A 72089-nucleotide genomic window follows, 5' to 3' on the forward strand; every position below is an offset into this window, starting at 1 on the left:
CGGAGGAGACCCACATAAAATTGTCACATAAAATCTATGAAGTTTTTTTTTTTTTGCCTGCCCTACCCATGAACCCGAAATTTTCTTGTTTATTCCTGAACACATCCATTATTATTTTAATTTGTTTAAGCTGAAAGCCCTTTAGCACTTTCCAGCAAGGAGTCTGACTTCATGAATGCCTGAAACATTTTTTTTCATTTATTTTACTTTAATAAAGCATGATTTTTTAAATATATCAATATTTTGTGTACTGCCTGTTGCAAAAGTACTTTTAACAAGAAAAGAAAGAAGTGTTCCTGAGCATTCCGTCTCAGTTTTAGTAAGTCTGTAGACTGACCACCTCCTTCCAGTGCTTAGCGGTAGTACAGAGCTGGTTTCTGGTAGGGCAATACTTGGTTAGAAAAAAATAAGAAGTGCCATCTTCTGTTTGGCCTCCCTCTGAACTGCAGATGGAAAGAGATGTTGTGTTAGCAAGATTGCCCCCTCTCATCCCAGAATGGAATTGTTTACCTGTCTGGGGATGTGAAGATGTCTCCTGCTCATGTGTGCTCCCCACTTAGCACATCCCCATTTTGATGGGAGGTCCTAACTGAGAAGTTATGAACATTGGAGACAGCATTGACACTGGCATAAAGAGGACTTTTACAATGTAGAACCTTGAAACTGTAGGGCTGCAAATCCAGAAATCACCTTGTAACCCTCAGGTTGGTCTTCTTGTGAGACTCTAGCCACTGTAAAGGAGCAGGGGCCTCATGTATAAATGGTGCGTACGCACAGAAATGTTGCGTAAGAACTTTGCAACATTCAAATCACGATGTATAAAACCTACACTTGGCGTAAAGCTACGCAGTTTTCCACGGTACTTCATACCTTGTCGTACGCAAGTTCTCCACTCGGTTTTGCAGACTGGCGGCACCCAGCGTCAAAGCAGTGCTACTGTTCCTGTGTGGTTACCCTTTATTTTCCCAACGCGGCTTTATAAATACACTGAAACTAACTGCATATTGTTTATTAGTGTAACGCATCTGATTGTAATTAACTTGTAACAATATAATGGTCCAGGGAACAGCCATAGTATTCCAAATACCATAACTGCTTTAGTGTTGTTACTCTCACTGCACCTTCTTCTTCTTCTTCTTTCAGCTCCTCCCGTTAGGAGTTGCCACAGCGGATCATCTTTTTCCATATTACTCTCACTGCACCACTCTCAGTATTTTTATCACTGTATCTGAGTGTGAATCACAGCAGCAGCTGATAGGAAAGAGAATTATCGGTATACAGCTTCAAGCTCACACTACCTCAGCCCCGGCAAACATTTCAAAGCCTTTCCTGTACGGACCTCGCGGTTCAGAAACAGTTTCATCCCAAGAACTGTAAATGCATTCAATCAATTGCTCCTTGTAGAACTGTTTGTACTTATAAGTACAATCACCCCACTGTAAACTTGCACTACAGTTATAATATCGCACAGCCTGAGCCACTTTATAAAACGCGTATTTACATATGATGACGATATCATTTTTAAGTTGAAAAGCAGCAAAATATGTTTATTATATTATACAGATAAAACTTTAACTTCATTTAAATAATCTATATTCTTCACTGGGAGTGTCGTGAAGGATAGAATAATTAAACATGTACTACGAAGATATTTCAATGTTCCTTAAACGTTTTGAAGAATCAACGCTCTAAGCTTACAGATGGCTTAACGTCTATTACAGAGCTGATTGTGTAGTGATTGGGTATTTAGGGAAAGAAAACCAAGGACTTCAGTGGCGGCTACGCCAATATATATTGAATATAAAACAGAAAGAGAAAATAACACAGCTAAAAACGCAGCGACAAATTTCAGCAAATGTTAAATGCTTGTGTCATGAGCACGAGGCGGCTATGCAGTGTCCGCAACAGACGTGGCCATCCACCGTGCATAAGATACCTTATTGACATTGAACTTTCTCTATTGGACATAGAGCCGCCCATGAGTACTGCTGCAATAAATTATTTCATCGAAGGTTGCACACAATCACTGCACCGTGAAACTCATTTTTAATAACATGCTTTAACTCCTATCATCATAAAAATGATATCACGTATACATCTCAGTATTTTAGTTATTTAGAGAGCTGTAATATCACTAATGTAATGGATTCTGTGTCCAGTTGGAGGAAGAGAGCCTGTTTAAGAAGCAAGTAGTGATTCACACACACAGAGCACATAGAAGATCAAATACAAAGCAAAGCATTTAACGTGCTACTTTAATTCCGATGTGATTTGAGAAACTGGTTAATTAAACGATTTTAAGATGAAGTTTATGATGTTCTACTTTAATTACAAAATAAACTACGTGACTAAAGTGGAAATGTCGAGATTGAAGTTGACATTTCGTGCTTTTTCCCCACTGTGTGCCTTTTTTTTCTCTGTACCCTAAAAAGCTTTCATATGACACTCAGACAGTGGGCTACAACTCGCCTTTTCACTGCAACTTTGATATGTGACTTCTTTTTTATTTCCGGCACTGTGCGATTTTGTGAACGTGAGCTTTCAAGTTTCTCCAACACGCTATGTCACTCGATCAACTTCCTTTTGTTGATTATACCATGGTTTATTTGAACAAATTCTTATATTTTCCCCCGTGCTTTTCCCATTGTCTTTTCACAGAAGGCTGAGCTTAAGGGCGATTTATATTGATTTGCATATTCAAAGAAGGGTAATTCTGGGAGGAGTTGGGGCGTTACATAAAGTGCGTGCACGAGCGTTACTTTTCACAATGATCAGGATTTATGTAGCGGAAGAACGTGGAAGTTGGAGTACGCACAGATTCCTGCATCTGGATTTTTCTATGCATAAGCACATTTCGGCTTTTGTGCTTACACCATGTTATAGTGCGAGTTCTACGCACGCCGTTATACATGAGGCCCCAGGTAATTGCCCACTTTATGCAGAATGTGTCATGTTCAATGTTTCTGTACTTTCTCTTCCGGTCCAAATGTTTCTGGTCTAGATACATTATAGGGTGTTCAATGCCTTCAACAATCCGGCCTAACACCATCCCCAGCAAACGTCAGACGCGTCAGCCTGGGGACAAAAGAGAAGAGAAAAATCAGGAGCAATTAAAAATAGTGCTGAAATTTGAGTCATCTAAAAGTCTATGAATGCTACTTCAGCTTTGGGACTCCATATCGCAATATTAGGGGCCAGTTTCCTAGTAAGTTCAGTCAAAGATGTAGCTCTTTCTGGCAGCAACTTTTGAACATCCATGGTTTGATTATGCTCCTTACAACCACATAGCTCAAATACATAGCCTTGTTCAACCCAAAATAATATTTCTTTGTATTAATAGGTTGGCTTGCATGATGTCCTGCAGCTCAGCCAAAATGTGCACCAAGTGTTCCTGCCATGTGCTGAAATAGATGACCACATCATCAAGGTAGGCAGCAGTATTGGCATTATGGGGAAGTAGCAGTTTATCCACCAAATATTGAGCTTTACCCTGCCATTCAAAAAGTCTGTCCACTCGTAGCATGGGGTAAGCTTCAAGCCAGGAGACTTGGTGTAGTTGCCGAAAATCATTATAAAAATGACAACTGTTGGGTTTTGGCACTTAAACAATTGGACTCAACCAATGCTTTCATCTATAAACCCCAAGGCTGAGCACACATTTAATCTCTATCTTAACCTGCCTTCTTTGTCTCCAGGAGGTGATACTGATGTTCACAACCACTAGCTCAGTGATGATACCATATGCAATTAGTAAAGTTAGGCCTGTCTTGGCATCTTCTATTTCCTGAATGCACATAATAGCAGTCTCCAACTGTCTCTTTTGGTTAGAGGGATACATTTACTTCAAAAATTTAGGATATTGAATTCATAAAAAGTGCTCTACTTGTGCTAGAAAGGGATGCCATGTTATTCCATTCCTTCCAGGATTTTTAACAGATTAATGTGTTAGACCCACTCTTTTGGGGATCGGTTAGGATGACAAACCAAGTAATCCAAGAATCTCCATTGCTGTTTAATTTCATAGGGACCCCCCGACGGGCTAATAACTTAAAATGAGACATTGGTATAAGCATTACTCATTTTCAGCATTGAAATTCCTGTAAAGTCACTCCCTGATTATATAACATTGGTTACACCTGTGCATGCTCTATGCGCTCTTTTATTAGAAGCTGTATATTCATGCAACTGCACGATATATTCCATTATATTAACTGAGGGCATGGTTTCCACTTCTCAGCCTTACTTAAGAATGCTGAGGAGTCTACATGGTAGTCTCCTATACAGCAATCTGAATGGGGAATACCCTGCTGAAGCTTGTAGCACCTATTGATAAGCAAACAAAACCAAGGAAATAAGTCAGTTCTAATCTCTCCCATCCTCTTGCATGACTTTTCTTAACATCTGTTTCACCACACTGCACCAAGCCACAGGAGTCCTCTGAAACCAAAAGAAGCCAACCTACCTGAAGTCCAAAATCTGTCTAAAACAGTTGTCCGCCCTGTCATCTTGTACAACATGGAATGCTGACCAACCAGATGTAAAACATCCCTTGCTGGGTACTCAGTCTGACTTGGCCTAATCATGTTGTGAACAAAGAGAGAGAGAGAGAAAGAAGATGGGAGTATGTGCTGAATACAGCACTATGCTGTACGCACCACACAACGAACCGCCCGGATTGGAACTCGAGTGCAGCTGTGCAGTGGGTGACACCTCAGCACCACACTGAAACAGTTTGAGGTTTTTACAGTGGCTGGAGTGCCAATCCTGCCACCCACCCCTGACCTTTCCCTGTAAATTGGAGGACCTGCTTGCAGGGCTGGATGTAGATTAACGTCATACCCAGGACAAAGCAATTGCAGGTTGAGGGCCTTGCTCAAGGGGCCAACAGAGTAGAGTCACTTCTGACATTTATGGACAAGAAGTGAGGAAAATCATGGGAGCAGTGCTTATCACGGACAAAATGTGCCTGTGCTGGTATGGACAAATAATCCATAGTGACGACCAGACAGCCGATCAAAACAACTCTGAGTCTTGAATCCAAAGACAAAAGACTGAAGAAATGTTAGATGGACCAACAAGTGTCATGGAGAAATACCTCTTCAGAAAAAACACACAGAGCCTCTGGATGAGCATTCAAAATATGACTTTACTGGAAAATGTACAAAGCTGTCTCATTTCAATGAAGTGCATATCGTCATTTTGTAGGACCTCATTCTTTTTTTAAATCATACAGTATCACATACGCAAAGTACTATCCTCTTCCTAGCTCTTCCCATGTCTATCACTTGGCCAAAACTGGACATCATCATTTCATATCCTGTGCAGGTGTCAAGAACTTATTCATTGATCAGTTCCCATCATTTCAGTTGAAACTAGGAGAACCCACACGTGAGAAGTGCAAGTAGTTCTCAAAGCTGAAGTTTTAAGCAGCTGGATCTCAAATGCAATGGCCTACTTAGCTTTCTCATAACACACATTAAACTTGACTGAGAATATTGATTCAAAAATTTTAATTCTCTAAACTAGCAGAAGACAGGGCCAGGCCATTGAGAGCACTTCCCAAGTGACATTGGGCTGATAAGGTCTCCAGTTACTTGAAGAATGATGTGCAGACCATTGAGCCCTATGACAAAGTGGGACAAATGCTAGAAAGAGGGAGAGTTAAGAAAAACAGACAATTAAAAAGCTAAAGGAGTGAGAATATATTGTAATATAAAATCTGAATTCTCAAAACTGCTTCAGACCAGATAAAGCGAGTCACATCTTACAGAGAATGTTTGACCTTGGCTAGAACACATTGAAGAATGATGTGCAGACCATTGAGCCCTATGACAAAGTGGGAGTTATATGCCTCCAGACAATTACAGAGCAAAGGAATTTTTGTAATATATGATCTGAATACAAATCTGCTTCAACCAGAGCCACATCTTACAGAGAATGTTTGGACTTGACTAGAACACATTAGGGATTTGAGGCCTCATATTAAGAGTGAGTTATAGACCTCCAAATACAGACAATAATTTTAGTAGACATCTTTTTAATAATATTTAAAAGGAATGTTTAAAGGGAGTATTATAATAATGAAAGACATTCATTATACAAAAACTGAGTTGGAACTGTTGCTTTTTGTCTGCGTACATGCGTCAGTTCACGTGTTTCCGGTGTACATGCATCTGGTTTCCCAGCTGTGCTGGTGCCATCTCGCGATGTCCACGGCTGTATTTAATGTTAGCTAAGACCCAGCACTTAAAAGTTTCTCTCGCAGTTTCGCTGTGTTTGTGCCAAACACCACCCTGATCATCTCATCCTCGTCTGCATAAGCACAGTCCTTCACCCGTGAATATTTAGCAGCAGTGTTTCTATTGGATTACTGCTGACGGACGGCCTTATATGGGCAGGCACTAAATTATGTGGGAGGCGTAACTCCGCCTCCCACAGGCATCGAGCAGAAGTCTATTATAGTATATGGACGAAAATATAGGTTCTAGTTATGACCATTACGTCTAGAATTTCGAAATGAAACCTGCCCAACTTTTGTAAGTAAGCTGTAAGGAATGAGCCTGCCAAATTTCTACCTACACGGGAAGTTGGAGAATTAGTGATGAGTGAGTCAGTGAGTGAGTGAGTGAGTGAGTCAGTGAGGGCTTTGCCTTTTATTAGTATAGATAAATACAAGCAATTATTAAGGAAAACATCAAGGAGCTGAAGTCAAGAACAGGTGTGTTAGCAAATAGTCAGCACAGGTCCAGACAGGGAAGATTGTGTTTCACTGATATGTTACAATTCTATGAGGAAGCAGCAAAAGCAAATCATAAGAAAGGAGCAGATGACATTATTTATCTTAATACTCTGAAGACTTTTGTTGAGGTGCCACATGAAAGACTATTGATCAAACTAAAAGAAGTGGGAATTTAGGGTGTGATCTGTAAGTGGGTACAAAACACAGGAAGAAAAGTGTCATGATGAGATGAACTTTTTCAGAACTAGGTGACATTAAAAGTGTTATCCCTCAGGGGTCAATAACAGGTCCGGTGCTCTTTTTAATATACATAAATGATCTGCACACATAATCAATAAGCTGCTTAAGTTTGCAGGTATACGAAACTAGGTGGGATGGCAGATAATACAAAATCAACTAAATTTATTACATGGACATGGAGAGACAGGGACAAAATAGCTTAGGTAGATTTGTGGCAGATGAAAACGAATGCAAATAAATGTAAGATAGCACATGTAGAAAATAGGAATGTTACATTTCAATACACAATAAAAGGTCTGAAACTTACTCCTTATGAGAAGGACCTGATAGTCATAGTATACTCATCACTGTCTACATTCAGGCAGTATGCAAAAACGATCAAGAACGCTGATAGGAGGTTTGGTCATGTGCAGTACAAGTCAATGGAGGTTCTGCTTAAGCTGTATAGCTCAGTAGTTAGAAAGATTTTCTTCAAACAAAGAACTGCAGACGCGTGGAATAAATTACCAAGAAGTGTGGTGCAGAGTAGGACTTCAGGGACCTTCAAGTTTCAATTTGATGTTATTTTGGTCAATCCAGGTGAATAGGATGGGTGAGCTCAATGAGATGGATTCCCTGTTCCTGTCACAATTCTTCTAATGTTTTAATGTTCTAAAATGTAAAACTGTATTGTAATGATATCATTGATGTAACAATAAGAAAAATAATTAACAATATAAATTTTTTTTTCCCAAACTTAAACAATGAAAAATAAAACCCTTGAGCGTAATAAATAAGATTCCTCAAATGCACATGCTGGATATATTATTATAATTGAAGGGAGTCCCTTGTAATTTTGAATACAAAATCTCTGTTACACAATTCTGCTTCTTACTTGAGCATGGTTCAAAATGCTCAGCATCTTTGTGCATCGTGGTTTTTTCCCCCAAAATGCTAGATGGCAGCTCCCCTGAAGTGTAGCGGTGCCCTGGATTCCGGCAGGGCAACCTGGGACTTGGAGTTCAATTTCTCAGCCCTGTTGTGTGCCGTGGGTGCCGCCAGGAGGAGCTGTCGAAGGACCTGGAGACAGATTCTTTCCTTATAGCCCAGAAGTACGAGGTAATCACCAGAATGGAAGCCCAAAGCACTTCCAGGATAAAGAAAATCTCAGTTCTTCATTAGACCCGGAAGTACCAGCCAGTCACATGGCAGAAAGGACAGAAGCACTTGCTGGGGGAACTCAGCAAGCTAAGCCGGAGTTGGGTGGTAGTAGGGCAAAGCTTTCTGGGAGGTGTGGAAGAGAGATTTGAGTATTATTTTGTGTATTTGGTTATTGTGCTGGAGATGCTTTGGGCACTGTACAAGAAGGCAAAAGAAATTAAACAGCTTCTTGGTGTTTTAAAACATGTTGTCAGTGTCTGTGTGTCGGGTTAAGCGCTGGTATAGCGCCATCTAGTGTTACAGTGGTGTAGCTGGCAAGATTCTGGCTGTCTGTTGCCAGAAACCTGAATAAAAAATTTTTGCAGCACAACCTGACACGACAGCGCAGAGACACAAAAAAGCCTACGAAAAAAGAACCTTCCGTTTTCTTTCGAGGCGTCATGGGAAAAAAGAAGACAAAACAGATTGGCAGTGTGGCAGAAAAACAAACGCTCAAGGATGTCAGCATCAGTAAAGAAATGGAAAGAAACAGTCTTCTGCGGGAAAAAAGTCTTCTGGATAATGCCGTCCAGAAGGAGGTATGTGCCGGGGAGCGACTCGATAACTTGTTCGAGTTAATAAATTTTGTCTTGCACGCATACCTCACAAATGAAGATGATCTGGAAGAATGGCACGAAGTTTGGAATAATCTCAAAGACAAGGATGGTCTTTTCAACCAGCATCCAAGTTATGAGGACATTTACCCGCAGCTTGCCGAAGCGGGACATGTGACCAGCCCCGAGGAATTATGGAAAGGAGAAGGTCAACATCATCCCGTCGGTAAGGTCGTCAATTCCCAGATGGACTCAAACTCCCCGAGGGGAAAGGGGGAGGGAAACTAGACACCGCTCACCACATTACAAGGTAAAGAGTTCCAGGACATGACTGAATGGTCCACCGACAAATTGAAACAGGCGGATCTCAGTCAGCCATTAGCTGCATCCCGGAACTCTATTCCCAGGTGTTCTTGCATGACCCAACGGCGCATGCGCCTGAGATGGGCATGTTTGCCGGCTCACAGCTGGGAGGTGGGGCTGTTAAACGCCATCTGTTGTTACAGTATACAGTATATGCAACTATATATATATACATATATATATATTTATGCATACAAGTAATGGAGCACTGCACAATACACTGTTCTCTGTACATTTAGCGTTCGTTTGCTCAGAAGGTGATGCGCTTGCTGCTTCCTGAGCAGCTCTTCTTTTCTCCACCCTACCGGCGTGCATCTCCTCTTCTTTCGTTGGCATCTTTTGCGTTAAAACCGATTAAGTCAGTGTTTGTGTTGCAATTGCTTAGTACGTTTTCCTTAATTTTTCACTTAAGCTGGCAGTTAAGTCTTCAATCTGCCTCAAGAATGATTTAAGATATGAAGAGGTAGAGGAAGTGAAGGTGAAGGTGGTAGGGAATGAGAATGGCGCCTGTACGCATGTGCCCCACGGCCGCCCTGCTGGCGACAGTTGATTCTACAATAAAATAAAATAAAAAGTGGAATAACCTTGGAAGTCAATCATCACCCCTAAAGTCTATAGTAGACGTCGCATAGTATATGTGTACCAAATTTCAGGTCAATAGTTCAAACGGTTTGCAAGCTACAGGTGATTTAAAATCCTGGACAGACAAACAGACAGCCACGGTAGTGTATTATTTAAGAAGATATATATACAGTATATACATAATATATACTGTATATTAACATATATTTATATACATATAAATATATATTTATATATAAATATGTAAAGGTGCACACACCTGATGAGCCCCAATAAGGGAGAAAAACATGCCATGAACTGTTTGTACTATTTGGCAGATACTGTATCACATATCTACGGATGTTTGCTGACTAACCACAAGTGTTGCCTGGAAGGTAACCACCCAAATAATATCAGATTGTAACTCAGACCTAAGAATATATATACTGTGGCAGTAGGGGGCGCGAGTGCTCCCTTGAACCCTCAGGTACCACGCCAGACACAAGGTAAAAGTCTCAGACTCTTTATTTTTCTTTAGCACAGTGCACCAAGCACCTTCCACTCTACTCATAAATTACACAACCACAATAATAATCTCTCCACCTCGCCCAGACACTTCGCCCCTCTACCTCCCAGCTCAGCTCACTGTCTGGGCTTTCCCACAATCCTTTTATACACCCTGACCCGGGGGTGTTCCTGCCCAATCAGCCCACAGTTCTTTATTCCTTCCGGGTCAGAGCAAACAGTCCTTTTCTTCACCCTGGGAGCACATCGTTTCTCCCCGTCACATGACTATGACGTACTCCCGGGTTATCGGGCACATGCGAGCCTACGAGCCCCCCTACAGCGACGCCTGGTGGCCCCCAAGGTATCCAGCAGGGCTGTGTATAAACACTACATAGTCCATGATGCCCTGCTGGAACTTGGGGCATAATCATGCTGTCAGGAGAGCTCCTCCTGGTGGCCTGGGGGTGAGGGCCGGAGTAAAATGATGGCAATCCACCACAATACATATATATATACTGTATATATATATACAATTTCGTATTAGGAATTTGTTAGTTTTTGCATACCCTTTGGGGTTCAGAGTGCAGGGTCAGCCATTGTACAGCTCCCCTGGAGCAATTGAAGGTTAAGGGCCTTGCTCAAGGGCCCAGCAGAGTAGGATCTCTTTTGGCTGTGACAGGGATTTGAACCGGCAACCTTTGGGTTACCAGCGCAGATCCTTAGCCTCAGAGCCACCATTCTGCCTCCGCGCACGGACGCAGCGGCTCGGTGCTCTTCGTTTCAGTGTTTAGTGTGCATGTGTGTGCTAGTATTACTACTTGTTTTACCTACATCTTGTCAAGCTGACAACATCTACAGCCGACAGGAACTTCTCAAGATCGGAGTGTGCAGCGAGGGGAGTGTTTCATCAGAGTTTCTCCGCTCCCGCGACATTCCGGCAGACATAGCGAGGAGTCCCGGCTCTCCGTGGATCATCATCCCCGTGGGCAGGCGACGGAGGTGGTGCAGAGAGAAAAAACAAAAGCAAGGCTGCAGGGCTGGCGCATTAGTGAGATTACGTAGGCAGCCTGTTAAACCACCGTTCCCCCGTATTTTTCTCACCAATGCCAGATCTCTTGTCAACAAAATCAATGAACTGAGGCTACAGGTGGCAACAAATAACATCGTAAAGAACAGTTGCATTCTGTTGATCATGGAATCCTGGCTTCACTCATTGACTCTGCTATCCAGCTAACATGCTACACTGCACAGTGCCATGACAGGACCAGTGACTCCAGTAAGTGCAGAGGAGGGGGGCTGTGTGTGTAAGTAAATAACAACTGGTGTACAAATACAGTGACTGTAGACAGCCACTGCTCCCTGAACCTGGAGTATGTGACTGTTAGATGCAGACCCATATATCTCCCTAGAGAGTTTACTGGGGTCTTCATTACCGCTGTTTACATAGCACCAGACGCTAATGCAAACTCAACTATTGAACTTTTACACTGCAGTATTAGCAGTCAGCAGACCAAGCACCCTGATGCTGTGTATATTGTTGCTGGGGACTTTAACCATGTGGATTTAAAACCTGTGCTCCCTAAATTCCATCAGCACGTCAAGCCACCAGAGGAGCTAACACATTGGATAAAGTCTACGCAAACAATAAACAGGGCTACACCGCTACCACACCTGGGCTACTCTGACCACACGTCACTGTTTTTAATCCCAGCATACATTCCACTTAGGAAAAGTGCTCCTATCAGCACAAGGGCAGTTAAAATTTGGCAAGATGGAGCTTCTCAGCAGCTGCAGGACTGTTTCAGTAGGACCAACTGGGACATCTTTGAACATCCAGACCTTTAAGTGTTTAGTGACAGCGTAATGTGCTATATTAAGAACTGCACAGACATTGTCACAGTGGATAAATGTATCCGGGTCTACCCCAATCAGAAGCCCTTGATGACCAGGGAAGTCCAGAGGCTGTTGAACAGCCTTCAGGTCTGAATATACGGATTTAAACTTTAAGTTTCCATCAGGGAAAAAAAGTAGTGTTTCTTCCCAATAAAGAGGCGTATCCGCGAGAATTAAAAGATTTGTTGTTTGGTGAAAGTGAAATCCCATGAGAGAAATCATTTCCCATTTGTGTGAATGCTATTGTCAGACATGTATTGGAGAAAGAAAGAAATGATATTCACCCACGGGCAGTTATACGTTGTGTTGTCACAATGTAATTCCAAACACGGAATCAAAATTCAGTGCGATACTGATGAAAAGGTAAAAGCGAAGAGAGATCGAATATATGGACATGGGTGATATGATAGAAATGCAGATCACATGGCACGGCAGCAGCGGCAAGCTAGCAGCTGATCGAGCAAAGAGGAGGTAAAAAGAAAACTGGATTTGCTTCCCATTGTATCACAGTTTAAGAGGGGGTTTCGGACGAGCAACCATGTCTCCTTGGGATGCGTTCAGCCCCCCTCTTCACAACACGAGCGGTCTTTGATCTGCCCTTTCTTTGAATTTCCAGTGCCTTATGATTGGGGAGTTCTGAGAGATGAGATTGTTTACCAAGACATATTGCTGCATGATTTTTCTGGGTGTGATATCATAAGTGGTAAACAGACCAATGGCATTTTTTAGACACCACATCGTAGCTGCAATAAAATTATTACCTTCCTTTCTGCTTTTAGAAAAGCCATATCTTGTGGCACCTGCACTCAACCTTTAAAGTCTTCTTGCTAAGTTTGTATTCTTTGAGCTGTACCAACCTCTCCTCTTCCATCTGACACCTCACTTTCCACACCAAATGTGATGCCCTCTGTTTTTCTGGCCAGGACATTGTCCCACCTTCACTTGACCGCCCTTAAGTCAGCGGTGCTGTTCACCTGGCTTGTCAATCACTTGTTCTGCACTCTTCTTTTCCGTGAACTTCTTTCTCATTGCAGCACAGTCAATAAATGCTAGCATAGCAAAAATTTTTAGCATTGAATTTTGATATTTTGGGTCAACAATTTGGGTTGAGACATATTTCACAGTCTTACCCTGATCAAATGAGGGAGTTGTGCCAGTTTTGGCAGAAATTGGTCCAACGGTGCAGATTTGCATATGGTACATACACACACCCACACACACAGATTTTGAGCTAATTATTTTAGATTTCAGTTCCATTCAATCAACACGTTACCCCATTTGGCTGCTGTGGTGGACAGCCGGAGCCTAGAAGGACCGGGGGAGAGAGTATTTCTGGGACAGTTTCTCCCCTGGACCGACAGAGGGCAGCCCCTTTGGTTTCCAGTAGGGCCACGGCTCATGAACATGGGAGCTCAACCTCATTGGAGCCCGTGGCCACTGCTAGAGGGCGGATGGATGTTTTCAGGGCCCTTTTTCACCACACAGTGTAGCGGGAAGAACCTCATTTGGCACCTGGAGTCCTTCCAGGTGCCGTATAAAGGGAGTCAGTCACCACCATTCAATGGCCAAAGGCAGGAGGAAGAAGATAAAGCCTGAGGAGGAGTGGAGGTGGAGGGACTGGCGGCAGAGAAGGGACTGTGTAGTGCTGCATTGGTGATTTGTGCACTGTGTGCTGAACTGAGAATAAACCGGGTGTTGTGTCGCTAAACCTGTATTCTGTCTGTTTGTGTCGGGGTTAGGGAGGCGGTACGTGCCCCAGGGCTTAAGGAAGGAATAAAGGAAGAGATGGAGGTTATCAGTTAAATTCCCAAAAACCTTACAACACTTCTCGCTCAGCACTTCAAAAATCAAAAGGTTATGTAAAGAAAATAAACACACACAAGCGCAAACACCTCAGGGTGGCATCCAAGGACCCAAGTGGCGCATGTAAACAGAAAACCGGTTGACTGATGGAACGACGGTGGTTTCCCTGGTGGCTGAGGATGTGCCCATGCTTGTATATTACAGAGCACCCTACTCTACCACCTCCACATTGTCAATTCTGGAAAATCATATTTTATGAGTTATTAAACAAAAATATTACTGAATGCACATTATGAAAGTTAATAAGGTCAGGCAGAAGTTTGGGAGCTATTTTTGTTTTCATTTTGAAATTATTTAGAAAAAAAATCATCTTATTTAACTGATATTCTTTAGTGGACTGGATGCTTTTACCACAATCCTGGCCTAAAGAAATGTGGGTTCAGAAAATGAAATGGAAACCAACTGCATGGTTCTGCTGCTTCCCGGTTCCAGGGATCTGGATTTGATTCTTGATTCATTCACTTTCTGTTTGTGGTCACTACCTTCTCTCCAGTGTCAGGTATTCTGGTTTCCAGTCACACCCCTAAATGAGCAGGTGAAACCAACTGGCTGCTCCACATCAGTCCTCTGAAAGTGGATACCTGTGTCTGCATGATTATTCCCTGCATTGTTCAGGCTCTAGCTCCCCACAACCCTGTAAAATGTTTATTCAGAAAATGGGTGGATGGATGGATTTACTTTTCACAGTACAGTGATTAGTTCTACTGCCCCAGTTTAAGTCCCACCTCACTCTATGTGGAGGACTCCATTTTCTGTCCAAATCCTAAAAATCAGGCAGGTCAAGTTGCCTTTGTACTGTATAAGACAGAGGTTCCCAACTGGGGGTGCGAGGTGGCATTTCAGCGGGTGCAACAAAGAGGAAGGCTGCAGTGATTCACCAAAACGGAGTGAGGTGCGTTGTTCAACTTTATCGTGGTGCAATTGGTGTCTTGCAGTGTGCCATTATTTGTAGGTCATTTATTAGTTAGTGTTCCTATTCTAAGTTATAAAAAGAATCAAGCACTGCGAGCTTCCCACTCTGGATTATGTGGGTTTGAGAGTTTTATATTATTTATTGTGTTTTATATATATTGGAATATAAAGGAAATGACAACAATAAAGAGTTGGGATACCAGCCTGGTCACCCCATATAGTTGGTTGGCAAAATAAAGAAGAAACACATAATAATTGCAGAGACGTATTTTCAGATGCAAGTCCAGTATAGACCTGACAATTGTTACCTGTGAATGAGGAAAAGAAATGTGTATTCTTGATGGTTCCTTGCTTCAGAATGAACATTCTTAAAGGTGAATAAAGTTATTTTAAGAGAATGGAATATGGACCTTGCAATGATCCATAGAGAAGGGCAAGGTCTAGTATTTATTTCATTAGAAGCCCTGCTTGTGAAATGTCACTGATTTTGAGGTTTGATTGCCATTTTTGTCAAAGGGAGGACAAGGGGGACTGAACTAGAGGCATGACCTGTCTGCTTACACTCAGCCCACTCAGCTGGTGGTCCTGGCAGTAATGCAGCAATTTTAACTGAGTGCCGCATCTGCTTTCAGACTGCAGTGTAGGGGTTATTGGGGGAAAAATCTCATTGACTGTATAGGGTGGTCCAGATCTAATAATGCAATTTTCATTACACTATAACTTATTAAGTTTATTACAAAGAAAATCACCTGTAAAATCCCAGACCATCGAGAAGTGTGCGAACTGACGACATGAAGAATTGTCTTCGCGCCAAACTGGAATCGTCCCTGTATAAATCAAAGTCATCCAGATGATCTGGATCTGCATAATTAGATCTGGACCACCCAGTATTGAATTGCTTAGCAGTGTGCCAGCACCCATTGCTTCACGGGGCTCTCCAATCTCCTAAACCACTCAACTGCTGATTGTGTCTCATTTCCTTTATTCTACGCAGGGTACCTTAACCTCTGGATCGTCAATGAAGTGTCTAAGCTTCATAGGGAAACATATTTGCAAGATTATTGAGATTTATAAAGGTAAATTTCTCATTTTATATTTAAACTTTATGCACTGAGTTAAAAGCTCATTGTTTTGTGTTCAATCTGTTCACCCACAGCACTGCATATGGTTCAAATATTTGAAATATGACTTCTTCATCTTCAAATGTGATAATACTTTTGTAGGGGGTGCAAACATAAATCAAACATTTTCTAGGGGTGTGGGGCATAGAAAAGGATGGGAACCACTAGTGTAAGAGGAAGTGTATCTGTGAAGGTAAGGGACACTAATTCGGAACAAGTTGCTAGCTCCCTCAAATAAGTGTGTTTAGAAAATGGCAAATGGATTTTCTTTTCACAGGTTAAATTTGTCCATCTATTTTTGAACTTGTTTACCCAGACCTGGGTTGCTGTTAGAAGATGCCTGTCCTGACAGCACAGGCCATAAGGTGAGGACGAGCAGTGTATACATTAACTAATATTTCTTTAGGCATGTTCACATATCATGTGAAAAGCACCTACTGTGACAGCCAGGTCTGTCTGTCTACCTGTCCATCTGTCCATGAGTCTATCTGCATGAAACACCTCATGGAATGATTTTGTTGAAACTTTGGACACTTGCTCTTTATGGAAATTTGTCAGTACAATTCAGTTTTCCTTGTGAATGTGTTGTACACGTTTTTAAAAATGTTAACTCTCTGTTGAGATGTATTGGCAAAAAATTCTGTGCAGTCTACGAACTAGTGTGCTGTGTCAATTTTAATATTTAACTTAACGTCAACTTGCATATTTTTTGCATATATATATTTTTACTTGTCCAACAGCTGCTCCTGAATGTAAAACAGTGGAACACCTGCAGTTGTGTATGCAGCAGCAAATACTCCTCGTCGCCTGACATGAGATGTGGCGGGGGCAGATGTAGGCTGAATTGGATGGTTGAGAATGATCAATTAAGGAAGGGACGATGTTAGATGATTTGCTGATTCTGATATTCTTTATGTATTAATACTGTAATAATGATACTGTTCATTTATTCATCATCACTAAAGGTAGCGACCTTGTGCTACTGCACCAGAATGCAGAGTCTGTTTCACTATCTGCTAACAGAATGCCTTCTTCTTCTTCTCCACCCCTCCTTTATCTCTGCCTCAGTCTCTGCAGCCCACTTCTTCTGCATCAGGTAATTGACAAGATGTTCATATTCATAAAAGTAATTAAAAGCAAGAAACTTCACTTAAGCAGAAATGTGTGAAAGATAACTCGGTGACACTTTATGCTACAGTGACTAAATGTGTACTCCCATTACACTAAAAACAACCTCATATGTGCATCATCTAAAGTGGGAGAGAAATCTAAGAAAGTACAGGAAAGCAGATTGAAGTAGACTGAAGACATGTGATTAGGAGAGACAATGAATATGTTAGCAAAAAGTGATGGGACATGGGAAGAGAAAGAGAGGAAGGCCATAGCAGAGTAGGATGGATAAAGTAAAGGAAGACCTGAAGGAAAAGAGCTTGACTGGTGAAGAGGTGTGGGACTAAACAGGTTGGAGAAGGCTGATCAAACACATCAGCCTCACATAGAAGTGGGAAAAGATGACAAAGAAGAAGATAATGATTGAATATTTCACTGACATTAATTTATCAGCCCTTAAGCTGTCAACACATATTCTTGGCAACATTTAGGGTACCACTTATAGCACAGCTTTGTTTTGGAGGTGACTGCAGGTTTTTGCTCCAGCCCAGTTTCTTAATTAGAAGTCAATCATGGCCAATAACAGAACATATAATTTAATTTTATGGTTTTCATTTGGAACATCAGGTGATTCTTAAATTGTACATTTCTGAGTGACTAGTGGCCCAGAGAAGATAAGTACATCTTATTTTTCACCTTTTATCTTCCATTCTTTTCCAAATGTTTTACTCCAACAAGCACTTCATGATGAACACATACAGATGTAAATGGAAACAAGTTAGACTGAGAGTTGTTGGGTTCTGTGTCACTTTCATCTTATGGATAAATTGCAAGAAGTAGTTAAAACAGAGAATGAGACTGTTTTAGATGAAAGTAAGCAATTGTGAGGGAATCTTAAAAGGCAAGTTAATTAAAGTTAAGCAATAAAATGTGTCCTGAGTAATAACTGGCTTCAGCAGTCATAACGAGCTTCTAGTTAAGCAGTTTGGTTGAAATAGAAACCTGCAGTCATTGTGACCTTCGGGGACCAAACTTGAGCATCTCTGACATACAGTCATGTATACAAAAGCACCTTATTCAGTCTATCAGTTCATTCATTCATTGGATGACATTGTTAACAGTTAGTGGACTGGTGATGGTTGGGGATAAAGCTTAGGCTCAAATATGCCCATTTCAATTTTGTTCATCACAAACTGTCTAACCAAGGAGTCCAAAAGCAATGAGCAATCTCTGTTCAAGCAAACTGCTATCTGATTCACAAATTCTGAGAGACATTACACAGTAGTTTTTAAACCAGCTGTGAAGGTTGACAGAGACGAGCGGGTGAAATACAGGGAAATAGCACACATCTGGAGTCATTTATCCAATCAATCCTCCTCGGAAAGTGACGTCACTTCAAAAACAGTAACTGGTGTGAATCATAATTGATCCAGCCAAACTTTACATTTACACTGGGATATAACTCAAACAAGCAGATGTCTTTGACAATTTCAAGCCATGTTGCCTCTGTCATCTTCAGTGTCTGAGACCCATTCATTATTTGATGAGACCAGACTGGATATGTATAGGACAATTGGTTAGGTTAAAAGCACATGCTTTGGTAACAATAGGAATTGACTCAGGACCTGCTGACCAAAAAATTCATGTTAGTCAATAAAAAACACATAATACACATAACAAAACAAAATACAACAACAACAAAGGTGAAAGTTGTGAAATGTGTGACATTTTATAGGTGTGTAATTTGCATTAAGTTTGCATATTAAACAATAAACAAGGGAATCTTACACTTCATGAGTTTTTAGTTAACCATTTCTCCTTTTCTGCCCAGTGCAAGTTGCTGTGGGTCCTTAAATGTGGGTACATTTATTATGCTGCTTAATCTCAGTAAAAAAGTAGCTTATATTATATTAAGAGGCCATCCTTTAATGCTGATCAAGCACACAAGAAAATTTTGCACCATTTCACTTACAGTATATAATACTGATAGCATAACATAGTGGATAAGGCTGAGAATCCTAAAGTTTCTGTGACAGAGAATAGAAATTGAATCTGCCTGTGCTCACCAGAAAAAAAAAAAAAATTAAACTTATGGTGATATGTAGTTGCACTTGTGAAATGGCTTGCGGTTGTGTTTCTCTTCATTTCTTGTAGCGAATCTGCTCGGTAACCTTATTTGCCAAATTTTTGCCAAAATTTTCTGTGTAGCTGAGAAATGCTGAATTAATGTGCTCTCAGACAGATGGTAAATCTGAGTTGTTGAGTCAGAAGTATTACGTGAACAGTCAACAAACTCGAAGTTACCACTCGGACAATTTGGGCAAAGTAAAGCTACCCGAATTGTACGAGTTATGATGTAATGCCGACCTTTCACCTTAAGGCAATTGTTTAAAATAAAACATATAACCAGGTCAGCACAGAATGCCATTTTTTTGGTTGAATTGCATTCGGAGCGAAGAGATACATACTGTATATGATACATTTATTTAGCTTTTTATGTCCACAAAAGTTTTTTTTTTTTTGCAAAACAAATCAACAATGACCTTGCATTTTCCCTAAACAAAAAGGCAAAGTTAAAAGGAAAATTGTAAAGAAAAGCTAAAGTTTAAGTAGTGGTCAGTACCAGCATAGACAAAAGGGAAGTAATTACAAGAAACAAAATCTTAATCAAAAGAAATGAAGCTAAAATTGGAATGTGTTTGTTACCCTTTCCCTGTGCCAAATCGACTAACATCACTATTTACTCTTAGTTTTATTTAACAGTTGGAATATCCATAAATAACCAAACACCATCATTTTAAGTAGGATCATCCACTACAATAAATTATGTGGTTGGACACAATACAGTTGCCATCAACAAAATGCCATCTCTCTATTATAATAAAAAAATCTTGGGTCGAGACGTGATCATCTCGGAAAGACACTCTGACGTCCCGCGAGACTAGACTTTACAACCTTCGGAAACAAGACCCGTGAGACGGTGACTTTTGTATGTCACGCCCTACTTACAAACAATTTAAAACAAGATCACGGACATCTAACCTCTCAATTGTTGGAATGCTTTTGGCAGACACACTTCATGTGCTCCCAGCTCTTAAAAATTGTATACGTTCTATGACTTCATAAAGACATTCAAAAACGTTTACGTGATACACATGCAGAGCTGGTTAGCGATTATAAAGCAGTGGAATTCAAGACTCAAAAAAACATTGGCCTGATACACATGCAAGAAAGTAGCAAAATTCGAAAGTATAAAAAAAAAAGAAAGTAAAGATTGAATTAGCATAAACAAACGGAAATTATTACTAATTATTATTAAATATAGGAACAGCAAAAAGAGATTGAATATATGGACATAGGTGATATGTCAGAAGTATGTAGATATTGTAAGGCTTTAAAGTTTAAGTCAGAGACTTGTAGATTGTCTAATTCATGTTGCCATCAGGGAAAAGTAGTGTTGGCTCCCAATGAAGAGGCGTATCTGCGAGAATTAAAATATTTGCTGTTTGGTGAAAGTGAAATCCACAAACACTACAGGCAAAATATCCAAGTCTACAATAAATTTTCGCAATCGCATCATTCAATGCTCAAAACATAGATTAACGCAATAATGGACCATACGCTATGAGACAATGTGGTCCCACAACAATTAAAGCAACAAGTTTAATTTTGAAGAAACCACAATTCGGTCAGGTGTTTATGATCACAGAGAAGTGATGCAACATAGAATCAAAAGAGTATGTAGCAATTCCCATGAAAATAATAATCTCTTTAAATTGTATATCCGGATAACCAAACCCGGGGGTAGTCAAGCAAAGCGAGCAGGGGGTAGAGCCCCCTAGTCTTAAAGAAAATCAACCATGAGGACAAAAAAATTTAAAAAGGAAACATTCAAAATTACTAAGATTTTCCAAAGGCTATCCATTGCACAAAATAATTATGAAAAGTAATATTAAGGATCAAAGATTAAGATTATAACATTATGCACTTCAGATTCATGAAACTGAAATGGAGGCTTTGTTGACTCACAGAAGAAGTCTGGATAATGTGTTGAGTCTACTTAGCTACTAGCAAACCAGACAGGTCTGATGGATTGGACGGTCTCCTCTTGCTAGTAAAATCAATGTTTTTATGTAAATATTGTTTATTTGCATATTGGAGGATGGATGACATGTTTAATTCCAAAGTAGAGACATCCATTTTTCTGAAACTTCAAGAGGGGGAAATCTACAAGTAAATTTGTAATTATATCCCTGAAACTATACAATCTACTTAATTTAGTTTTCAGTGCTTCCATGTTAACAAAGTATGATAATTATGTAGAATATGATGTAATGGTGTGTAACCCAATGCAGAAATTCAATATTTTTTAAATAGCAGTCACAGTTTAACACTTTTTAATTATATCTAATAACTAACTAACTTAGCACTGTTCTGTAGTGCGGTCAAGCACATTCCGGGGTCCTCGGCAATATGTGATTTTATTAAAAACAGTGTGCTCAGGCTTTGTTTTTATTTTACCCAACAAGAATAAATAATTTGAATACTCCAGGTGGCAATCAAAACTAACACTGACCTTAAAGAATTTAAAATAGAAGAGTCAGATGTGCTTCAAACTCTGAATATGTTAAGACTAGTAAAATCTCAGGACCTGAGAGAACTATAATTACTGTACTCAAATAAATTACATAATTTCAGCCTTTACATAAACTTTTAGTAAGCATTTTTTAACAGACTACAAATAGGAGAAGTATCTGATGATTGGAAAGCTGCAAATATGACTCCAATCTACAGGAAGGGAGACAAAATGGATCTTGCCAATTACATCCAATAAGTGTTACTTCTACATCATTCAAACTTTTGGAAACTGTAACAACAGATAAACCAGGAAAGTACCGGAATGAAAATAGTACACTCAATAAGAGGCTATGTGAGTTTATGAGAGAGAGATCCTGTAAACCAATCTGTTACACAAAAAAAGTAATACTGAGGAGCAGGGAGGTCTATATTAGATTTATAACAATATGGCTGACTCAAAGGCAGGTTTCATTTTGCTCCACATTGTGTCAGACACACTCTGGTCCCCCAGGAGTCATATCTTCCATACACAATATTGATTCTCTATTATCAAAGGTGGTCTCTTGTCCCTAGCAATGAGAGTATTAATGTTGTACCTGTCATCTGGGTGTTTTATTTGGGGGTATATGTGTGCAGTTGTGTAGCACGGCATCCCAAAGGTGCTAATGGGTGAATAGGCTGATCGTATGTTCACATGCTGGTTTCCTCATTAGCACTTTGGGAACCATATTTACAACGCCTGTGCCAGTTTGAATATAACAGAAGCCTGAGTAAGAAGAAATGAGATCCAAGGAGAAGGGAGAAAGAAACAAAAAAATGGAAACCAGAAGGTTAAACAAAAGGAAACAAAGAAAGGAAGAGCAGGGTCATCACTGAGCCAAGGATAGATCCTAACTTTGGTTTTGAACCTTAAACCTTTGATTGGATTCATTATTTATGGAAATTGTTACCTCTGATGAAAGACACTTTTTATTATTTAAACTGGGGTTTTTTTTGTTATTTTTTTATGATTATTTTTAAGATTATGCACAATACTTTTGCTGAACACGGTTTGATTTGCTGATAATTAAAAGCACTACTTGCCCATTAGCACCTACATTTGCTGTAACATGTCCACATTGCCCAATCCTTCTTGGTACTTAACTATCAGTATCCGATTTTCAAGGAGGTAATGCCAGCTGCGAGCAACCTGGGGATCACATGCAGTAGTTAGAGTCCTGGGTCTAAATCCTGGCCCAGTCATTGTGGATTGTGCACAATACCCATGCATTTGTGCCAGATGTTCTCAGTTTACTCTGGTTAACTGTCTCTGTCTCCAAAACATGCAGGTTAGATTAATTGTTGACTATAAGTAGGCAGCACAATTATGTGTGGTGCCCTACCTTGTAACTGATGAATTTAAACCATATTACTTCAACTGGATCAAGCATCTTATATATAAATGTCTACACGTGGAAGTGTGTGTGTTTGTCTCTCCGGCCCAGAAGTGCAAAGCTACAGCATGAAGCTCAAAGAAAGCAACTCTGTCGCCGAAGTGAAACTGCAGAGAAAAGAGAGCAACTCGCTTAGTCGCTAATACACAAGTGAGACAAACACATCGGCAAAACAGTATCCCTTTGACTTTTCTTCCCGCCGCTAATACATAAGCGAGGTGAGCATGCTGGCAAAGCGAAACCTACAAAGAAAGACACATTCACTTAGACGCTAATACACATGTGAGGCGAGCACGTTGGTAAAACAAAACCTCCTAGAAAAGAGATGCCCAGAGTAGTTCCTTTCAATTACCTGACATCTCTACATTTCATTTTTTTTTCTGACAATTTCAATAGTTTCTAGGACCCCAGGCTTTTTACAGCACAGGAATACATAGCTAGTGTTTGTTAAAAAAATAACGAATGTTGTCTAGTTGCATCCAATACTTATGGAAACAATCAATCAATGTTAAGATTGCACAAGTATGCATGTTTTTGTTTTTAAAATATAAGAAGTTGTCATGATAATCAGGAAATTCAAGCAAGCGTTATCTATTCATTGCTCCAAGCCTATCAAAAAGCACGGTGGTTAGTGGTTGGCTTTGCTGTGACTTCAGGAATTTTCCATTGAGATAGTTGAGCTCCTTCACCCTCGCAGCCTCTAGGTCTACTTAGGTCCTCTAGCACTGCACGGACTGCTAATGGTCTTCAGACTCAGACTAACCCTAACCCTAACCCTAACTATGTACATGGATTGCCATGGCTCCACATCTTCTAATTCTTTACCTCAGTGCAAGACAACTGATCTGATAACCTTTATTTCTTTCTGCAGGATTTCTCTTGTAATAGCTCCTAGTTTGTTTCAAATTTATTTCTCTTTTGTATATTCCAGTAGTTGTTTTATTGTGTACTTTGTTTATACTTGATTTTTTTAACTTATTCTATTATTATTGGTTTACTGTTGTATTTATTTAAATGTTATGTGTAGTAACCGTCACTTTGAGAAAGGTGATATATTCAATCTTAAAACTTATTAAATTCAGATGGGCTAATTTTATTAGATTAAGAGGCAGATATTTAATGACTGTTACAAAAGTAAATAAAGATATCACCCAAGTGAAAAATTCAACTGCCAAGTTTGTATGAGTTCATTAGATTGAAGTTTGTTTATTTTCGAACAATTGTCAGGCGCTTATAATGCCGCAAGTCTTTCTTTTTTTGGTGCTGTAGTTTATATTGAAATCAAATGAAGACATGAACAGAAAAAAATGGTATTTGTCAAAATGACAATAAAAATGGGTTATAAAAATAAATGAACTACAATGACCACCTGACCCTTTCCAAGTCCTCAGAGATTCAATAATCACTAAAGATTTCACAGAGTAGCCAGATGATCCACTGATCTACACAAAAGTTCAGGCAAAATTACATTAAAGAAAGACCCAAACAATTCCAGAAAACAAAGAGAAGACAATCAGGGGCTTTCCAGATGAAGCCAGCAAAAATTCAGCAGAAATTGTACCCTGAGAAAGTAGCTACTGTTAGATAAAAGTGAGGGAAAGAGCAGAGGGGTCCAGGGAAAAGAATACATAAAAACATAAAGGAATATTAATAGACTAGAAGACAGAAAGTCAGTGGATTAAAAAGCAGAAATTGAGAGAGAATACAAAAATATGTAAAGAAATGTGCTAAAGCTATTTAAGAAGTAGAGATGTCAGTCATGATCAGGGGACAAATGTGTAGTTTAACGTTTACATGGGATGAGCTATGAGCGGTGCACAAATTTAAACTGAATAAGCTGATAGCTTGGGGTTTCAGAGAAGATATACTGTAGATGTTGAACATAAATTCTCAATAACTGGTGCAGAAAAAGGAAACTCACAATCACTAAATCACAGCATTTTGGAGAGAAAGCAAAATCAGGAGATAGTCATAGAGAAGTCAGAAATCATGCAGAGGTCATAACCTGGAAGACGATAAATATAAAGCTGTATAGCAAGACTCATAGTCAAAAAACAGAGCAGTATGTCACAAGCCAAAAAGGGAACACAGAACCAGTAATCAGAATTTTGTAACCAGCAAATTCAAAAAGTAGCAAATGACACAAAGGTTATTCTTTCCCAAAAACAAATTTTGGATGATTAGGCACACATGGCACCAGCATTTCATAACGTTGCCCTAGTGATGTCAATAAGCACGACCTCCAAGAACCACCTGCAAGCAACCAGCAATCCTCATATACTTGCAATCAATCTCCAACATGGCGGTTTCCAAAAACAAAACAAGATGGCACCAGTGAAGAAAGTGAATTGTTCTTAAAAATGTCTAAAACATAAGGAAGCAAAAGATGAACACAACCACTCGATTTCACAGTAGGGTATTATTTAATCACATACGACCGATATGAAACACGGATGTCGTGGTCCTGGGGGGTTTTAACTTTTCAAAAATTGATTAGTAAACGCCTCTGTGTTTCAGAGGAAACTGAAATGGGACTCACCCGGTTTGTTTCAAGCCGAACGTGCAGTAACACCTGTCTAGATTTTGTCTTTTTGAACAATAAAAAAACAGAATAATAAAAACAAGTAACGTCATCACAATATGGTTTAATTGAAAATAGTCTTTGAAAACGCACATATTTACATCAAAACTAAACATAATTTGCAGAATACAGAATGGGAAAGTAATGGCTCACAAACTGTAATCATGAATCTATTAAAAAATAATAACACTAATAATACAATAATAATAATAAAACAAAAACATTAAAAATGGCTAAACTAGAAATAAGAAAATAAAGTGCAAAACCAAAAAGATCACTCTATAAGAAAATTAAAATGTTAACAAACAATTTTGACTTAGAAGAATACAGGACTCTATAGCAAAGGATAAAAAAAGCATAAAAAGGTGAAAAAAGAAACTGAAAAAAAGAATCAGTCAGTAAAGCCAAAACAAAGAACAAGCCATTTACTGCTCCAGTAAAAATGAAACATGAGATGTGCACATATAGAAATTATTGAAAAGAAACAGGAAATAGCAAATTAACTAAATAAATATTTTACCAACATATTTGAAAAAGAAGAAATAATTTTATGCTTCATGTAAAAAACAAAACTAATACTGAAATTACACATTTTAAAATAGAAGAGTCAAATGTGCTTCAAGCCCAGAATATGTTAAAGACTGGCAAAACCTCAAGACCTGACAGAATTTTGGCTGCTGTACTGCAATAAATTAGATACATTATTTAAACCTTGTGATGGACGGCCGGCAGCTCATCCCGGCCGACACATCCAAGACGCTAGATGGCGTCTTCCCTGCAGCATGAAGGTGCCCCAGATTCCCGCAGGGCACCATGGAAGATGGAGTTCGGCTTCACAGCCCTGCTGAGTGCCGTGGGTGCCATCGTGGAACGCTGCCCGGAAGTACTCCCAAGTCATGAGGACGGAGAAACAGAAGTATTTCTGGCCTGAAGAAAAAATATAAGTCTTTATCTGACCCGGAAGTGCCCTGGAAGTACATGGACAAAAGGACGGAGTGCTTCCAGGTCAAGGACCATATAAAGGACTATGAGAGACCCAGCAAGCTGAGCCAGAGTTGGGATGGAGTGTGACAGAGCTGCTGGGAGTGGAGGATTGGTTATTTGTGATTTATTAATTATTCATTTATTGTTTATGGTGGTGGAGGTGCTTTGGACACACTATTGAAGAATCTAAAAATATTTCTGGGTGCTTTTAAACCAGTGTCAGCATCTGTCTGTTGGGTTTCACGGGGCAATTGCGCCACCAAGCGTCCAGTAACTTTCAACCTTTACCTTCAGGCTACTCAACATGAAAGCTACCAGTGGGTCACATGCAGTCATCTAAAACATTTTCAGGGAGTAAGAAATGCATTCAAGTCTATGAATCATTTTCTGAATTTTATTCTTGCTCAAAACAAGCACATTCAGTTCTCTCTAAAAAGGGGACACATAAGCGTTTTATAGGTATTTTCAGTTCAAGCGATGCTACTTTCTGTGTTACAATTCAAAGTAGACAAAAAGTTTACAGAGTTATGGGTAAAAACAAAAAGAAAATGGTGAAATGTAAAATTTCAGAAAAGCATAGAACCTTTAGCAAAACTTAAGAAGAAGAATTTGCATTCACTGAAGCAAACAATAAACCTTTATGTGTGCTTTGTCAGAGTGGTATAGCAGTACTAAAACGCACAAATTTCCCGCATCACCATGAATGCTGTCATGCTGACATTAGAAAATTATATTCCCCCTCAGAGCAATTTAAGAAAGGAGAAAATCCACTCACTTCTAGACAGCCTACATGGCCAGAAAAATTTAATACGATGCAAAATAAAAGAGAATGATTCAGTCACAGACGCATCAAATAAAATAGTCAAGATGTTGTAAACAGATGGCTTTTTAACTGAAGGTGAGCTTAATAAAAAATGTTTCTTGAAGTGTAGTGAATCTCTTTTCCCTGATTTTAAAACAAAGATGATATCATTGGTCAGATATCAAAATTGCAACTTCCAGATTCTGCTCTAACCCAAAGAGCTGAAACAATTTTCAATAATCTTTTTGAATAACTTATAAATGACCTAAGTGATGCAGACCATTTTAGTCTGGCCATCTACAAATCAACTGATATATGAGACATGGCACAGATCATGGTGTGGGGGGGCGCTTGCTCACACTTCTCCCATTTAAAGACCAAACACGAGGAAAGGATATTTGTTTGGCTCTCTCTGATGTGTTTTAAGGGACCAGAAAATAAGATTAACCTGAGTAAAATGATGTTTGTTTAGCGCCGACAGTGCTTCATCAATTTTCAGGAAAGAGAAGGGTCTTATAGTTTTGCTGAAAAAAGAAGCAGGTATACCCATATTTTTTGCATACCACTGCTTTCTCCATCAAGAACAGTTATTTTGAAAACTTAAAAAAAAAAAAAGAAATCTGAAGGTGATAATGGAAAATGTAGTTAGGATTGTAAATTACATTTGAGGGCAATTCCTAAAACACCAGCAGTTTCAGTCTTTAGGGGATGTGTATGAAACGCATTATCACAACCTCACAATATGTGCTTAAATTTGACAGTTAAGTGTTTTATTAAGGTCTGTTGATTTGCTCCAAATAATTCAGTTTATTCGGCAGAGCAAAACGCAGTGATTTGACATATGTCAACGAGGATAAATTCATGCATGATGTTGCTTTTCTCACCAAAATCACAGGGCACTTACATGCACTTAAAACTGAAGTTACAAGGAAACAGTTAGTAATGTTTTGGCTTTTCAGGAAAGGCTATTTCTCTGTCATGAACGGCTTCAGAAAGGCAAGTTTACTCATTTTCCATTTTTGAGTGCTCGAGTAGGTCAGCTGTGCAGCACTGCTTTCCACCCAGCAGAGTTGACAGATTATCTTGTTGAACTTTCAAGGAAATGGAATGGTCGTTTGTTGACCTAAAACAACTGATCCCAATGATCCATGCAGTTGAAAATCCTTTCAGTGCTGTAGTGAATTCTACTTTGAAGCGCAAGGAGATGTTTGGTGTTTCAAAACCCAGATTTGAAAATGAGCTCATTAATTTGCAGAATAGCTGCATTTTACAACATAATTGTAAAGAGGAATCAATTTTAAACCTCCGGATATGTTATGTGTCAGGCAGAGGTATCAATGAAAGTAACAGCAGAGCACTTTCTTCACAAAAGAACAATATAATGTGTATTGTGATATATGTCCGGCCATTCATCCCAGCCAATACCCCCAGGCCACCAGATGGAGCCCTTCCTACAGCATGGTGGTGCCCCGAATATCCAGGAGGGCATCATAGACATTGGAGTTTTCCTGTACAGCCCTGCTGGATAATGTCGGGGCCACCAGGGGACGCTGCAGGGAGGCCCAGAGACTTGTATTTTCCCTACAGCCCGGAAGTACATCCCAGTCATATGGACAGAGGAAATGACGTACTTCCGGTTTGTAGAAGAGGAGTTTTTAGCTGGCCCGGAAGTGCTGGATAATCACATGGACTGAGGGCTCAGAAGTACTTCCGGGTCACGGACTATAAAGGACTCTGAGAAAATACCAGATGGACGAGCGGAGTTGGGAGGAATGGAACAACGCATCTGGGAGTGGAGGATTGTATTGATTATTGATTGGATTGTGTTATTATTTCTGAGTAGAGTGGAGTGGAGGGTGCTTTGTGCACATTATTACTTTAATAAAGTCAATTATTGGACTTTTACCTGGTGTCTGGTCTGAGGGTTCAAGGGGACGACAGCGCCCCCTATCTGTCACAGTATATAATTAATCATAATTGAATTTTTATCAAGTAAAATATGTTGTTTTTAGTTTTACAGTTGCATGAATAAATTGTTTAAGGCAGACAAGGGGGAATGCTAATAAGCATCCTGGCTGTATTGGTTTGCTTTTATGGTGAGGCATGGCAGTATTCAAATGTAAGTTACATATTCTCCTTATATGAAGGAGTTTTAAGGAGCAAATATAGATGCAGTTGCAGTCCCTGAAAGGACCCTTTTTATAGTATGTAAATGATGTGTTATTGAATAATTTAAAATATGGTAACAATGTAAATTTGTGCAAGCACTCTGGGCTTGTGCTATACAAAAATAAATTGAATTGAATTGAGTTGGATAGTTCATTGATGATCACACCAAAAAGACAATATACAATCTCTATGCGTGTAACAAATGAAACAAAGAAACTTTCACAATGAGACACAAATCCTACAGTTGTCACTACTGGGCTATTATTTTAGCAATGGAAAATGTTTGGGATTGACTTGCCACAAAATGGTAGAACAGGGTGTAAGCCTCAAAATATCCTAAACTGAACCATTACTTAACTAGTCTGGAACCCAAAAGCAGAATGTAACTCCAGGCAGCCTGACCCCAAACTAAACAGATGGGCCTCAAGGCCTCTACAGGTCCAAATAGGGTTTAAAAAACAATATTCCAAATTTTAAAAAGAAATCTCCATCTTAAATGACAAGGTTAACAAATAATCTTTATGAATAAAGAATTCTTTCACAGAAATCAACAAGTAAGACATCATCTTTGATACTCTTTACACTAATCAGCCACAACATTAAAAGCACTGACAGGTGAAATGAATACCATTGATTATCTTGTCTGCGGTGGGCTGGCGCCCTGCCCAGAGATTTGTTCCTGCCTTTGTTGGCTGGGATTGGCACCAGCAGCCCCTTCCCATCCAACCCGTGACCCTGTGTTAGGATATAGCAGGTTGGATGATGGCTTACAGATTATCTTATTACAATGGCAACTGTCAAAGTGTGGAATATATTAGGCAGCAAGTGAGCAGTCACTTTTTGAAGATAATATGTTGGCAGCAGGTAAAAATGGGCAAGTTAAGGATCTGAGCGACTTGGACAAGGGACAAATTGTGATGGCTAGATGACTGGGTCAGAGCATCTCCAAAACAGCAGATCCTGTAGGGGTGTTCCCAGTATGCAAAAATGGTCCATCAAATCTAATGGTGTATCAAAAATGGTCCAAGGAAGAACAACTGTGTCATGGGCGCTCAAGGCTCATCGATGTGTGTGGGGAGCAAAGGCTAGCCTGTCTGGTCCAACCCCACAGAAGAGCTGCTTTGCACAAATGAATGAAAAGCGTAATGCTGGCCATGGGAGAAAAGTGTCAAAACAAAAAATGCATTGCAGGTTACTGCATATGAGTCTGCATAGCCACAGACTGGTAAGATTGTCCATGCTGAGTCATATTCACTGCACAAAGCACCTACAAAGGGCAAGTGTCTTTCAAAATTGAACCTTGGAGCAATGGAAGAAGGTGGCCTGGTCTGATGAATCATGTTTTCTTTTGGAGCTTGGGAATGTTCAGGTGCATGTGCATCATTTACCTGGGGAAGAGGCAGTAGCAGAATACACTATGGGAAGAACGCAAGTCGACAGAGGCAGTATAATGGTCTGGGCAATGTTCTGCTAGGAAACCTCAGGTCTTGTCATTTGTGTGGATGTTAGTTTGACATGTACCACCTACTTGAACATTGTTACAGATCATGTACACCACTTCATGGCAACAGTATTCCTTGATGGCGATGGCCTCTTCCATCAGGATAATGTGCCTGCCACACTGCAAAACGTACTTTGAGAAACATGACAAAGAGTTCAAGATGTTGACTTGGCTTCCAGATTCCCCAGATCTCAATCTAATTGACCATCTGTGGGATGTGCTACAAAAACAAGTCCGACCTATAAAGGCCTCACCTCAGAACTTACAGGACTAAAGGATCAGCTGCTAATGCCTTGGTGCCAGATACCACAAAACACTGTCAGTGCTCATGTGGAGTCCATGTCGCGATGAGTCAGAGCTGTTTTGATGGCACAAGGGAGACCTACACAATATTAATTGGGTGGTTTTAATGTTGTAGTTGAGAAGTATATAGTTTTGTTCACCATATTAGAAACAAGATAGAAAATATCAGTATGGCTTAATATTCAGGTTAGTTCAGGGGATTAGTTATCTGATTTGAAAGTTGGAACATTTCACGTTTTACTTATTTCATTCATGAATCAGTTATCATATGTTTGCTTATTAAATATTTTTGTAACATTGAGTCATATTCAAAAATAACAGTGATAAAAGAAAGCAATTACTTGTTTAAATAGACTACATTAACTTCATGCTTTTTAGCAGTACTTTACAATGTCATGTAGTTAACAAGGTAACCTAAATAGGCATTTGGTGGCTCAGTTGATTTCAAGCACAGCAGATTCCAGTTCAAGTATTGTAAAACTGATATTGATTGCTCTTTGTTATTGTTCATTTTTCTTAATCTCAATATTTTTAGAAGTATACCCAATAGGTTATCACAAGAAAAATAACTGTTAATACAAAATAACCAATACTAGCATAATCTGTATCAATATTACCCTATGAAAGAAGAAAGGCATCTACCTATTAATATTAGTTAAGACACAGTAATTCATTGAAAGTATCTAAAGATTATTTATTGTATAATCAGAATTCCAACATTGATACTAATCTTAGAGATTTTAGTTCTAGTCTGAGGATACAAAGTAGGAAAATCAGCTCTTCAAGTGCTGATAAAGCATATCTCACAATCATTCTGGTGTACATCATACCTTGAAGTGACTCCTTCAGAACAGCACAAACTGTAATTCTGCCCTGTCCTTGTTATTTGGGTTACAGTCAGCTTTTTCATGCATCATAGAGAATGTTTAGCTGTAGGAAAAAGAAGGGTGTTTAACTCAGTTAATTAATTATCAGTTTTGCCTTTGGAAATGCCAGTAAATAATTAAATAATTAGGTACGGCTCCCAATTTTGTTTTCTTACCTTTCTCTGTATTAAGGGGTGTCCAGTCATTAGACTTATAACAAGGTAACTGAAGCTCATTCATTTTAAGAAACAGGATAATACAATTTATATAATAAATACAAAGATTATAGAAATCTGATAACTGCATAAATATCAACACAGAAGACCGCTCGCAAGGCAGACGCGGCAGTAAAACACATGCAGTAACACAAAAGAGACCGACGGCTTATTTGCTAGGAGTTTTACAATACCAAATCTTTCAAGGGTAAGTTTGATATTTTTCACAGTCATGCTATATATTAAATTGGCATATAATATTGTGTATTTTCCTGGAATTTCTCTGTGCAGCCAGCCTAGGCGAACATTTTTTTCTGTTTGTTGTGTTTTGTTTGAGGTATTCATTCCATCCGTGACTGTTATTTGACACAATGGTTTGCACTGCTGCCTCACAGTTCAGATCACATATCTAGCCATAATAATTGGTCCAGAGTTGTTGACAACTAAAAGAGGAAAATATTTAAAATGCACAAGTTGTAGCTGCTGTAAAGGTCAAATAGAAACAGTAATCCATAGCAGACTAAAAGTTTCACTGTTTTAAGAAAAACTAGTTTAAAGATTTGCCAATGTGTTCAATAGCAGATTTTGAAATTTCATGATTTTATACAGCACAATCTGATTGAAATACCTCAACAAAAATTGAATACTCACTGTTGTGAACTTGGAGTTCTGAAGCTTGTGGTTCTGAACTCCTCCAATAATGTCCACTAGAGGGGGACAACACTGCCAAATCCTGGCTAGCAATAGGGGCAACCAAATTTCAATAAAGAAAAAGTCGTCCAGATTTCAACAAAATCATTCCATGGAGGTTCTGAGTTTCATACAGACAGGAAGACAGATAGACAGACAGACATGGATATCACAGAAGGTACTTCTTGTGTTATGCACCAAAAAAAAGAAGAAAAAAAAAAAACTGAACAAGGCAAAACAAACACAAAAAGGCAATGAAACGCAAAAAAGTCCAAACATGAAATCCAGAGACTAAATCTCAAGACAAAAACAAGAAAATCCAAAGCAAAAATTTTCTACACGAATATTAATGAACCTCACATGCCTGCCAGAAATATATAGGCTGAGGGCGGGTCCTCAGAAGTGACATAATGGTGGCCCCTCCTCTCTTTGTTCTGCCCAGAGAAAACAAGGAATGCATACTTGAAACACATTTACGCAATACCTAAATCTTAAACGACAAATAAGCATAACAATATTAACAAGACTTATGTAAACATAACAAACACATTATCCAACCCACTATATCCTAGCTACTGGGTCACAGGAGCCAATCCCAGGGTGCATCAGCCCACCGAAGGGCACACACACACACTAGAGACAATTTAGAATCGCCAATGCACCTAACCTGCATGTCTTTGGACTGAGGGAGGAAACCGGAGCACCAGGAGGAAACCCATGCAGACACGGGGAGAACATGCAAACTCCACGCAGGGAGGACCCGGGAAGCGAACGGGTCTCCTAATTACGAGGCAGCAGCACTACCCACTGCACCACCGTGCCGCCCACATGAAAACCAATAGATCAAAATTAACAGAAACAGCAATAAAAAGGAAGATAAACACAAAGCTATAATATAACACCAACATTCTTTTGATTTAAAAGGTGGATGCAGTCCACTGCCTTTTATCTTAAATTAAGGCTGGCAATTTGCAAACTAAAAATGCTGTTTCTTTACATTAACCTAAAACTACTCGCTTGGCCTATCTCCTCCTTGGCAGGTGCTGCCTGTGGGGACCTTGCTTCCCTTTAGATTAAACATTCAGCATATCCTTTGTGAGACAGGCATGGAAATCAAACATTTCTTGAGTTCACTAAACCCTGCATTGTCATTTTGACTTCTTCATTGCAATGAGATGGTTGGGTTTGTGCCTGAGTGTGACCTTTAATAGACTGACTTCCTGTTCACGTTTGGTTCCTGCCTTGTATATTTTGTGTAATGATGTGAGGTGTTTTCAACACTGCTTAGTCCTTCTGGGAGGTCATCATTTTCCAAGGCTGCTGATATTCTCTTCTTGCCCCAAGAAATATTTACCTTCTAGACAACCCAATGAGCAAACACTACAATGAAGTGTTCCTTGTGTCATAAGAGGCCTCCCCAGTCATCAGACCTGAACCCAGTTAATTGTTTATAAGAGATTCTGAAATGACTTCCATGCTTACATTTCCAACTTCATCAACAAGACATGACTTGCTTCAAGGTCTCTTAGATGAAGTGTGCCAGATCCTTCAAGGCGTATTCCAGATGGTGTGTCACAGTGCATACATGGTGTTCATGAAACCATACTGATTAAGTTTGCAGTTGTTTCCATTTTCTTGGCCAAAGTATTCTAGGCTAAGTGAAAGAAGGTTGACACCTTAGTCTATCAAGCAATTTAACAATGCAAGTATTGCTAAATTGTTTTAGGAAAATTATCTTCAGAATGAATCAAACCAACTGTCTGCAGTCCTGTGTGCTGAGTCAAAATTAGAAGCAGCAGCACCCATCCTAATAAAAGCTGCTTGAATTTATATTAACTGATTCACAAGTTTGCATACAAAGCCTCTAAAATATGCAGTATGTGAAGGATCAACAGAAATAACTTGCACTCTGATGCAATAAGAAAGCAGAGTGCTTTAAGTTAAACAAGCAGTACATTTCTGCCTCTTAAATATTGTTGTTCATTTTTTACAAATTGAACATGACAGGCCACAGTTGAAAAGATGTACACTGAACATCATTTGGAAATTCCCTCCTCAGAAGCAGTGGTTGAGCCAAAAGTTAGCAGAGTAGCAATCCAGCCTTCAACAGTTAATAACAGCTTCCACTAACCCCCACAACTCAGAATCTAAAGGCTACTCCACTCGATGGACTTTACTGTTTCTGTCATCTACTGGAGACAAAGTCCCCCCCCAATTCCAACAATTATTTGTGTTAGTGCCATCCCACATTCACTGGAATTCATGCTGAAGTGCAGACGTTTACTGCTTTCCTTATGCTGACCTTACGAAGGCCAAAGTTTGACAGCCTGCAGTGCTGTGGCCCTAATTATAGCAATTTCAGTTTCTTCCACATTTCAGCTTCAGAAAGTATTTACAAGGATTGAATCTTTAGAGTGGCACAGTTGTTGGTGGCTCTAACTGACAGCTCCATGGACCTTAGTTTAATACCCACTCGGGTCCTTTTTTGGTTTTAATTTTCCAGGTGTTTCCATTAGCATTTTTTTCCTTGTTAACAATATAAAGTGGCTTGTGATATTTTACAATGCTAAGAGTGCCATATAGTAGGAAGTTAATTAATTGAGCCTATTTCTCCTACTTACCAAAGACAAACTGAATATTTTTAATTAACTGGCAAATGAATGGGTATGTAGGCATGCTGTCCAAATTTGGTTCTCTGGGCCTTTTAACTGCTGACTGTTTCAACTTATGTCTTGTACTTCCTTGTACTTCTTTTCATAGATATAATTTTATACTCTTTTTGAAGGTTTTCAGTGTTAACATTTGCCATCTCTACTTCCTGGCTCCTCCTGGCAGAGGTCAATGCTACATTCTTTTTACTTGTATTTGGTTTTCATCCTGTTTGTCTGTTTTTTTATGTCATTTCTCTTTCTAATGGCTCTTCTTTGCAGTTTCTGTATCACTGTTGCAGTTGAAGTCAGATATTTACATACACTTAGAGTGAATTCTTTAAAACTTACTCAATAACCGCTCCACAGACTTTATACTACCAAACTGTAAATCTGGTATAACATTTAAGACATCTACTTTGTACAGGGCAAAAGTCATTTTTTAACAATGTTCACACACTTTTTATTGATTATATCACACTTCCAGGGGGTCACAAGTTTACAAACATTTTCTTAACTGCGCCTTTGAAATGCTTGGAGAATTCCAGAAAATGTGGTCAAGCCTTTAAGCAAATAGACAATTAGCTTCTGAGAGCCAATTATCCTAATTGGAGTCAATATGTGGATTTATGTTAAGGCCTATCATCAAACTCACTGCCTCCTTGGGGAAATCAAAAGAAATCAGGCAAGACTTCAGAAAAAAAATTTTGGACATCCAAAAATCTGGTACATTCTTGGGAACAATTTCCAAACATCTGAAGGTTCCACATTCTTCTGTACAAGCAATAACATGCAAGTATAAACACCATGGGACCATGCATCCATCATATCTCTCAGGAAGGAGACACACTCTGTCTCCAAAGGAGAACATACTTTGGCATGAAAAGTGCAAATCACAATCCCAGAACAACAGCAAAGGACCTTGTGAAGATGCCGGAGCAAACAGGTAGACAAGTATCTATATCCACAGTAAAATGAGTCCTATAATGTTCCTCCTCAGCAAGGTTGAAGTTACTGCTCCAAAGCCACCATAAAAAAGCCAAACTGCAGTTTGCAGTGGCACATGGCGAAAAAAATATTACCTTCAGGAGAAATGTCCTCTGGTCTGATGAATCCAAGATCAAACTGGTTGGCCATAATGACCATTGTTTTTTTTGGAGGAAAAAAGATTGAGGCTTGCAAGCGAAAGGATACCCTCCCTAACTATTAAGCATAGTGGTGGGAGCATCATTTTGTTGGGGCACTTTGCTGCAGGAAGGACTGGTGCACTTCACAAGATAGATGACATCATGAGGAAGGAAAATGATGGAGATGCACTGCAGCAACATCTCAAAAGCTCAGCAATTAAGTTGAAACTCATTCGCAAATGGGTCTTCCAAATAGACAATGACCTCAAGCACTCCTCCAATGGCTTAAGGACAAGGTCAAGTTATTGGAGTGGCCATCACAAACCCTGATCTCGATCTGACTGAAATTTATGGGCAGAACTGAAAAAGCGTTTGCGAGCAACAAGGCCTACAAAACTGTCCCATTTACAACAAGTCCATCTGGAAGAATGGTCCAAAATTCCAGCAACTTATTGTAAGAAACATGTGGAAGGCGACCCAAAACGTTTCGCTCAAGTTAAACAATTTAAAGGCAATGCTTCCAAATACGAATAAAGTGTTTGTAAACTTGTGACCCACTGGAATTATGATAAAGTCTAAAGAAAGTGAAATACTCTGAGGTCTGTGAACATGGATGGAAAAAGTTAGTTTTAGCCTGCACAATATAGATGTCTTAAACAATATGCCAAATTTAGAGTTTGTTAGTATAAAATCTGTAGAGGGGTTTGAAAGTGAGTTTTAAAATATTCTTCCTAGTGAATGCAAACTTCTGACTTCAACTACGTCCTGCAAAACTGCACATATTATTCTGGATGAGGTGTACACATTTTAGCATAACCTCTTGTCCTGATACTCCACATTGCACCCTGTTCTGCATACCAAATTAAGATAATGATGTATCTAACATTGAATAAACTTTGTGTGGGTTAGCAGTTCTTTAGTGTTTGATTTCTTTTGGTTGTACAAAAAATATTTATGGCTTAATGACTTGAAAAGCCCAGCTTAGGTGGGATTCAAGTCTGATGAGCCGAATTGTTTTCCACTTGGACTCTTATATCATTTTAAACAGAAGTACTTCTATCTCTGGGTACTGCTGGTAAAATTTAATAAATATGTCTTAATTAATTGAATGATAATATTACTACAGGTGAGTCTGAAGCATGTCAGTTTCTTGATTATCACTCCTACAATTTGGGTTGAATTGCTGGTCCATCCTTTGGCTTTCCCGGTATCAGTGACTTTACTCTGGTGTAAGTGTTGGAGTGGATGGACTGGCTTCCCAGTGGGAATCAAGGTTATTTTCCTACCTGGGAGGTCATAATGGAAGAATGTGGATGGACAGGCATCCTGTTTGTGTTGGTTGGTCGTACCTTTCCCGTTTGGGAGGCCATAATGGTAGAGAGGTTGCTTCCCGTGGGCCATGTACTTCCCCTACACACAGGGTGGCAGCATCACCCTGGTGGAACTCTCACATGTACACCCACTGGGCATATTGGGAACTGTAGTTCTGACAAGCAGCCCTGTTGGGGTCCTTGGGTGCTGCTGGGGGAGCTGCAATGGAACGCTATGCTTGCTATGTGGGACTTCTTCCTGGTTTGGAGTTGCTTCCAATGTGCAATGCTTTGGTCCCAAAAGTACTCCTTGATCCTGCATAAAAGATGCCACCTCATCTACATCAGAAAATCATAGTCAGGTAGGGTTGGACAACACTTGTGAAGGAACAAAATGAAAGGTGACTGATTGTAAGTGTTATCATTGTGATTTAACCTTGTAAGAAAATTTTTGTACATTAAACATCATTTTATTTTATCTTAAATTGTGTTTGGCTCCGTTGTTCCTGGTGTTTGGGGCTCTAGGCCATCCCTTGTTGGCCACACTGATGTGCATATTTTGACAAATATCCTAATAATGTGTAACATGCGCTCATTGGCCACTCAGAATTAGTCCAGTACTGCCATTATTTATGGGGAAGAAGCAATGGATTGCATTTGAGATTGTTCATTTTGGCAAGTGCAGTAATAGGTTTGAAGTGTGCCACTGTAATCTGTGAAATTTATTTCAAAGCCATTAATAAGCTAACACAGTGAAGCTGACATGAATATCAGATGACACAGGCAGGCTATTTAAAAGTTCTGATGTTTGCTGAATCAATATATGGCCAGGGTGACCAAGGGACACTGTCTGCAGAAGCCATGAGTGATTAGAACAGGGGAAGTTGTTATTTGGTCGCAGTCCAGAAATAACATAAACAACTCAGATGGCAGTTGTCCATACCTGGCAAGGTTCATAACAAATTCTATGAATATGTAAATATGTGAGTGTTTATAATGGCAAGGATCCATTGTGAAACCAGTAACCGACCAATGCTGCCCTCACCCAGCCGGGCCCGACTTGTATAACTGTCAGCTTTTCCCATTGAACAACTGAATGACAACTGTGCATTCCATTGGCTTCTTACTTATTTACTTATTGTGGAAACCAGGGGTGCTCCAGCCTCCCCAACCCCAACACAGACAGGCAGAGACATGAGTTCCAGCACAGCACACATTTCTTTTACAAGCGGGGAAGTGCTTTTCCCTCGCTCCCCACAACAGCTCAGTACAAACAGCACCAAATAACACATTCTCTTCTGTCTCCTTTTCCTCTCCATCCCTCCATCTCCTCAATGATCAAGCTTCATCCCCCTTCCTCCTGACTCTGACTCCTTGAATGGAGTGAAGCGGCTCCTTTTATGTTACACCTGGGAGTGTTTCAGGCTCATCAGGGTTAACTGGAACTAATCCCAGGTGTGATGGAAACCCAAAGATAGGGTTCTACAGCTCCCACTGGTAGCCCCCATGGAACCCAACAGGGCTGTGCCAAACTCCAACTCCCAGCATGCCCTGCAGAAATCTGTAATGCCACAGAGTCCAGGAGGACTATCTTCTAGCGTCCCAGGGAAGGTAGTGCCTTGTGGATGCTTTCTCCCCGATCCTTCCTTCCAGCTGTCATCCAAGCCAAGTAATGGCCATGGCCGCCCATCACAATATGTATGTATAAATGTTCATCCTACATTGTATTTTGGGGTCAAAGATACATTTAAAGCAAATTAAATACATATATCTGTTTTTGCAGCATATTTATCTTGTATGATTATTTCATAGTTATGAAAGAGACGGGTAGAAGACTCTCGTATGCCCTGCATTCAAGAAAGAACATCAACTCAGGGGACAAGCGCTCCATGCTGGATACTGGAAGACAGAACTTTTGAGGTAAGGTAGTTGTTTAAGTTAAAGGAATACTCCACTCAAGAAGGATCTTTTTTCAATATGTTACTTATACTATGTAGTCTGTAGTGGTGGCAGAAAAAAATATTAATCTCTTGTTATCATGGAAAAATTCTATATTGAGGACTCAAACTCATTGGAACCCTGCAGTGACCATTTCTAGACAGTGGCAAATGATATGAAAAGCATCTGTGGAAAAAGGAAAAGAAATGTTCACTTAACTCATGCTTATAATTCACATGTCTGTTATCCATTCATATGGTCAAAACATGCAAAATATGTTCTTTTTATGTTAATAATCTTATTAACAGTTACTTTCTGAAAACTGAGCACTGAAGATCAACAGGAGATACGTCGTTCAAAACAATGCTGTACAGTTGAATTGAAAATCTGCCTCTTCCTCTCATTCACTGGTTAAGAATCTTGTTTAATTCAAAGGCACAGTATTCAACCATAAACATATGACCATACAAATAAGTAAGTGACATATTGATTATGTGACACAAGTGGCATCATTTTCATGGACGTTTTTCACATCATTTACCATTGTCCACAAATGGTCACCATAGGATCCTATTGAGGCTTTAATATGTAATTTCTCTATAAAAACATGGGAGTTCACATTTTGTGGCCACCACTAGAAACTACATGGGGAAAGTAACACATTGTAAAAATATTATTTTTGGGTGGAGGATACACAACTGAATGGTTACACAAGGCAAAAAGTAACTCAGGGTGACCAATTAGTCTGATGTACACATCTTTTGGATGTGAGAGGAAATAAGAGCACCTGGAGGGAAACTCATGCAAACACAGGGAGAACATACAATGTCCACTGAGCCAGCATCAAGGACTCAGAGATAGAACTTGAACTTAGAAGCAGACAGGGAACAGCAATGCTAAATTAATATTGAAATATTGAAACTTCATGTTAATTGATCAGTATTAACAAACATTTCTTTAAGTGACAAGCCGCCTGTTTTAGTGAAGTCCATTCAACCGATAAAAATAAGCTGCTTCAGATGATTACAAAGTTTTAGAAATAAGCATCTTCAGAACGAAGAATACCAATGGCTGTTTAATAATATTCATAAGTGATAGTAATTGACTGAATTCAGTCTATGTCCAAGAAAGATTCACTTTAATTGGTTTTCTTCAACTTAGTTGATCAGCACCAGTGCATCCATTCGGTCAACCGAGGGCACACATATTCGGCGTAATACAGCAGATCACTTGACCGCTAGTTAGCACTACAGTTAACCTGTACTTTATATGACTCTTTCATTAGCTAGCCAGTGGACATGGTGCAGTCAGTGCAACGACCTGAAATTTGCTGATGATATAACATTCCTGTTCCATAACCATCGACAGATGCAAAAGAAAGCCTCAGATGTACTTGATGTTACAGTCCAGGTGAGTCTTAACATTCACAAGGGGGGAAAAAAAGCTGCTGAAGATCAACTCAGACTGTAAACCAGTCTGACTTGTAGGGGAATCCTTAAAAAAAGTGGACTCCCTCACTTACCTGCAAATCTGGAATAGCCTGCCAATAGGAATTCGCCAGGCAAATACAGTGGAGCACTTTAAAAAACTGCTGAAAACGCATTACTTTAACATGGCCTTCTCATAACTTCACTTTAACCTAATACTGATACTCTGTATGTTCAATTCATCACAATAACTATTCATGGTGGCTCTAAAATCCGTACTGACCCCAACTCTCTTCTGTTTCTTTTTCTGGTTTCTTTGTGGTGGCGGCCTGCGCCACCTCCACCTACTCAAAGCATCATGATGCACCAACATTGATGGACTGAAAGCCAGAAGTCTACGTGACCATCATCATCAGGTCCTTCCATGAGAACCCTAAATACAAAGAGGACTGTTTGATTTATGTTAGGTAGATTGCCCAGAGGGGACTGGGCGGTCTCATGGTCTGGAACCCCTACAGATTTTATTTTTTTTCCTCCAGCTTTTGGAGTTTTTTTTTTTTTTTTCTGTCCACCCTGGCCATCGGACCTTACTTATTCTATGTTAATTAATGTTGACTTATGTTTATTTTTTATTGTGTCTTCTATTTTTCTATTCATTTTGTAAAGCACTTTGAGCTACATTTTTGTTTGTATGAATATGTGCTATATAAATAAATGTTGATTGATTGATTGATAGTGCGGTGGATAAACTAGGCAAAAAAGATGCGGATGTAAGACTCAAATCAGCAAGGTGAGGGCAACATTTATCCAACCGAGGAACAACTGGAGCTCCAAAGAGTTTTGCTGAGCCACTAAGCTTTGCTTATTCTGCACAAACATTAATTCTGTGCAGTTATATTTAGCAGGGAGATGGAGAACAACAACAGCCACTCTGAGGAAAACCCAGTCCTTCATCAATAACTGCCTACACTGCATACAACAGATTCAGTAGCCAGAGACAATCAACACTTTAACAGCACTGCCTAAGAAAAGGAGATCCTGAGGAGGAGGTGGATGTAGCTTGGTCACACCCTGAGAAAGGTAAGCACCAACATCACAAGTCAGGCCCTAACTTGGAACCCAAAAAGGAAGCTTAAACAAGGGTGACTGAGAAACACTTGGCACAGAGTCCAAAGACTTGTGCTTGGAATGGGGGCAATGAGTGCCAGCTGCACAGGGTAGAAGTCACTGGCAAATGCCTATTGATATCCTATGCACCATGAGGGGCAAAGGGCCCTTGTAAGTAGTAAGCCATGATTTGCTAAAATAGAGAAGTCACATGAATGCACCTCATCCTTCTGATGCCATTCCACTCTTATGAGCATGTCCATCTTTATGAATGTCTCCCACATGTAGATACTCTTGAGCCACATCAACCCCATGCAGTCTGCTTATGGTCACACCCACCCTGAGCAGCTTGCCTCTGGCCACGCCCATTCATGCAGTTTGTTTCTGGCCACACCCACCAGATGTAGTCTTAGTCCCCTGAAGACCTTGTGGAGATTTGCTGGTGTATATAAACAAAAATTCGACTGCCACTTTTGGCTCACTTTTTAAGTCTCTCTTGTATTTGTCAGAGTTCAGGAAATAATTAGTATTTTGTGTTATTTTTATTTTTTTTTTATTTTATCAGTTTTTGGGTGTTATGGTTACTGTTGTTGTGTTGCCATGACACTACGTGTGATGTTTGACATCATGGCAGCAAGCTATTTAAAATCAAGCAGGGTGTTAAAGGGTATCCAAACTTTGACTGAATTAAGGGAAAGACTCCGCTTAAGAAAACATTTTTGAAAGGAAAAAATATCTCTAGGAAATTATTTCAGATTTCGGCCTATCACAGATGTTTAATATTTCCATCTTTGCTTCAGTCAGTTATTCCTTAAACGTCTTCCTCACAGATTTCACATCCATCTTAATCATTCATCTTTTTATCAATTTTTTTTTTTTTTTTTGGTGGGAGGATTTACTTTCGTTCTTAAACTTTGTTTTTTCAGTTTTCTTTAACTCATTTGCATTGTTGGCACCCATGCCTGTAATTTTCCCATTTTGTTTGCCTACTCCTTGTATTTATTTCATTGATTGACCTTTTTTTGTCTTGACCACATCTTCTCCTATTCTTTCCCCTCCAACTGTTAGTATTATTATCCATGAATCCATCTTTTAATAACATCTTAGCCTACTCCCAACCTCTCAAACGTAACTTTCAGCTCTCTGTTCAACAAATGGCCACACTCCAAGTAAAGTGTTCAAAGTACAGTAAGTGCTAGAGAGAAGGTGAAGAAACCCACAGTGAACAGCAGAGTACATGCAATTAAGTGACATCTAAAAGCAGAAAGTGCACCAGCTTGACTTCCATTTTGTTTTGTTTTTCCAGCCATTACAAAAACACAAAGCAGCACAAAAATGAAAGAAATTATCCAGTATGTTCTGACTACATATAAAAACTGAATAAACTTTCAGCACAAAGGTGCTCCTTACTCACTTGGATGGTTTCCACTCTGGCACAACTAATCCCAACTGTTGAAGGCTCTTTATTCATAAACTAGTTCAAGATCTATGAATGTGTTAGCTACGTAAAGGAGCTGGGATTTTTCATAGTAGTAATGATGCTTGGCCACTCTCTTTTCTAAGGAAAGGATATATCATAAGAAAAACCATCATTCAATAGTAATGCCTGAGTGATAAATCAAAATACATTTATATTCTTCACCGATTCTTCCACTTAATCTTTCTCTGTAGCCCTTGAATGAGCCGAGTTGCTCTTCTCTGGACCTTTTCTAGTGCTGCTATGTCCCTTTTGTAGCCTGGAGACCAAAACTGCACACAGTACTTGAGAAGTGGCCTCACTAGTGCATTATAAAGCTTGGGCAGAACTTCCTTGAATTTGTCCACTACACATCAGGGTGCTGTATAACCTAACATGGAGCACTGTTACATTGCCAGAAACATGCACACACTGAGCCAATGTAGAGTCACCAGTTACCAACTATGATGGTTTTACTTCCTTAGATAGCCAGGTTTGTGGTAATGTGCCAGAGGCCATGAGCAACCAGGACAACTGATCTGAAGTCCTCATTAAACTATCCAATCTACAGTAGTGCCATGCAGTGTATACAATGAACAGGAACTTAATCAATTCAAGCTAATGACCCAGACTTACTGAGAAGTCCTCATTCATTGGAAAACAATCGCAAGCCCCAGTCTCCATTGCAACTTTAACAGCTTACCCAGGCCTCTCGTCCCACATGTTGATCCATTCTGGGCAGCACAATCTGCTCGGACAAGTAGTTGCATCACAGACCTGTTATGGCTGAAAGCTGCTTGTCCCTCTTTAGCCTTTCAAAGGCTACATAATTATTTATTTATCAGGCCAGAGTTTTGTTTGTTCAGAACTAAACATTAACTAATAACAGCGTCATACCACCAAGGAATGGAGAAAGAATTAAAAATCTGTCAATTCTTTCCATGCCTATGACAGATGAGAGTTTCCAATTAAATTAACTCATGTGGCTTTAACCTCCATGGCATTAATCAAGAGCGAGACTTGAGCTCAGAATTCCACGCAATTATGGTTAAACCCAAGTCACACATGGAGTGATATGCTTTATGGTAATAAGTTGAAAAATCTTTGGAATAGTACTCTGCTGCCATCTAGTGGATGAAATAAAATTAATCTTTTAAAAAATCATGAATATTTTGCTTTCTACCACTTAATGGTAACTCTAAGACTGATATTCATGAGTGTGGAGGAGCCTTCAATGAAAAGCTGTAAACTAAAACTGAAACATTTCTCAAATCGAGTGATAGTGATAACAATGTGAATTGCTAATCAGAAGTTGACACGCATAGTGAAATAGATGCATACTACTCTGTATAACCAAACCGCCATGATATGCAGGGAGAATTTGGTTACGTGAAGCTTTACCATGGTGGGTAGCTGGGTGGCAAAGGACAAAATCACTGCAATCAAGTGCAAGGACAAGAAAGATGTTAGGTTTCTTCATAATGCAGTAACTGTCAATGTTTCATGGACAAATCTGTACAAATCCTAAAGTCTGCAGATGGCACAACCATAGTGGGTCTCAATTCCAGTAATGAAATGTCTTCCTAACAAAGAGAGGTGGAGAATCTTGTAGAATGGTGTTTTTATAACAACTTGAGCTCACTACTATTAAGACAGTGGAAATAAGGATTGATTTCTGAAAACAAGTCACTAACTGTTCACTTTTGTAAATTAATGGCCACACTGTGTCTGTGGTTCAGTCATTTAAATTCCTAGGGACTGCTTTCACTAATACTTTAAAATGGGACAAGCACATCACCTAAATCATCAAGAATGTGAGGCAGTGATTGTTCTTCCTTCACCAGCTTAAGAAGCTTGGCATATCAAGGCGTATATTGTTACATTTTTACTCAGCCATCATTAAGAGTATTGTGGATTGCCATTTGGTTTCCTTCTGCCTCATCTCTTTCTAAGACTTAGTTGTAGCAGGTGATTTATTCCGATGAGAAAATCATTGGCTGTTGTCTCCCAACATTAACTGATCTGTTCATCACTTGAGTGAAAAAGAGAGCAGGAAAGATTGCAGCTGACTCCATCCACCCCAGCAGCTATCTGTTCATTAAACTGCTGTCACACAGGAGGTACAGGTCTATTGCAACCTGAAATACATGCCATCTCCTCAGCTTCTTTCCTCAAATTAAATTGTGAATAAACTTACATAGGGATACTCCTAACTGTTTTTGCAACATACTGTATAACTGGTAACTGTTATTTGCCTACTCATAAATACTTCTTACTTGCTCAATTTACACTATTTGATATGTATATTATTTTGTATATCTTTTGTATGTATTTCAGTTAACTACTGAAGTTTGTAATTGTTCAAGAAATTGTCAGTGTCAGGTTAATGGTGAGTTGAAACTGTATTTTCTTAAGTTGGTTATGTCTGGTATCGCATGTTTTACACCTAATCAAGGTCAATTATGGTATGTTTCACATGCTAGCAATAAAGTGATTCTGATTTCTGTCAGAGGATATGTGGAAGTCCCACAATAACACAATAGATGGTGTTGATTGTGTGGATTAAGCATTGATATTTCACACTGTCATGAGCAAGCAGCAGTAAAAATATAAGAAAAATGTTGAAAGAAACATGCTTCTGCTGTCCAGATTGCAACATCAGGCTGTTTGTCAAGCTGCAACATCAGGCTCTTGACTCAAAACATACAACATAATGGATGTGTACTAAATCTATCTTAGTGGACACTAGACAAACCTTTCCTACTGGTTACAGAGAAAACATTAGGAAACTAACCAGTTAACCCCTTTTAATATTTGCAGTGTCCAAAAGACTTAAATAGGCACTTAATGGCGCATAAAATAATAACAGAACATACAAGCAATAAAGTAAAGCAATCCAGATTTAAGACTCTTTACAGTAGTCAGTACTTAGGTGGGATTTCCATTCTGTGGTCTGCTCTCTCTATAATGAGACGTCCCCTGCCAGGAGCGCCTGGGCTTTATAGTGGAGGGACTGGAAGGGAGGCGGAGCCAGTTGCCTTCATTGGGTGGTTTCTAAGGGTTGTGGGAGAAACAAAAGATGTTGCTGCCACTAACAGCGCCCCCTTGAATCCCAAAGTGGTAGTGTTTACCTCCAATAAGCCCTGAAGATGAACTTTAGTCACGCATGTGTGACACATGGAATAATATATTTTTTTTGTTGAAAAAAACAACTTTTCTGACTTGTTTTTCGGGGGTTAAGCATAACTCTAAGGAGGCTGGGATATGGGAGAAAAATCTAACACTCAGAAGACAAACCACATCTACAACATATAAAGTCCACACAGACTAGTAGGGATTTGAACTCAAAACTCTGAAGCTGTGAAGCACCTGCACTAAAGACTTGCCATTTTCTTCTTAAGTGCTTTCCAAATTCTTGGTATGCCACTAAAGGGGGGTGGGGGCACTGGTGAACATTAAGAATCTTTTTTGTGGAGTTTGGTCAATATTCTAACTTTTGCATGAGTTGCCATCTGTGGGCACATCTTCCCATGTTTCAGTCCATAAACATGCGGTTAGTTGTATAAATAACTCAAAAGTGGCAGAATGTGCACTTAGTTGGTCCCATCTTTATGCTTCTGCTCAAGAAAACTTCAAAAACAGCAAACATAAAGTAGATGGATAAACTTGAGCCAATGGCATGATTTGAACCTGCACCATTGTAACTTCCAGGTCAGTACCTTCACCAATAGGCCAACCATGAACCTTTGAACTGCCCTTCAGAACCACTGAATAAACACAGTGGAACCCATGGATCCATGAGGATGCAGCAGGGAAAGAGCCAGGAAAGAAATGAGGGGGGTTTGGGCACTCAAGTGACCTGCAGATGTTCCCTGCAATACTGGAGCACAGCACTGAGCTGTCTTGTTCAGCGACCCATGCAAATAGCAACTAATTGCTGTGTGTTGCCTTGCTGTGCTGTGGCCTCTGGACGACATTTGATTTTTCTCGGAGGGCCAGGCTCAGACATGCTCCGATTTCCTGGAGCCCCCCCTTTTGCCGAGATCAAGTTACTCCGGCAGGTTTCATCAACCATGATTTGCAAAATACAAACTAATGCACATAGCACCTATTTTGTGAATGAGATCATTGGGATCAGTGATTTATCATACATAAAAAGAACAAGATAGCGTTAAAGGGGTTTGACTTTAAATCCATATGAAGTGATAAAACTAATACTGTATAAGGTATTTTTACGCTGCTGTGACAATGACTAGCCCATGCCTATTAATAAAGCTTTGAGAGATGACATTTATTGCACCCTTTAACTGGTTAAATACTTCTGGTGGGACCATAACTAAGGATGTTAGATGTCACAGGGCCCACTTCAAAAATACATTTTTCAAGTGATCAACAGACCCCTGGTGTACAGATGAGCCTCATTACTCCCTTCTTAATTGAACATCTTCATTTGTTTATTCATTTATTTAAACCGCTGAGTTCAGTATACTGTATCTTGGGTTAGAATGTATTCTGGCATCAGCAGGCAGAATTCAAGAACCAGTCATGAACAAGATGCCAACCTATCACAGAGCAAATACAAACACACACATATTTAGAGTTGCTAATCATCCTAACGTGCTTGTCTCTGGTAGAAATCTGGAGACTAAATCTACACAGACATGAGGGGAACTTACATACTCGAGACCAGTGTTTCTTAAACTGTGCTCTGAGGAACTCTAGGGTTCTGTGAAAACCTATCAAAGGTTCCATAAGCCATCAGTCGTAATTAGCAGCAATCGGTGAATAGCTGGAATTTGATACAACATTGATCTGAGCCCAACCAAGCCAGGAGGAGAGGTTATGCAGTCTGTCATGATGGCTACTGAAAATGTAGTATTGCTTGTATCGCCGGCATCTAATTGTGAGCATTAACTAAACGTATCAATATTACTGCGGCTATTATTGTTATTTTGTAAAGTTTGATACAAATACAAGTAAAAAACTCAAGTTAGACATTTTTTTTATTACTAGTAGATGTTTGCTGGTTTTTGTGTCACATTTTCAAAAAGACTTTTTGATGACCTGAGTGCAGAAATAATTTTATTTCTATCAAACAAAATCCGTGACCTTGTTAAATTCATACAGGATACAGATTGGAACCTGAAGTTATGTTAACTTACAGACATACTTCAGCTTTTGAAAAAGTTTAACTCATCCTTTCAGGAAACACATCAAAAAATATTCAACAGTTATAATAAAACAGAAGACTTAGTGAAAAAAAATACGCTTTGGATACAAAGAACTGAAAGCCACTTCTTTGATAACTTCAAGCCTTAACTGACTAAATGAATGAGACAGAAACGAGAAATGAAGATTACAGTATTAGGCAACTAAAACTCTTTGTGATCCATGATTTACAAAAAGTCATTAGATAAATTTGAAAACTATTTTCCTAAAAGTCAGGACTAAACTGGAGTATTAAACTAAAGGAGTACAGGAAGCTAATCAAAGACTTTGTTAAATGGTGCGACTCAAACCACTTACACCTGAACACCAGCAGGACCAAGGAACTGGTGATGGATTTCAGGAGGCCCAGGCCCTTCACGGACCCCGTGATCATCAGAGGTGACTGTGTGCAGAGGGTGCAGACCTATAAATACTTGGGAGTGCAGCTGGATGATAAACTGGACTGGACTACCAATACTGATGCTCTGTGTAAGAAAGGTCAGAGCCGACTATACTTTCTTAGAAGGTTGGCGTCCTTCAACATCTGCAATAAGATGCTGCAGATGTTCTACCAGACGGTTGTGGTGAGTGCCCTCTTCTACGCGGTGGTGTGCTGGGGAGGCAGCATAAAGAAGAGGGACGCCTCACGCCTGGACAAACTTGTTAAGAAGGCAGGCTCTATTGTAGGATTAAAGTTGGACAGTTTAACATCTGCAGCAGAGCGATGGGCGCTAAGCAAACTCCTGTCAATCATGGAGAATCCACTTAACAGTGTCATCTCCAGACAGAGAAGTAGCTCCACTGACAGACTGAGGAGATCGTTCCTCCCCCACACTATGCGACTCTTCAATTCCACCCGGGGGAGTAAATGCTAAGATTATTCAAAGTTATTGTCTGTTTTTACATGCATACTCAATGCCTTTGAATGAAGAGCATGTGTTGGCTGATCTTTCCTCAAATGTTACATTAAAATGTTTGAAGACTAGTTAACTTTTTGACAGATTTTATGTTGAAAAACAGAAAAAGTGGAGTTTCAAATGAGTAAGTATTTAGGATCAATTTACTTCTACATGCTAATGTGAATATAACAGAAAGTCATGTCACTTGCAGAAATTCTCAGGTGATTCTGCACTTATGGGGTGTATCGATAAGCGGGATGAGACAGAGTAGAGGAGTCACGTGGAGAATCGAAAGAATTGTCTGAATCTTGAAATCAGCAAAACTAAGAAACTGGATATTGACTTTCATCACACTAAAGAGCCTCTATGTCCGGTTACTATTCAAGGCGTGGATATAGAGGTAGTGCACTGTTACAGGTACTTGAGGTCGACAGGTTGGACTGGTCTCGTAACACAGAGGAACCATATAAGAAAGGGCAGAGCAGGTTCTTTTTACTCAGGAGACTGTGTTCCTTTAATGTGAGTAGTGACATCCTTCACATCTTCTACAACTCTGTAATTATGCTGCACATCCCCTCTCTGACACAGCAACACAGAGGACCTTCAGCCAATGAAGCATTCAGCAGAAGTGTGTCAAGAAACGCTATGGAGGGCTGCTTTATACCGGCAGCAATATGCTTGTATAGTGTGTTATTAATGTATGTGTTCAGGCCATAGTGTGTGTGCTACCTTTCTATTTATTTATTTAAAATGTTTCTGTAAAAAGGCAAATTTTCGATCTATCTACACAATATAATTGCAATTTAGTTTTATATAGCCCAAAATCACAAAAGGAGTGCAGCAATGGGCTTTAACAGGCCCTGCCTTTTCACAGCCTCCAGCCTTGACTCTTTAAGAAGACAAGGAATAAAAGAAACCCTTGTAGGGAAAAAGAATGGAAAAAAACCTCAGGAAAGGCATTTCAAAGAGAGACCACTTTCCAGGTAGTTTAGGCGTGCAGTGGGTGTCAAAAAAAGGGGTAAATACAATACAATACACAGAACAGAGCACAAGTAATCCTCAATGCAATACAATGGTGCAATAGAAATATTTCAAGTACAGAACAGAATTCAACAGTAGATGATATCACATAATAGGATTTGGATTAGTTCAGAGTCCTGGAGACCTCGGCCATCAAGCTGCCTCTCCTTATTGGCCATTCCACAGCTGAGTCAGCACTTGGCCAGCCAATTCAATGAAAGGACCTCTCTACCTGAGGAATCCTGCGATGCTCCATCAGAGTTGACTTTACCTTAGGCAGGCAAAACAACTTGGCAGTAGGGTAGTGGCACCAAGTGCCACCTTTGAGTACCGAGAAGAGAAAGAGAATAGGTGAGGGTTAGTAACAAATTATAACTATCAAGTTACTTATGTTTTAGTGCTAATGACTAACAATAGAGATGCAGTATGTACAGTTTAATCAGCAGCTCTAATCTGGTATACTAAACTGAAGTAGTGAGATTTGAAAACTGAGACCAAAGGGCCATCTCTTATAGTAGAGGAAGAATGAGCACTTTTATAAACTTTTCTTTTCTTTCTGACATTTGAACTTTAAATCACATCCAAGTCTGCTTGCCACTGAAGGGGACCAGTCTTTACTCTTTCTCAGTATCATTTGCACTAATTCCTCCACTACTATAGTCCTGACTAGTTTTTTTGGTGAAAAGTAAAAGAATAAAACATTATAGCAACTGAGTTTTCAACAAACCACTCTGTTCCTGGTGTGTGTTTAGAGCACTGGTAGCTCTCAACCCCTTTCCAAGTAGCTCACCAAAGGGTTAATGAATCCTACATAAATTTGAAAACTTGATTAGTCAAATTATTGGTGGGCGATCTTTCCAAAAAATCATATCACGATCCACAATCTGAATTGCAATCTATCTTTTCAATGTGGCATACACTTAAAAGAATATCCGGACTCAAACTCATCAAGACCTAAGTAACACTTTATTTTAAATATCAAACAAAGTTGAATTCAGTTGTTATCTCGTTCGCTAGCTAAGTGGAGTTAAGGAAGACACCCCGAAGCTGACGAGTGAGTGAGGAAGTCCCCTCCCCTCGGCCCGCTGCGTAGATCTCGAATTCGCGCAAATTAATCAGGTACTGCAAGTGAACTATGATACATAGTGAAATGAGAGAAGTCGCAAAATCAACCAGAATGTTCAAGGAATTTTTCGAAAAAAAAAACGATCTAAATCCGTTAAGTAGTTTCTCACATGAAAAGCGGACAGACAAACATTGGATTTTATATTTTATATATTAGTAAACAAAGTAACAAATTAAATGTATTATCCAGTATAATGTATTATCTTATATGGATATACTCTATACCAAGGCTTGGTATAAAACCCTTTAATTGCCAAAATAAAAGTCCTTTTTTTACAAAAACTAGGGGACTTTGCCCCCTGCTCGCTTCGCTTGCCAACTCCCGTGGCCAGCGCAATGCCCAAGCCACTTTGAGTCTTTGCCACTCGCGTATGTGGATTTCACTTTCACCAAACAACAAATCTTTTAATTCTCGCGGACAGGCCTCTGCATTGGGAAGAAACACTACTTTTCCCTGATGGCAACACGAATTAGACGATCTACAAGTCTCCAACTTAAAGTTTAAATCCAAACAATATATTTAACCACTTTCTGCTGTTCCGTTATTTCACCAAGTAATAATTTCTGTTTGTTTGCACTAATGTGATCTTTACTTTCATTTTTTTGAAACTTTTGAATTTTCGTACTTCCATTATCTCTAATCTGCTCTGCATGTTTATCGTGCCAACGTTTTTGAATTCTTTACGACGTTCTACTTTGTCATCTACTCTTTGTCTTTTATTTCTGGCCCCGGGCCTGGTTAAATCTCTTGGCACAAAGTCTTGTCTCACAGGGTGTGAAAATGTCTCTCTGAAAAAGTCACATCTCGTCCCTGGATTTTTTTATTATAATAGAGACAGACAAAACAATTAATAATCCTATCCTACAGAAAGGAATGTTGGAATGTACAAGGGGGTACCTAAAAATTCAAGGGATTTCTTGAAAAAAATGTTATCATTCAAATCAGAGGCAAATCCCTTTTAGACCATGTCAAAATAATCCCCTTGAGATGCAAAACAAATGTCCCAACACCTCTTCCATTCCTGGAAATACTTCCTGTATCCATCGTTTTTTATCATTTCTAGACTCTCCTGTAATTTTTTTATGGATTACTTCAATGGTAGCAAATCACATTCCTTTCAGTCTCAGTTTGAATTTTACAAGCAAACAAAAGTCATAAAGAATAAGATCTGGCAAATTTGACAGGTGCAAAGCAACAACCACATTGTTTCTGGTCAGAAACTTTTTGATGACACGGTGTGTGCAGCTGCGCTGTCATGATGCAGCAGTCTGTGCAGTTGAGCTGTCATGGTGTAAAATGCAGTTTTGTGTACACTGTTGCCCTAGATGTTTTTTTGTCCTGTTACTTTCTCACAATGTTGATGAATAACAGTCTGATCACAGGGAAACTCTTTATTAAGAAGTATATCAATGTTTAAAAATGCAATTATATTTGTTTTGATGTTCAATTTAACCTGATGTGCTTTTTTTGGCTTTTATCCCTATTGTATACGATATACAAAATTTCCTAAAATCATATACACGATTGCAGAAGAAATTGCAAAAATACATATCTCGATTAATTCTGCACGGTGGCACTTGGACTGATTAACAAGGCTGTAAGCATACGATACCTAGCAGCATTAGTACTGTACACCCTACTCCTGTACTATTGATCGATTCAAGTAATTTGTATATCTATCTATCTATCTATCTATCTATCTATCTATCTATCTATCTATCTATCTATCTATCTATGGTCTATCTATCTATCTATCTATCTATCTATCTATCTATCTATCTATCTATTGTCACACATGTGCACTTGGGGAACAACGTAAGGGCTTAGTCAACTGCACGGGACACTTTTTAATGGCACCATTATAGCCAACATAAACTAGTCCAATTTTTCTTTCCACATTGATGTCAATACATTTCACAGATTTTGCCAAAATTCTCAAACATTTCCTCATTTTAGCCAAACTGAAGGCAAAGCAAATTCAGCAGAGTTTGCTCATCACTACACATGATGTTTACCAGAACTCAAGGGCCAAAAGACTGGGCAAGGCCCACAACACAGAGTACTGACCAAATCACTTCCAGTTAAGCATCAGAGTCAGTATTCTTCAGAGAAAGAGGCAAGAAGGAACTCCATCCTGTGGAGGCTGTATGTATTGTGTATAGAGGAGCTCAGATCAGCCTCACAGAGCTGACCTGTGCCATTAATAACCTCGAGAAGCAAACAGACTGGAGAAACGTAACATAAATGGCTATGTTTGAAGGACTTCACTAGGATTTAAATAAGTTCTTGTGATTTAGCCATTTAAGGTATGAGTTAACTTTCCTGTTCATTTTTAAGAATAAATCTCCTTTTTAACCACTAAATGACTGAAAGAAAACATTTTCAAAGGTTTTACTGAGTAGCTTAATTATAATTTGTAAATAAAAACAAATCCATTTTCTAGTTATCGAAATCATATTTAAATCATAAATGTGCTAATTAAATAAATAAATAAATAAATATTAAATGTTTGCCTATACATTGGAGCATAGTCTATGGGAGGCTCTTATAAGCTGAACTGAATTGGTATATTCTAACTTCTTCTTGCCTTTCTGACTATAGATGAGTCTCAGTTAGTGACCTGCCTTGCCATGGGTAAGGCATGGAGGGCACACGGTTTTAAACTGTGCCTCAATGTGCCTAGTAGTATGAAAGTTAACATGCTCTATTGACCATGCAGTGGCGTACATGTAGAGTGTGCTGAAGGTGTGTGTGTGCTGCAAAGAAATTTCAGCGAAATGGATTAGCCTGCCGCATCATTTTTTCACTTTGATTTTCGGGGTGTCAGTCCTCTGTAGGTTGATAATTTTAATTTCCATCAAACGATGTGGCATCCTTTCATTCCTAACATATTACCCAGTCCATATTAGTACAGCTATCCAGCAGGATTTATTTTTCCTATTGACATCTGATGTGTTTTCAAAGTGTTCCTTTAATTTTTAAAGTTTATAAAACACAATAAGGAAGGGCATCCAGTGTAAAAATTTTGCCAAATCAATATGTGGACAACAAAACAAATTTCCATAGCAGAGAGAGGAGGAAGGTAAAGAGAGTGGAACTGAGGGTAGGAATGTTGGCAGTATGACTGTCAAGGGGAGAGAGTTAGCAGATATGATGGAGAGAAGGAAGGTTGATACATTGTGCATGCAAGAGACTAAATGGAAGGGGAGTAAGGCCAGGTGGATCGGAGGTGGATTCAAATTGTTCTATCATGGTGTGGATGGGAGGAGAAATGGGGTAGGAGTTATTCTGAAGGAACAGTATGTCAAGAGTGTTTTGGAAGTGAAAAGAGTGTCAGGCAGAGTAATGATTATGAAGGTGGAAATTGGATGTGTGATGATAAATGTTGTTAGTGCATATGCCCCGCAAATTGGGTGTGCAATGGATGAGAAAGAAAATTTTTGGAGTGAGCTGGATGAAGTGATGAACAGTGTACCCAAGGGACAGAAAGTGGTGATTGGAGCGGATTTCAATGGATCAGAGGATAATGGAATTTGCCAAAAGGATGGACATGGCTGTGGTGAATACGTATTTTAAGAAGAGGGAGGAACATAGAGTTAAGTACGAGAGTGGAGGAAGATGCACACAGGTAGATTATATCCTATGCAGAAGAGTCAATCTGAAGGAGGACGAAGACTGCAAAGTGGTGGCAGGGGAAAGTGTAGTTAAGCAGCTTAGGATGGAGGTCTGTAGGATAACGCTGGAGATCAAGAAGAGGAAGAGAGTGAGGGCAGAGCCAAAGATCAAATGGTGGAAGTTGAAAAAGGAAGACTGCAAGGTTGAGTTTAGGAGGTGAGACAGGCACTGGATGGCAGTGAAGAGTTACCAGACAGATGGGAAACTACAGCAGATGTAATAAGGGTAACAGCAAGAAGGGTGCTTGGCATGACATCTAAACAGAGGAAGGAGGAAAACGAAACCTGATGGTGGAATAGGGAAGTACAGGAGAGTATACAGAGGAAGAGGATGGCAAAGAAGAGGTGGGATAGTCAGAGAGATGCAGAAAGTAGACAAGAGTACAAGGAGATAAGACGCAAGGTGAAGAGAGAGGTAGCGAAGGTTAAAGAAAAGGCCTATGATGAGTTGTACGAGGGATTGGACACTAAGGAGGGAGACAATGACCTGTACCAATTGGCTAGACAGAGGGACCGAGCTGGGAAAGATGGGCAGCAGGTTAGGGTAATAAAGGATAAAGATGGGAATGTACTCACAAGTGAGGAGAGTGTGTTGAGCAGATGGAAAGAGTATTTTGAGAGGCTGATGAATGAAGAGAACGAGAGAGAAAAGGCTGGATGATGTAGTGATAGTAAATCAGGAAGTGCAACAGATTAGCAAGGACGAAGTAAGAACAGCTATGAAGAGGATGAAAAATGGAAAGGCATTTGGTCCAGATGATATACCTGTGGAAGCATGGAGGTGTTAAGAAGAGATGGCAGTGGAGTTTTTAACCGGATTGTTTAATGGAATCTTGGAATGTGAGAGGATGCCTGCGGAGTGGAGAAGAAGTGTACTGGTGCCGATATTTAAGAATAAGGGGGATGTGCAGGACTGTAGTAACTACAAGGGGATAAAATTGATGAGCCACAGCATGAAGTTATGGGAAAGAGTAGTGGAAGCTAGGTTAAGAAGTGAGGTGATGATTAGTGAGCAGCAGTATGGTTTCATGCTAAGAAAGAGCACCACAGATGCAATGTTTGCTCTGAGGGTGTTGATGGAGAAGTATTAGGAAGGCCAGAAGGAGTTGCATTGCATCTTTGTGGACCAGGAGAAAGCATATGACAGGGTGCCTCGACAGGAGTTGTGGTATTGCATGAGGAAGTCACGATTAGCAGAGAAGTACGTAAGAGTTGTACAGGATATGTACGAGGGAAGGGTGACTGTCGTGACGTCTGCAGTAGGAATGATGGATGCATTCAAGGTGGAGGTGGGATTACATCAGGGATCGGCTCTGAGCCCTTTCTTATTTGCAATGGTGATGAACAGGTTGACAGATGAGATTAGACAGGAGGTTTTCCGTGAACTATGATGTTTGCTGATGACATTGTGATCTGTAGCGATAGTAGGGAACAGGTTAAGGAGACCCTGGAGAGATGGAGATCTGCTCTAGAGAGGAGAGGAATGATGGTCAGTAGGAACAAGACAGAATGAGAGGGAGGTCATTGGAATGGTGAGGATGCAAGAAGTAGAGTTGGAGAAGGTGGATGAGTTTAAATACTTGGGATCAACAGTACAGAGTAATGGGGATTATGGAAGAGAGGTGAAGAAGAGAGTACTGGCAGGGTGGAATGGGTGGAGAAGAGTGTCAGGAGTAATCTGTGACAGACAGGTATTAGCAAGATTGAAAGGGAAGGTTTATAGGATGGTAGTGAGACCATCTATGTTATTTGGGTTGGAGACGGTGGCACTGACCAGAAAGCAGGAGACAGCTGGAGGTAGCAGAGTTAAAAATGCTAAGATTTGCATTGGGTGTGACGAGGATGGACAGGATTAGAAATGAGTACATTAGAGGGTCAGTTCAAGTTGGACATTGGGAGACAAAGTCAGAGAGGTGAGATTGCGTTAGTTTAGATATGTGCAGAAGAGAGTTGATGAGTATATTGGGAGAAGGATGCTAAGGATAGAGCTGCCAGGGAAGATAAAAAGAGGAAGGCCTAAGAGAAGGTTTATGGATGTGTTGGGAGAGGACGTGCAGGTGATGGGTGTAACAGAACAAGATGCAAAAGATAGAAAGATATGGAAGAAGATGATCCGCTGTGGCAACCCCTAACGGGAGCAGCCAATAGAAGAAGAAGAAGATAAAACACAATAAATAATATTACATTCTCAAACCCAAATAATTCAAATCCATAGTGGTAACCTCTTCCTTGATCCCATTTCTTCTTCCTCATCTCTAGATTATTTTCACCTTCCTTACTGGCCTGACTCCACCCTTGGGTAGGGGGGACAATGTCATTACTAATCCAAATATTATTTGCAATAAGTGGCTATAATATTTAGCATTCACCTTGCAGTCTTTAAGACTGGGCTACCGTGATGGCTGATGTCTGTCAGTGCATGCCCATTACTTTTCCAGGGCATGTTAACAGGCTTTTTCAAAGGCTTTTGAAATTTTTATTACGTCAGTGGCTAACACTTGACCCTTGCAGCCCCACAAGGATGCATCAAGTAGAGTGGAGAGTCCAGTTTGAAATGTGTGGCCCTTTGTATTCTTGTTTCAACAGATAGGATTAAACTTAAAATGATGTGACAGGGGTTACCATCCCGGCCCCCCATGGTTAAGAACAAATGGCGCCAGATCAGAGAATATAGGCAGGAATTTTTAATAACACTTTTTGAAGGGACTTGCAGTCCTTTCTCTCTCACATACACACACACAGAGTTTCCTCAGCGGAATGTTTGACACGGTAGTGGTTGAGGAATAAATTCCCTGTTTTCACCTGACTATACTACCCTTATGTAATTACATATACATTTGTGCAACACCTGTTTAGGCCCTTGATATTATGTAGAGTATGTAAAAATCCTAAATAAAATAAAGTTGGCCTCTGCCTCTGTTTTTTCTTCTCCTCACCAGGGCACTGATGTCCATTTCACACCCAGATGAGGAAGGGGACGGAGTTTTTTTATATCTTTCCTGGAAATGTTACTCCAGGTTATGGATTACCCATAGTATCCAGCTAATGTCTGAGGTGCAACACTGCCCTCTGGTGCTCCCAGGCAATCCTGCACCCCATGAACAGGATAGCTCAGATACCTGATCTCTGCTAGGATGAGTTAAATACTGTAAATAAATCAAACAAAGAGATGAGTGCATAATGATGGATTTATAAAATAGTGTGTCGCTTAACAAGGTTCTTAATTCTACCTGCATGCATCACACATAACAATATGAAACCTTCTTAATCTAATTCAGGGTTGCAGGACATCCAGAGTCTACTCCAACTTTGGAATGGGTACGCATTTATGCATTTTCATTGGGCCAATTTACAAATATTTATTGGCCTAATAGCCCTGCCACAACATGATTTTTCTGTTGATTTTTAAATGCAGACATCCAGATTTACATATTCTTAGTGAGCCAGGGCAGACACTCCCACATCATCCAGTTTGACATCGTCAGTGACTAGAACTGACAAAATAAAACAGGCTCTCTAATTTTTAGGGGTAAACACACATGTATGCAAGAACTGACAACTATATGAACTCAATAAAGCCGCAAGCAAATGAGGGACGCACATATTTTGGACCTCACAAACAGAAGGGAGGCTCATCTGTCTGATGTCTCGTGTCTTAAATACCAAGACAGAAGTGAAATTGCCATACCTGAAAATGATTCATCCAGCACTGCAGCAGTCAGGAAGCATGCTATTAGCTCTCGATAAAAGCACACAGTACTTTGTAAATGTGGAACTGTGCTGGAAAGCCATGACATAGTCGTGTAGTGTGCCATCCCCAGCAATTCCTAGTTATTAAATTTAACATACTTAGGCAATGGGATGAGCAACTGCAGTCATCAAGTTTAACATCCTCTCCTAGAAGTCATGTAATGTGATGCCAGCTTAACAAGAACAGTTTTGGAATGTGAGAGGAAAATCCACACAAACACAGGGAAAATGTGAAACTCTACAAGGACAAAGCACTGAATCTACATGGCAGCAATGCTAAATATATGCAATTAGCTGAAATACCCAGCGTTGCCCGGGTGGGAAATAAAGGTTTTTTTTAATTGTTTGAGAAACACATCATTTAAAATAACACAACTTTAAAAATAAAAATAAATTAACAAACAATAAACCTGGGTTCGCTTCCCGGGTCCTCCCTGCGAAGAGTTTGCATGTTCTCCCCGTGTCTGCGAGGGTTTTCTGCCCAGGATTTGTTTCCTGCCTTGCGCCCTATGTTGGCTGGGATTGGCTCCAGCAGACCCCTGTGACCCTGTAGTTAGGATATAGTGGGTTGGATAACACTGGTCAACAAGCATTTTCCTACTGGGAGTCTTTCACCTTTACTTTAACAGGTTTCACTTGCTGACTCCAAATCTGAAAGCCGTTTTCGTCCAGGACGTCCCGTTTTTTAGTTATGATGTTCCAGGTCTTGGATAAATAGGGTGACTGGACAGTCAAGGCGATGCTTTTCAGCATTTAAGAAATACGTTTGGTCTCGAGAAAAGTGAAGCCAAAATTAAAGAAGGTGTTTTTGTTGGCCCTGAAATCTGTGAACTGATGCTTGACGATGAGTTGAAAATGAAACTGAAGCCCACTGAATCAGCACCCTTATTCATGCAGGTTGTCCAGAATTTTGTTGGCAGTCACAGAGCAGAGAATTATGCTGAGCTTGTGGAGAACCTGCTAAAAGTATATTAGCTTACGGGAGCCAGAATGTCACTGAAGATGCATTTTTTACATTCTCATCTCAACTTTATTCCACCAAATCTTAGTGATGTCAGAGATGAGTATAGGGAAAGATTTCATCAAGATATAAAGATGATGGAAAACTGATATTGGGGGAAAATTCACTCCTTGCAAAGAGAGACGGATGTGCAGTACAAGCGCAAAAGAGAGTTTGTCCAACATTTTTGGGCACACTGACCTCTCTTTTATATTGAGGTAAATTGACATAAATATACTTTAACGTGTCTTTGACATCGTCTTCTGGTTTGTTTTCAGAATAAACACATCAAAACAATTTTGGAGGGACACAGTCCAAACTCCACATATCGTGTTCATATATTATATTTATATTCAAAAGTAACAAAATGTCAATGGTCTGTATTTCAAAAACCTGACATGCTAGCTTAATTGCGATTTCATATATGAAATCAGTGTAAAAAGCTTAATAAAGAACTGCACTGAAGTTCCCAGAAGCAAACAAAAAATATTTTTTTGTAGACCAGTGTAATAGGTGGATGGATAAAGACTCACTAATGTGCTTGTCTTGCGGTGTTGTATGTATGTTATCATCCAGTTGACGCTCGGAACTGGCAAACTGTATTTAATTTGAAAAGCAACAGGGGCACGGTGGAGTTTAAAAATAAAGACTGCTGGCACTCACCTCCAGTTCGCCCTTGTGGTTTTTTTTTAATTGCTTAAGAAAAACATAATTAAAAAAACACAACGTTAAAAATAAAAATAAATTAAGAAACAAAGACTCACTAATGTCCTTGTCTTGCGGTCTTGTATGTATGTTATCATCTAGTTGACACTCAGAACTGGCCAACTTTATTTAATTTGAAAAGCAACAGGGGTGTGGTGCTATTTAAAAATAAAGAATGCTGGCAGTCGCCTGGTATATACTAACTGTGTAAGCCAGTGCTGTTAAAAGCATGGGATCCTAGAAAGTATTTAAATCGTCAGAACTACTCTGAGCATCTCTCTGCTAGAAGGATTCATGTTGCCGAAGTGCTTGCATCGTTTGTGCATTAGCAGCTAAGTTACTCTCTTTCTTAGTCGGTTTCCCTTTGCCGATTTACTGGCCTCGCTTACGTATCCTCAGAGCTGGAGCCCTCACCCCGGCTCTACATCTCACTTCTGGGCCGGACAGACACACACACTTCCACACGTAGAACTCTATTTAATATCAAAAGCAACAGGGGCGCGGTTTAGCTCAAACATAAAGAATGCTGGCAGTCGTCTCCAGTTCGCCATCTGGTGGGCGTTCCGAGTTTCAATTGGATGATAACATGCATACAAGACCGCAAGATCACCCCCCACTCTACCCAGAAGGGTGTGGGTTAGGGTTCTTTTCACCCTACAGTATTTTTAGTCGACCAATGAGGAACATGTGTACCAAGTTTCATGAAAATCGCTCCAGCCGTTTGGACGTGATGCTGGAACATATGTACACGCATTGACTTTTATACAGTATATATATATAGATATGTATAAACACCGTAGGTTTATTAATTAATTAATACACACCTGTTCATTTTCTCAGTTTTCCCAAGAGTCTCAAGGTTTGTCACCTTTTCTGAAGTCTACTGTTCCTAAACTTACACAACAGGACAGCATCCTTGTGTTCATTCAAAATCTGTTTGAGAACAATAATATGGATGGGTAGGGCTGATTCCTTTTGTTCTTCTAATTCTATGGTACCCCAAGAGTTTGTGGCCTAGTGCCGTAATTCAAGCCAGTAGATTACCTGTCTGCCTGGAAACACAACCCCTCTCCTCTTCTCCACATCGTTCCATCCATCTTTGGATCTCTGATTTTATTCTTGTTCACGTGGACAAACAACTTTACTAATAATAAACTAAATGCCAGTCCATACACGGCAGAATAAGTACAATATTCATCATTTCACTAAACTGCAAGCCAAAGACAATGTAGCCCTATTAAATCCTTCTTTGGTGTCCACTTCACCTGTGGTCTGTGGTAGGGTGCATCTCAGAACCCCAAACCCCAGAGACACAAACACACTAACTACATTCCTGGCTTCAAACGCTGTGCTGTATTTCACAACAAATACCTTCCACAGGCTTTTTCCAGAACCAACAATATAATGTTATTTTTCTTTCTTTTCCTTTCACTTCTGCTCCTCCCCAGGCAAGTGTTGTCCACTTTCGACTCCCTAAGTAATGTAGGGACCTGGAGTACTTCTGACACTATGACATTGCACAGAAGAAACACTTCCAGGTCAAGCAGAGCCCCTTCAGAATAAAGACATCCATGCTTGGCAGCTCCTCCTGGCTGCTCCCTTGGCACCCTGAAGGGCTACCCAATGGGACTACAATATCACGGATATCCTGTGGGTGTGCACATGGGTGCTCCAGCAAAGGGATGCTGTCTCCTAGCAGTTTAGGTGAGTATACAGCCTTGGTAGCCGGTCTCCCCTTGTTGTTCCATTTTATTGTCCCACCTAGGAAAGGAAACACTAATCAGTCCATTCAGGACGTCCATTACATAAGCCTCTTGACCAGGCAAGGAGCCATTCATGCCAGTTGGGAAGCCTGTTTATCCTTGCCTTTTGTTACACACCATAAATTGCCTTTTGTTACACAACCATTTCTTTGAGCAATGACCCCTCAGGAACTCACTAAGTGAAGCCAGTTGTTGTAGGAAAGAATGTCCCCTCTATTAATTCTTGTAATTTGAATAAATGCTTAACCCTCGTCCATTAATGCCATTTTTATTACGTTTCCATGAATGGGGGGTCTTGCAGACCAATTCAAACTGGTTAATTCTGCCTAAAAAGCAATACAATAACTTCAGAAATTTTTATTACCTCTGAAATGAAGTATATTTTCAATGGTTTACATATTACCTTTGTAATAGTAATGCGTGTTCAGTGTTCACCAAATCATATAAAATACAGTCATAGTCGCATACAGAACAGTCACTCAGAATCTGCCTCAACTTCAACTTGTTTGCAGGCCAGACACACAAGGGAACGCTCTGAATGTTCCTGTCAAACCAAAAGTTTGCACTGAGAGCAAGCGGCCTTTATCTTTCTCTCCTTTGCCCTAAGGCACATATGACAGCATCGCTCCTTAGCTACATTTGCTGCATCTCCACGGGGCTGTTTCATCATCAATTTTTGTTTCCTCATCACTTGACACAGTGTCACTTTCATCATCATTGTCCTCTTCATTCGAGTTGTCTGATGTATCGAAATCTGACAACTCTTTCATTATTTCAGCCAGGGCTTCACTTGCATTGAATTTCTTTGTTGGTCGTTGACTCATTGTTCATAAACACATGAACTGGACTTGCTCCTCAACAAACTATACACCAGCAATGTCTCAGGCAGAACTAAGAAAATCTAAACCAAAGAAAATTCAAATATAAAATATAAAACAAAGCAAAAACGCTCGTACAAAAATGGTAATGTCTCGAAGACCCCCAACTATTTTGTGCTACTGTAGCACTAAGCTATTGAGAAGCAGATTTCGGCACATTTTTCAAGACAACACAAAATGAAAAGTCAGAAAATTTCATGGCTGTTGTATTACCTTGAAAGGGAAAGAATTTGAAAATCTACGACTGGGTGTCTTGGAGAGCCCCTCATTTATGGATAAGTGGTAAACATAGATAGATAGATAGATAGATAGATAGATAGATAGATAGATAGATAGATAGATAGATAGATAGATAGATAGATAGATAGATAGATAGATAGATATTTATAACAAACACCCCCTAAATTTCCATTTATCTAATCACATTTTAACATGACATGGTTGCTTGCTGTAACCCTAAGGTTCAAGTTGACTTTTCTCAGAAGGTCTTACCACAATGAGCACAGACATTTGGACAGATGTGTCAATTTGAACTGAAAATGACACATCAGAATGCCACTTATTTGGGGACATCAATTCTGAGCTTTCACAAATACATTCATTTATATTTTAAAAAAATTGTCTGAGAATGGGAGTTATAATGTTTATAACACCCTTTGCATTCCCTGAAATGTGCCCAGGCTAAATGTCTTCTAAAATGTTTCATGAGATATATCTCTGTAGCCTGTGTTGTGGTAAATAATGGTGAAATTTAAAGTCTTGTGTATTCCTGTGACTTGCTCACTATAACTGATGCTGTATACAATAATGGCTGATTACACCATGATGTGCAGTCCTATGATAATGTAGTAAGGCAGGACCAAAGTGCACCAATTTCCAAGTCTCTGATGCCATAATGCGAGATGGATTGGGAGCCAAGTAAAATGAGCAACTTCAAACAGACACACATGCTTGCTCTTCCTCTGCCTCCTGAGTTTAGTTTCCAAACTAAACCTCTGCCCCAGATGTAAACGGAAAGGATGCACCCAAGGCCTCTAGGAACTCCGTCAGTCACTGTGTTATCCCCTGGACTTCCTCCCACCAGAGGAAGAGTGGTCTTGCTGCAGATAGATGCTACAGATGTTTCTTAAGAAAGTCTCCTCCGCCCTTCTCTTTAACTACACCATCTCATCAGCTGTGAGTCAGCACACAACAGGACATGCTGGATATAAATCTGAGAGTCGGCAAGGTGGGCCGTCTTAGCAGCAGAATTAGGAATTAAAAACAGAAAACACTTCCCATTTATCTCCCTTGACACTAAGTGTTGAGGCAGACTGACAGGCTGTCGTTTGTACAGAAGGTTCCTGCTTGGGTGTACGTAGTCCATGCTGAAACTGCCTTTCAATTGAAGTCTGTTTGTGTCTCTTTTTCACTCCGTTTTGTTAAGTTCAATCTTTGGGCTTTCTTTCTGGGAGGTTTAGCACTGCCTCTTATGAAAAAGACTGTTGAGTCTGACCTAACTTTTAAATCACATATTAATCAGATTACTAGGACAGAAATTTTTAACTTATGAAATATAGCAAAAGTTAGACCCCTTATAACTTTGCAAGATGCTGAAATATTAGTTCATGCTTTGGTTTTCAGTCGACTAGATTACTGTAACACACTCCTCTCAGGACGACCCAAAAAAAGACATCAATCGATTGCAACAGGTGCAGAATGCAGCTGCTAGAATCTTAACAAGGAAAAGAAAATCCGACTACATCTCTCCAGTTCTGATGTCACTACATTGGTTACCTGTGTCATTTAGAATTGACTTTAAAATACTGCTTATGGTTTACAAAGCCTTAAATAATCTCACTTCATCCTATATCTCGGAAAGACTTTCACCTTACACTCCAAATCGTACCGTTAGATCTTCAAATGAATGTCTGCTTATTATTCCAAGAGCTAAACTTAAAAGAAGAACCTAAAATCTGAAATAGCAGAATGATAGAAATTCGCCAGGCTAATACAGAGGAGCATTTTAAAAAACTGCTAAAAACTCATTATTTTAACATGGCTTTCTCATAGCTTCATTTTAGTATAACTCTGATATTCCGTATACTGTATGCATTTATTTATCTTTTTTTTTTTATGTGTCCAAAATCCGTTCTAACCCCTGCTTTCTCTGCTGTTCTCTTTTCGGTTTTCTCTGGTGGTGATCTGCACAACCACCACCTGAGCAAAGCACCATGCTGTTCCTACATTGATGGACTGAAGGCCAGATATCCACATGACCATCATTGTCTTATTCTTCCACGTGAAGCCTGAAAACTATGAGGACTGACTGAGACAATTTACTGTATCTTAGATAGAACGCCTTGAGTGGCATGGAACCCCTGCGGATTTTGTTTTTTTCTCCATCCATCTGGAGTTTTGTTTTTTCTGTCTTCCCTGGCCATCGGACCTTACTTTATTCTTTGTCACTTAGCATTACAAATTTTTTATATTACTTTCTTTTTTTCTTTCTTCATCTTGTAAAGCACTTTGAGCTACATCTTTTGTATGAAAACATGCTATAGAAATAAATGATGTTGTTGTTGTTGTTGTTATTGGAGCTCAGAGTGTGCCACCATACTTAAACTAGTGTATTAATACAGTGCCAGTAATTCAGTCAATAGCCTGAACTCACACACAGCACTCGTAACCTTTATTTTATAAACAAAATATTTCAGAGCACAGAACAGTATTCAGTTTTCAAGGCATGGCCTAGGTACAAAGGTGCTGGACTATAAACCTTAAAGCATCCATCCAGCCATCCATTTTCCAACCTGCTGAATCCGAACACAGGGTCACGGGGGTCTGCTGGAGCCAAACCCAGCCAACACAGGGCACAAGGCAGGAACCAATCCCAAGCAGGGTGCCAACCCACCACAGGACACACACAAACACACCCACACACCAAGCACACACTGGGGCCAATTTAGAATCACCAATCCTCCTAACCTGCATGTCTCTGGGAGGAAACCGGAGCACCCGCAGCATTACCACTACGCCACCGTGCCGCCCAACCTTAAAGCAAGGATGTCAAACTCAATTATTCATTTTAAATACCCAATGCAAGAAATAATATATAAACAACTACAGCCATATATTCTCTGTCTATCAGAGCATTGATGGCAGCCATAGCACACGCACTTCAGAACATGTCATCCATCTGAAGCTAAGCATGCTCAGACCCAGCCAGTACTTGGATGGAAAATCATCTAGGAAAGCGTGTTTTTCTGCTGGAAGAGGTGTTGGTGATGTCAGCAAGGGGTGCCTACCCTGTATTCTGAATGTCCATCCCAATGCCCCAGTACAGAGATGGGGACACTGTGCTGTAAGAATGGTCCATCCTTTGGATGAGAGTTAAAACCAAAATCGTGCTCTCTGTTGGCATAAAAGATCCCTGGGCATCCTTCATAAAGAGTAGGGTGTATCCTGGTGTCCAGGCTGAATTTCCCACCATGCCCTAGTCATTCTGGCCCCGTAATCATCCCCCGTCTCTAATTGGCCATCTCTGTCTCACCACTTCATCACCTAATAGGTAATTTGTGGTGAGTATACTGACACAAAAATGGCTGCCGTCGCATCATCCAGGTGGATGCTATACATTAGCAGTGTTTGGAGTGGCTCCCTAATTGCTGAAATGTTTTGAGTAGTAAGAAAAGCACTATATAAATGTAAATTATTATTATCATCAGAATAATATACTGCAGGGAAAATAAGTGTTGAATACATCGTTTTTCTCAGCAAATATATTTCTAATGGGGCTATTGACATGAAATTTTCACTAGATATCAGTAACAACTCAAGTAATCTACACATACAAAGAAATCAAAACAAATAAGTCCATAAATTAAGTGTAATAAAGTGGAATGACACAGGGCATAAGTATTGAACACGCTCACTGAAATTTATTGAATACTTAGTAGAAAAGCCTTTGTTGGGAATGACAGCTTCAAGGCACCTCCATTATGGAGGAACTAGTTGCACACATTGCTCAGGTGTGATTCCATTCCAAAGTTGCATCCATTTATACCTGCATAAACATGCAGCATAATTACAGACTTTAACAAACTGGGATGTTGATGGGTCACACAAACTACATTCAGAGCAGGTCAGAAATGGATAGCAATCACATTTAACGCAGGTGGAAATGCGAATGCATTGTGATTTGGCACTTTTGTTTAACTTATTTTTTAATTGACTAATTTTAGACATTTTGTTGAGTTACCAGTCGTGTTTTGAATGTTCGTTCCACTTTTCCAATTATGATGATAATCTTGGAGATCACAATTCTAAAGATTCAACAGAGACAAAAAACAAACTTGAAGTTCCACTGCACTTGGGGAATGCATATCATTAAGTTCTTGTGCAGGAATCAAGAAACTGAAGAAAGCAGTGGTGAGGTAACGGTGGCAGGGTGGCTTCCTATACACTCTTAGAAATAATGGTTCCAAAATGGCACTTTATGGTTTGTGTGGTTCCTACTTGACCCATGGCTTGACAAAGAACCTTTTAGACCTAAGATGGGATCTTTGCATACCAAGTTGATTCCTTTGAGTTTGAAAAGGTTCCTAACATTTTTTTAAATCTTTTATTTGCCATATACAATTTCTTGTAGTAGGAATTTGTCATTTTTCACATATCCAGGCTTACTCTGCCGAGAGTTTTGGGGTCAGAGCACAGGGTCTGCTATTTGTACAGTGCCCCTGGAGCTATTGCAGGTTAAGGGTCTTGCTCAATGGCCCAACAGAGTAGAATTCCTTCTGTCACTGCTGGGATTCAAACTGGTAACCTTCACGTTACCAGCCCAGATCCTAAAGGAAATCCCTAATGTATAGTAGCCTACCTAGCAGGATACTGTCAAGATTAAGAACATCTGAATTTAGCCTGTCCTATTGTATGCAGAAAAAATGGAACCTGTTACAGAATGAAATAAATAAAAGTTCTTTCTAGAACCTTAATGTGGATGGTTGTTTTGGGAACCAAAAATGGCTCTCCTATGGTATCACTCTGAAGAACTGCTTTGCACCTTTCTTTTTAAGACTTTCACAGTAATGGACATAAGGTCATGTTTTAGTGTATCCTCATGTGAGAAATATAATGCATGTCATTCCCTACAGAAGACCACATGGTATTAGAACCTTTGCATTTCTCACTGATATTGTGACCTGAATGAAGAAACATGATCTCCATCTCAATTTGATCTCTTTTCAGCTCAGCCTATTACCGCTAACTTCCACTAAGTATGTAGACAAGTGGGTGGTGGTCATGAATGACCGTATTTTCTTCACCGACCATGATGCAATGGTCTCTCAGTGTTGCAGATTCACTCTATACAACATCTGCAAGATCAGCCCATATCTAACAGAGAGCCTAGTCCAGGCTTTGGTTACAGAATTGATAAACACAAATAAAGAGTTTAGAACACTTCCTTGGTTACAAAACCTAACAGTTAATATTAGATAGACAGAAATTCACCAAACAAGGGAGTCTTCAAATGCTTCTTAAACAAATTAAGGGAGTCAGAATTTCAAATGGAGGAGGGCAGAACATCCCACCAGCTAGAAAAAGAGTCTGGAATGAGATTTTATGCCACCAGAAAGCATTCATCAACAGATCTGAGTGGTCGGGAAGGAGCACAGGACCTCACCACTGTCTCCATATACAGTGTATGAATGCTGACCCAATGACTACTCTGTAGTTAAGCATCAAGGATTTAAACTTACTGTGTATTCCTACAGGGAAACAATATAGTGACCTGAAAAGAGGAGTGACATTTGTCTGCCTTAGCTGACTGAACTCTAGCCATGTCACTGCATTATTACTAATCTGAAGTAGCTTGGTGACACATGGCAATACTCCTACCAGCAGAGAGTTTCAGTGGTCTTAAAGTGAAAAGACCAAATCCAGTCTTAAATCCAGTGTTGCAAGAAAAGGTTGGACTTCTGTGACCCTGTAAAGTTAAAAGTTGGTTTCAGGCTTACAGCTTTGGTTGCAGATTATTTTATATGGCAGCTATGGAATGGCATCCCATTCTAGAACAGTTGCAACCTTGTGTGCTATGCTTCTGGGTTATGGCATTGTTTTAGCTCTCCTACATCTTGATGAGGAAATTCGGGGATCATATTCTTTACACTTCTTTATTCCATTTTTATTCTTTATTCTTTATTCCATTCACTGCAACCATTCAAGTGATGTTCTGGTGCCTCTTGAAGAGCCTCCTTTTATCACATCTTAAGAAGCTTAGCCATCCTTTCACTCTCATCTACTCGTCACTTCTACATGTTCTTCTGACCCACTCACCCCTCAACTTTTATGTATGCTGAATGTTGTCATTGTGCTGCTAACTACCATGCTATACTTTGATTTTAGACCTGAAATTTTCATTCTCAAGTATCCACTATTTTCCCAAGGAGTTAATCTGATTTTAGTAAGCCTTGTAAGAAAATGGCATCTGTTATCTATAAATGTTACATACCTTCTATTACTTGTTTGACTCAATTCAAGGTCACAGAGCCTAGCCAGGAAAACAAGCTACAAGGCAAAAAAGAAGAAAGGATGGGACAAGACACCAGTCCATAACAGATGGGGCCAAATAACCAGTGGATCTTTGGGGGCAGAAAATCCAGGCAAACACAAGGAGTACAATATAGAATGACCTGGAGCAGGAGATGAAAACCTCTGAGGACAAGGCAGTATTACTGACCACCGCACAACCATACAATAATAAGTAATGGACAAGCAGGTTCGGACAACACACAGCTTCATAGTTAATATTACTAGTATTATTTAAAATATGATTCTGAAATAGATTAAGTCTGTCTGAGAATATAGTGTTATTTTGGCAGAAGAGAAAGGAGAATGAGAAGAAGGGGGGGAGACGTGTCCGGAGGCAGGAGGAGAGGAGGAAGGTAAAGAGAGTGAATCTGAGGGTAGGACCTTTGAATGTTGGCAGTATGACTGGTAAGAGGAGAGAGTTAGCAGATATGATGGAGAGAAGGAAGGTTGATACATTGTGTATGCAAGAGACTAAATGGAAGGGGAGTAAGGCCAGGTGGATCGGAGATGGATTCAAATTGTTCTATGATGGTGTGGATAGGAGGAGAAATGGGGTAGGAGTTATTCTGAAGGAACAGTATGTCAAGAGTGTTCTGGAGGTGAAAAGAGTGTCAGGCAGAGTAATGATTATGAAGGTGGAAATTGGAGATGTGATGATGAATGTTGTTAGTGCATATGCCCCGCAAGTTGTGTGTGCAATGGGTGAGAAAAAAGATTTTTGGAGTGAGTTGGATGAAGTGATAAACACTGTACCCAAGGGACAGAAAGTGGTGATTGGAGTGGATTTCAATGGACATGTTGGTGAAGGGAACAGAGGAAACAAGGAGGTGATGGGTAGGTATGGTGTCAAGGAGAAGAATGAAGAATGTCAGAGGATAGTGTATTTTGCCAAAAAGATGGACATGGCTGTGGTAAATACGTATTTTAAGAATAGGGATGAACATAGGGTTACATACAAGAGTGGAGGAAGATGCACACAGGTAGATTACATCCTAAGTGTAGATAAGCAGCATAGGATGGTGGTCTGTAGGATGACATTGGAGATCAAGAAGAGGAAGAAAGTGAAGGCAGAGCCAAGGATCAAATGGTGGAAGTTGAAAAAGGAAGACTGCAAGGTTGAGTTTAGGGAGGAGGTGAAACAGGCACTGGGTGGCAGTGAAGAGTTACGAGACAGATGGGAAACTACAGCAGATGTAGTAAGGGTGACAGCAAGAAGGGTGCTTGGCGTGACATCTGAACAGAGGAAGGAGGAAAAGGAAACCTGGTGGTGGAATGGGGAAGTACAGTAGAGTATACAGAGGAAGAGGATGGCAAAGAAG

General features: G+C 39.8%; 1 long non-coding RNA gene across 2 annotated transcripts; it reads right to left on the minus strand.

Moving 5' to 3' along the window:
* Nucleotides 1-2870: 2870 nt before the first annotated feature.
* On the minus strand, nucleotides 2871-44987 carry LOC120538796. 2 transcript variants are annotated; one of them, XR_005635514.1, is made up of 3 exons: nucleotides 44881-44987; nucleotides 32224-32323; nucleotides 2871-3075 (listed from the first exon to the last, which is right to left on the minus strand). It is a non-coding gene; the product is annotated as an uncharacterized LOC120538796 (long non-coding RNA). The 2 variants fall into 2 exon arrangements; XR_005635515.1 differs by lacking the exon at nucleotides 2871-3075 and adding an exon at nucleotides 26485-26561.
* Nucleotides 44988-72089: the final 27102 nt, after the last annotated feature.

This window comes from Polypterus senegalus, chromosome 11, assembly GCF_016835505.1.
Source record: "Polypterus senegalus isolate Bchr_013 chromosome 11, ASM1683550v1, whole genome shotgun sequence".
NCBI lineage: Eukaryota > Metazoa > Chordata > Cladistia > Polypteriformes > Polypteridae > Polypterus > Polypterus senegalus.